Here is a 72,089-nt window from a genome sequence, read left to right as displayed (position 1 = left end):
GTCCCAAAATAGCTTGACATCTAATGCTATAACTATCTAAATGGAAAATACACCCCCCCGCTCCCCCTCACACACAACACACATGGAGAGAGAGAGAGAGAGAGAGAGAGAGAGAGAGAGAGAGAGAGAGAGAGAGAGAGAGAGAGAGAGAGAGAGAACTTGGTTGGTTTTTCCAGTGACCGACGACTAGCAGATCATTTTGGAGGAAAGCTTCACTTGGGCTACATGCAGATTCGTGAGAAGCTGGAAGATCTCCAGGTATGGTTTTTCTATCTACATCCTTGTCATAAAATTGTCATGAAATTGGTTTCAAAGGTGTAAGGTTGTCGAAAAATTTTATGGTGGTATTGAAAAAGTGTATTGTGTTAAGCCATTGTGAACTCTCTCAATAGCAATATGAAAGTACTGTAACAATCTAATGTTTACTACAAGGCCACAGTAAAGTAGTCATATAAAAATCAATGTTGCTTAAGAGGGGGAGCTAAGATGTCGAGGCTTGTGAAGATGTGCTACAAGCAGTGGTTAGACTAACAAAAATTGATTGTTAAAGTTTTATTTGCAAGATGTATGGCATACACTCTCAAATCTACATTATTATACCAAGACAACACTAGGATATCTGCTCTTATACTGCTTCATATCGATGGGTCTCAACAATGAGAAATTCTTCACATCAGTTGGTCTCTTCGAGTTGTGTAATCAATAAACTCTGCCACCGATGGCCATGAGAGTGCCAAATACTCTTCCATTTGTACCCACCAGAAGCATGTTGTCACAATTGCTTGCAGAGCAGTCTCATGAGGTCACCAGATTGCAGTGGCATGTTGTTAAAGGGAAGATGTCTTCCTTACGAACAGGGGCTGGTACCATGTGCTTGATGGTGTGAGAATCAAGGCTCTAATGCCAAACTTGAAATGAAGCTGAAGCCAATCGAGTGTGAGTGGATGCCTCTAAATAGAAGACATTTACCTAAATGGAGGAAATCTGAAGTGATGACAGGGCTGACAAGCTTGTCTAGGCTCTCAATTATTTGTGCAGAGATGTTCAGAAACCCTAGTCTCTAGCAAGCTGACATGTATTGATATATAAAGTGTGCTGTCTGCAGATTCAAATAGATGGAGTAATTGGGTTTTTTGGAAACGATTGTCCATAAGCTTGCCTAGCTATTAAAACATTGCCCATGCTTGCATCTCATTCTCTGACATAATCTCTAGATGTATGATTATTTGAGAACCACATGAATTTCACAGAGCTGATGAGCTTGGTTTTGTAATTGAAGCTTGTGTGCACTTTCCTTGCATCTTTGTATGTGTGCAGACACTTATCATGAATGCTGGTATGGTTGATTCCCAAGATCCAATTTATATCTGTAGGCACTGTCCTTTGAAGTTTGCATAATTTGTCATAGGTAGTGTGCATGCACACACCCTCTTGTGGCTTGCCTTTATGTAATTTGCTTGCTGGTCGTGAGCCAATGGGCACAGTTCATTGGGGAGGCACAGTCGTTCCTTGGTGTGATTGGCTAAGAGGCTTCAATAGATACTGAAGTGTGCTGGATCAGCATGTATAAGTTAAGAGTCATCAATTAGGTTGGATCTTACAGGCTCTGGTCCAAGCCATCTAAAGGATAAGAGGAGCTGTTGCACATCTCAGTTTATGTTTCATTTAGTGCTTTACAAGATAGAGGCTATGTCATAACATTGGGGGCCTGAATGTACTATGGTGATTTCCTGGTTTAACACACAGTTAGTAAGCTGGGGGTAATCGATGGACTGAAACTTGTAGGGTACTATCTGGTGGTTGTATGTGACAAAGATTCTTACAGCCACAGGGCTAGCCTGCAGCATGACTGTGGCTTTAACCTGAGGGGTTGTTCCAGCCTGTACTTGCATGATTCATTGACGAATTATTGCATCCTCACCTGCAGACTGCTCAGAAGCTCTCGACTGGCCGCTGCCAGTGGAAACCAACCAAAACTGTGGCACCCCCCCCCCCCCCCCCCCAAAAAAAAAAAAAGAAAGAAAAACCCTTTTTTTTATCCCTCCCTTTTCCCTCTTGTGTTTTCCTGGTTTTGAGGCTATTCTAATTAGCCTTGCCCTATTTTCTTGTGTGTTATTCTTCTGCCACCTAAATGTATGTGTAAGGATTGCTTTCAGTTTGTATGAAGTTTCTTGATTGAAGAGTGAAGATTTTGCTTTGTTAGAAGTGGTGTTTCTTAGCTTGGACCTTCTCTCTCTCTATATGTGTGTGTGTATGTGCTCCTATTTGTGTTGTCTGGCCTCGAAGTTTGGCTGCTGAAGGAGATTATGGATGAACTTAGTGTTGTGCTGAGCGAGAATATTGGCCTCAATATCATCAAGTGACTGTTTGGCTGGCACTCAGGAGCTGTAAGAAGAATTCAATCAGCTATGCATTAAGTCCCTGAACAGTATTTTCTGATTTGTCCAGATATTAACATACTGTTTGAATTCTGCTGCTGGAGGCTCTCTCTCTATATATGTGTGTATATGTGCTCCTATTTGTGTTGTCTGGCCTCGAAGTTTGACTGCTGAAAGAGATTATGGATGAACTTAGTGTTGTGCTGAGCGAGAATATTGGCTTCAATATCATCAAGTGACTGTTTGGCTGGCACTTGGGAGTTGTAAGAAGAATTCAATCAGCTATGCATTAAGTCCCTGAACAGTATTTTCTGATTTGTCCAGATATTAACATATTGTTTGAATTCTGCTGCTGGAGGCAAAAAATGAGCTAGCTGGTTAGCTATGCTTTTTGTGCTGTTGTAGATTTTGGTTTAAATATTTTTTTTGTTCTGGAATTTCTGAAATTCTATATTTCATGGATCAAGTGTGACTTCTCAATTGTCAGGACTTGCCTTTGCAGGAAGAACGTGAAAAGTCTCGAAAGGCAGAGCGTGGTGATGATGATGGGTCAGCATGGATGCTAGCAACCAGTTTGTTGTACAAACTGTTGAATTAATTTTATTATATTGAGTGTGCTCTGAATTCTTTCCAGGACATCACGAAGCAGACGCAGTGATCGCAGTGCAAGCAGGGATAGAGAGAAGACTGATGGAGATCTTGAAAAAAGACGTGATTATGATCGAGATAGAGAAAGGGATCGTCATAGAGACCGAGGTCATGAACGACTTAGTAGGGAAAGAGATCGGGCGTCCGATAGGGACTATGAGAGAGGACGAGACCGGCACGATTCTCGCAGTCATAGATTGTAAGTTAACAATCTGAATGAGGCGCTGGCTACTTTTGGAACAAAGTTCATTGTATGAATGATGTCATGTGCTACTCCTTAATGATTAACAGGCACAGATCACGCTCACGTTCAAGAGAGCGCTCACTTGGGAGGAGCAGGGACAGGGACCGCTCTGATTATTACAGGTTTGCTCATTGTGTGTGTCTTCCTTTTGGATAGAGCCAGGTTTTCTGAAGGATGGCTGATTTTTTAGTATTTATTTTCTTATGAATTTTCAGGCATTCAGACAGTAGACACAGTCGATATTAGACCTATTGCAGGGAGATTGGACACATTTGTGAGTTTTTCTTTTGAAGGGAGGCACAGATTTTCCCCATGTTTGGGAGCTACCTCGTATAAGATTCTAATACTCAGTAAGGATGTAATGTCGACTTTGCTGGATGTCTGCATTGCAGATTTGAAACATTTGCTTCTTTTTGTGGACAGAACTGTAGGGTTTTCTTCCATTTGCCTTTGGATGCCTCATATATTGTGATATAACTTATCGACACTGAAGGAACACAAATGGCTATTATCATGAGGCTGTGGCAATGCAGTCTGGATCTGTAAGTTACAACTTTTTAGATTATTGTCTCTAATCTAATCTGCAAGGTGAGCTGTTAGAATGTGGATTGTGGGTGGTGATTCTTTGATGGGATTGTTGTAGTTAAGATATAAAGGTGGACTTCTTGCCCTTTTCTAAGCTGTTGTCTGACGAGAGTGTCAGGCTGTGCAGCTAGGACCTGAGCATCTGTTTGTAGAAGTAGGCCTGTTGGGAGACTCTCAACTCCCAAAAGTGCCATTCTAGTAAAAGCTCAAGTCATGTATGTAGTTGTGCTGTTCGGTTTACAGCTCAATAGTAGAAGCTTCTCAGGATTTACACTGAACTGCAGGGTTTGTGTGGTTGTGAAGCAATAAATGTTCAGATTACAGAATGTAATTTCTGAGTTTGTTATCAATGAAATTTCTGAGTTTGCTGTCAAATGAAACTTTTGAGTTTGCCAATTAGTTTGTCTGCATAATCTGTTTACAAAGAATTGGAGATTCTGGAGATTACTCTTCAGTGGCAAGTTATCAAGCTTCAAAGATGATTATGATGTATAAAATTCAGCAGATTTCTTTGTGAAAGTAATCTTCTGAAGTTCCAAGCCATTTGTTTTAGCGCTACTATTAACTTTCAGCTTTACTCAGAAACATGTTAAGAGTGTAGACATTCAATTTGTAAGCTTCTGGTTTGTTTTTTTCTCTCTTAATGCAAAGGTTGTCTTCTGAGGAGAGAGTAGGCCATGGTATATGCAGGCCTATACACGGTGCTCTTTTTAAGGTTTGTGGAGAAGAGGTATATTGTAACAGAAGGTATACTCTTAAGAGTTTTCTCTTTACCGGACATGTGAGGACAAAGGAAAGAAGAACGAGAATCTAAGAAACAGTTGCTTTATATAGGAGGGAGGGAGGGAGAGATTAGGAGGGAGGGAGAGATTAGAAGGGTGTTTGCGCACCGTACCCCATGTTAAAGTGTGTTCATTGTAGTATTGCTTCATGGTCGTCGACTATCCCCAGGATCATACTTGCCTAATACTTTTGTCTTGCGGGACATGTTTTGCACATGTCACTGCATGATTGCCTAAAGTTTTTTAGTAAAACCAATCAGAACATTTCTACCAAGTAGGTCTCTTTATGTAACCTCCTCCATGGCGCATGTGCTTGAGATCTGTACCTTAGAAGAGTGTGGTAATCTTTACTTTCTGTGCCTTGAGAGCTCTACGTCTCCAAAGGTCCATGCTTCTCCAAAGTATGTGCCATGCACATACAATCTATGTTGGAAAATCACTCTGCACTATTATGAAAGATATGATCGCATGAAAAGTGCAGGATGAGCTGAGATATAAAAGTAGATTGAAGTCGTCATGTTCATGTCTTCCCATCTTTTTGTATTACTAATCTTGAGAAATTGTCAAGCTTTTTATGGGTCTATGCTTCAATTGGAAGGTTTCGTAATGTCTACAGCATTATGGATACCGTATGAATTTTGTGAAAATACTCTTTATTTGGGTGGTGCATATATATTATCTTAAAAGCTTCCATCTGTGTTTTGTTTTTTACCAGGCTAGAGTCTTCATTTCAGCACTTTGAAGAGCTTAGAGGCAGGCTTGAGAGACTTATCTGATTTGGCCATCTTTTGAAGCATGTAGTAAACATTAACAAATACAGCATTGTAGACACTGGCAAACAATGCATATGGGATATTGAAGCAGCCAAAAGCCATGTTACTTCGGAGGCACCACAGATTTAATAAAACAATGTCTCAGACTACATCCCAAATCTTTTCGAAGAGTTCATTGAGATTGCCATGATCACCAAGAACAACTTGCTTCTAGCTTATTGATATGCAAGTTTATCTTTTCCATGGACCGCTTGATTTTATGTCACAAGGTTTGGGTTACTTGATAGTCCCAGCACATGTGCTAAATAGATTCCTCCTTTTTTTGGTAGAAGACATATAGAAGTGACACTTATATAATCTTAGAAATTTAGTTGCAGGTAGTGCTTTGTTGGCTTCTATCTTGTAGAATAGCACATTAATATTGAAAGAGGGTGTGGCCCTCCAAGCTTTTAAGGCGTTTCTCCCAAGTTTTGAATGATCCTCTTGGTTTAGCTTTATGCTATGATTTAGAAAAAGAGCCATTCTTCTCACCTTAGAGAGGACTACTTGAAGTCATTTAGCTTTCTTCCTAGTCAAGCCAAATCATTAGAAAGGAAAGATGAGGCACCAAGATCTTGAATGTCATATCACCAACCAAGCCTTCCTTATATTTTGGAGCATATTTTTGCATTTTTATTAGCCAATATAGTTGTCCTTGAAGGTATGAGAGAGGAGCTATATGTTTGAAGTTCAAAATTTGCATCCTCTCTTCCTTTGGTGGCATCTTTCGGACAAGCCAAAAAAAAAAACATCATACCATTTAGCATTAGGCCAAGTGTTGTACACCCTAGCAACACAAATCCAATTGGTAATTATGATGGTCCATGATTGGCCATAAGGGATTCTCTTGAGTAAAGTCGAAAGTCTTGGGGCTTTCTTCTTGAGAGGCTTCAAGTGAGACCAAAGGGCAATCTTAAAACAATGCATATGTTTGATTCCAATTTACTTTGGCAATAGGGAATATGAAGGCAACAAATGATAGTTTGGCACTTATTTTGATTTGCATTCTATTATAGAATCGTTCCAAACAATGTTAAGAGCGAACTCCAGTCTTGGTTGGGATGCCATGGTTATTGTGTAATTTGCCCTTTAGCAATCTCCTTAATCTTGAATTGATCTAGCCATTGTGGGCTATTGTTTCATGAGCCAAATAGGAGCTCAACTATATTGGTTCCATGTTCCCATACATTAGGATAGCAAGAGCAACTAGGAATATGGATAGATGATGTATTGCATGGATCAAGCTTAACTAATTGAACACCTACAATGTCAAGTTTACACTTACACCTTGTCACTTGTAGTGTTCTTTGCCTCTCTTTGAAGGATAACCTACGAGCATCCACTAAGAGAGAATGTAGAGTTCGCAAGACACCTTATCCATTATAATACTAGTGAAAAGGATTAACATGGGCAAGTGCTCCTATGGCAAGCTTCGTAATGGAGATGACATAGTTTTAACCCAAAAGATAGAACCATGATAGCATACAACGAGTATAAGCCATCATAGTATAACCAACAATGTCCATTGGATAGTATCATGGATACCTAAGCAATGGGTGCGCAAGCCACTACCAATGTGCCTCGGAAAGAACTTGATGTTAATGCCAAGCATACTAGCTTTTGAAAATGGAGAACCATGACAACTCTTGATGTTTGTTGACAATGCCTTTGAAATAACACACATGACCATCTTGTCACCAATGCCATAGCGCATATGTGACAATTGTTTCCTAGAGATTGTCGAGTTGTTCCCTTGTGAACTTGGACTAGGAGCCAAGTTTGCTCTTTGTAGAACAATTCATCGTGAATTTGGCTATCAATCCCAACTCTACGATTTGAAAATTTGCTAGATTTTAGTTGGTCTTGTGCTCAAATACATCTATATAGATGAGGCCCAATCGCTTCCTTGTACCACCCTGTGACAATTCCTCCTTGATATTCGAGAGTTATGAGGGAGGGAAGCCCTTATAGCCATTTCTAGGGTCGCATGGTAAGAGCCTAAACTTGGATTTGTAGATGGGCGAGACTTGTCGAGAGAGTTGTTACCCTTTGTTGTTGTTTGCATCTTCTCCTTTTGAGAGGCTGTCAATGTCTTGCAGTTCTTTTAGGGATGTCCCTTCTTGCAACAATAATAGCATCAAGGCTTTTTCTTCTTTCAAATGTTGCTCTTTTGAAATTGGAATATTTGGAGCATCAAGGAAACATTCTCATCAAAGCCTAAATCTCAATATAGTAGTTATCCAACATACCACTCGTAGATGAGAAACGATGGTTGCATGTTGAGCAGTAGTATGAGAAGTCTAAGGAGCCATGATAAGGGAGATGCAAAGAAGATGAGTAGAGACCAGATCTTGAGGGATAGATGTGTCAAAAAAAAAGGCTTAGTTCAAGAGTTTAGTTGTAAAGAAAACATAGAGAATGGCACAGAGTATGGTGAAGAGAAACATGACAATTAGACACACGAGTCCTTTTTAAAGGTGAGTAGTAAATCACAAAGAATGATCAGAAAGACATCAAGAGAAATTAAACCAAATGTAGCCAAACAAAGATTATACAAAGTTGGTGCTAGAAAGAGGCCTAAAAATTTAGTTGCCTTGTCTTCAAAGAGTTAGAAACTTGGAAATTCAAAGAGTTGAAGCAAAAATGTAGACAAAGTATTAGTAAATGCAATTGTATAGAAGGTTAAATAGGATGTCTTAGCCTTGAAATAAGGCAGGAATAGTGAATGTAGATAATTGAATGCAAAATGCAAGTTGAGAAGAGTAGTAACATGCCATCTTGGCTTATGGTTTCCCAGGCTATATACACAATCAAAATAGGCCAAAAAAGTCTAATCAGTATAAAAGAGCTCAAAACATAAATTTGTAGCTAAATAAAGTAGCACAAAAACACCTTAGATCATTGATCACTTGATAGGAGCAAAGCAACTTGAAGTTTGATAACATGTTAGAAGTGGATGTAGCAATGGAAGCATAGAATGCTATTGTAATAGATTGCATAACACAATAGTGAAGAGAAAAGAAGAAACATTGCAAAGGAAAGAGCACTGCACTAGAATTCACAAAGAATAAGATGATAGGGAAATGGAATCCATATGCTGAGACATGAGAAAGTACATAAACAATGTGAATCATGGTTGTATGGGCATTTGCATTGGCATAGGCTCTCTCTCCATTGGTCCTTGCTATGAAAGTATGCAAAGTGATACAATGAGTGATGCAAGAGGGAGCGCTTGAAAAAATAGGCGGAAAATATGTCACCAATATGATTAGGTTGGCCAACATTAAATGTCGGTTGGCCAACAATAAAGGCCTAATTCACCATGAAAGATATAAAAGGCCTAACATATCTAATTGTGCCCAAACCAATGAAACATGAATAGACTCTCATATAAATTGACATATCTTCTAATAGAAACTCCCTATTGTTGTGGGAATACTTGTTTCCATCATTTTTGAAGTAGATGTCAATGGCTTCCCTTTAGCTTCATTTGTGATTACAATGACAATTGCAACTTTAGCAAAGTCCTCTAGTTTATTGTTAGTCTTATTAGTTGTTTGATCAGAGGGGTCTTGGTTTTGCATGTCTTTGACAATCGATAGTTCATCTTGAATTCCTTTTGTGCTAGTCTTTTGAGGACATGCTTTAGCAAAATGTGGATATAGCAAACATTAGGGAAGTTAGAGAAGCAAAATCTTGCACACAAGATCCATTCTTTTTTGTAATATATCTCTAGTACATTAGGAACATATAACACTTTGGAGGCAATGGCTCTAACTTCATTCTCAAATATTCCATGTAGCTTAGGGAAGGAAACATAGATAGGACACTTAGAAAGTAGGACATTATTAGGGGAGAGTGTCATAAACTAGGTAGTGCACAAGATTGCCTTGGAAACCAACAAAACAAGCAAGAATCCAATTTCTTTTTGCTTGAGACCCAATAAGAACCTAATAAAACCCTTTACCGATGAATTTGAAGTAAACCAAGTTGCAATGGGCTTGGTAAGTGTTAATATACCATTTAGAGAACTCGTCATCTATGGGAACCCTACCCATGAAGTACAAGTATTGACTAGAAGTAGTAAAATTGCAATGCTTCTAGCATAGATTCTCCATTGAAAGCTCCATTTTAACTTTGTGAACCTTCTTGGCATTGCTAATTGAATACATCGATGGTAAAGGGCTTTGTTGTCACATATAGGTTTGGTCCTTGGTCCTTGGCATGAGAGGTGTACGAGTCTACCTCCATGCCTCCATTGTTGTTGGGCCTCAACTTTTGAGGACGCCCTTGATGTATCACCTTCTTCACCATGCTTGGCCTACATGTAGGCTAGATAAGGCACCTTGACATCACAATGATTTGTGAAATGCTCATAGTTTGCCACCAACATAGTGTTGCTCTAAGTAAGCACCTAGTTAGTTCACTAGTTCATCATAACTCAATTGTTTAGATTGGTTATGGGCCATGTTGATAAAGGATTTCTTTCTCTTTATTCCACGTTTAAGATGTGTTTATCCAATGACAAGAAGAAGTGCAAGTATTGAGAGAGGATAATTCTCAACCATAAAGAGGCTTAGGACACACACACACACACACACACACACACACACACACACACACACACACACACACACACACAAAGAGTTACTCCACTTAAATAAGAGAAAGAAAGCAACGTGAAGGATTAATCATACAAGAAAAAGCAATCAATTTGCAGCAATTGAAGAGGAGAGAGGAATCAACTCAACAAAGTCTTTAATAATTGTTGAATTGCCATTCATGCCAAACTATTCTCCTTTTGGATTCATATCTACAATATCCCAAATTGGTGGATTAAATTGACCTTACTTATTTGCTAGCCTTTTACCTTATCGTAACCACTAACATTGACTGTGAATGCCATTCAAGGTGTATCAAAGTACCATGACTTTCAATCATGATAATAGTTGGTGACCTCCATACATCTTTTTAAATTGTGAAATTCTTTCTTTTTATTGTTGATGAACCGTCTTGCTTCTAAGGTCATGGCACGGATATAAGAAAAACAAGTATACAAACATTGAAAAATGAAACAATTACAATGCAAAATGCAAATAAGTATTCTACAAATTTGTATTTGTTGGAATGTTGTTATGTTAATTTCTTGGCCAATCATGCATTAGGTTTTTAATCACTATATACAACACATTGATTTAGTTAGAAGCCCTGATTTTAGCCATTGGATGCATAGTATACCATGATGTTGGGGGTGTGCGTCAATTAGTCAATGCATTTGTAACCTAGAAATAGTGTTGTCTCTAAACAATGTAGAATCTACCTAGTGCAATCTTGCCTCCAAATGATAAAAAATATTATTTTATTGGGGTAAAGCTATTGATGTTTTTGGGGTGAATGTGCAATCAATGCAATTATAGCCAAGTGGCTAGTAGAAGTCATCTACATTTTGTAAATTTTCCTTTGTGATACCTTAACATGGCTTGTGATAGATCTTTTGAATTTTGTGCCTCTCCAAAAGTCAAAGGTTCATCCTCATCACATAGACTAGACACAACCAATGCATAACAATTTGATGCACAATAGGCATTATGAGAGTCTGAACGAGTACAATTGGCCAATGATGCATCCAACTTATTGTCACACAATGTTTGCACTAGCCATTTTGGCATAGTTCTAGACTGCTCAATCTCTACTCTCTCATCAAGAAGTGCATCATTCATATTTGCATAAGAAATAGATTGATCTGCCTTATCATGAGAAGCCTACATAGATACTTGTTAAGTACATGTTAAGTACATAGGCTACATGTAATACAGCTTCAAGCCAAAAACTACATGGCAAAGCTTGACCCTTGATTATGCATCATGCCATCTCCATGAGTGATTTGTTTTTCCTCTCAGCTACAACATTTTGCTATGGTGTATATGGCATTGTATATTGGTGTTTTATCTCATGTTTAGCCTAATATGCATTACATTCCTTAGATATACTCCCCTCATTAGAACGGAGGGTGTCCACTTTATATCTTGACAAATTTTGAACCATGTTGATAGATTACTTGAAGCACAAAAACACTTCAAGCTTAGCTTCTAATCATATACCCATGTATACATGTATGCATGGAATAATGATCAATGAAAGTCACGAAGTGCAAGTAGTTGCTAAAAGATGCTGCTCGCATTGGACCACAAACATCATTGTTTACAAGGTGTAGTATGCAAATAACTCTCATAGAACCATGTTTTGAAAATCAAGTATACAACATTCTACTCAATTTGCACCTTTCACAAATGTGTTTTCTAGGTGTCTCAAGAGTAGGCAATGAAGACACCATATTAGTTTTTTGCAAACATAGGCAATTAGCAAAATCTAGATGACCAAAACATGCATGCCAAAGTTTTGCATTTGAAATTGCCATGGAATTTGCAATAGCACATGACATGTCTTCCGCATAATTTCCATAGTTATTGAGTTTATATAGCCCATGACATAGTGAACTAGCTGCAATAATCATACCACTACAAGAGAGATCATGAACTATACATTTGTAATCAACAACCTTCACAATTTAGCCAATCTTAGTAAGTGCAGGAACTAACATCAAATTCTTTTTTTCTATTTGGTACATACAAAGTGTAAAAGTACTGCCATTAACAATGATCAAAACAAATTTTCCAACTCCTTTCACAAGACAAGAGGAGTTATCATCATAGTACTACCCTTATGGACATGCTCAAGAGAAGTGAACACATGGTGTAGAAAAGTAATATGCTTCATGGCACTATTGTCAGAGTACCATACCTTTGAATTCACAATACACATACAAGAATCATGTAAAAAAGAATCATAACTACATTGCGCACTAAATACCCATTCTATATCCTGCACAACTTTTGTAGATTCTGTATCAGCAAGAGAGGTATTTGCAATAGGAATTGTAGTCTCTTTCTTCTTAGCCTCTTTCATAGCCAATTTAGGACAATCCTTTGTAACATAATCTTTTATCTTCAAATAGATGCAAAACATATGACTCTTTTTTCTTCTTATTATGATTAGCCTCCTTTGTTTGAGTGGCATTTGCAGATATTTGTTTGCTAGTAGAAAAGGAAGCTTTTCTTTTAACTTTCTAACGAGCTACAAAAGCACATCATTGTTTCTAGCCATAGCCATTGATTGTATTTAAGTTACATGTATAGAGGAAAATGTGCACAAAAACAAATGGGCTATGTAGCATAGTATAAAGGAGACCATAAGCACTCTTACCTACAAAAATTAGAATTTGCACCAAAGGACAAAATAGTCCACATAGTAGTGGTAGTAGTGCAAATAGAGGCCAACATGAGGTTGAATAAAAAATTTGATAGCACTAGGCCCTAAGGAATATCTCACAATATGTGTTGACTTATGAATGCTCGTCAAAACTTGTCCCAATCTGCGAAAGTCAAGTGTAGGGTACTAACCAACCTCTTGTTCATTAAAGTATAGGACAATATAAGAGTCCCTAGAAGGTACCAAATACGTATGAAAGGATGCATAGTTGCTTTTAATTTCCTTATTCATAAAATATTTTTATTATCACTTCAAATATCTTATAATTGGATGGTTGCAATGCAAACTGAGTACGATGCTATTATGAAAAAATGGTATGTGATTCTCATGTGATTTGCCTCCTAGTAAGAAGGCCATTGGTATTAAGTGGGTTTACAAGTTAAAGTGCAAGCCAGATGGTAGCATTGATTGCTACAAAGCTAGACTTGTGGCAAAGGTTTATGCTCAACAGAAGAGCATTGATTTTGATGAAACATTTTCTTCCACTTGCCCAATAACAACTACTTGTAGCATTTGCACATTAGTAGTTTGTAATGATTGGAATGCACATTAGTTAGGCATAAAAATACATTTCTAAATGGTGATTTACATGAGGAAGTGTAAGTCTTTCAACCTAATGGTTTTGTGTAGAAGGGCCAAGAAAACAAAGTGTGTGGATTGAAAAAGGATTTGTATACTTTAATGCAAGCACCTTAGGCTTGAAATGAGAAGATATGTGTATACTTGATTGCACATGGTTTTCAAAATATTCCCATTGGGAGCATATTATATGTTAGACATGAGGATGATGTGCCTTTGATCATTATGGTTCATTTTGATGACATATTGTGCTCACTAGTAAATGAGATACACATTGTTAAATTTAAGACCAAGTCAAATTCAACTTTTGACATATTAGATTTGGGCCTATTGCATCATTATTTGGGTATTCAATTTAAGTAATGTGATGGAGGCATTTTTTTGTGTCAAACAAGGTATATTGAGACATTATTGCAGAGATTCGGTCTTGAAGATTGCAACTCTATTGCTACTCCTATGGAGATAGGTTTGAAGCTGAGCATTCATGATGGCAAAGAAAGTTTTGAGATCTTTCTCTATCAATAGCTATTGGATGCTTGATTTATGTATGAATTTCAAGGCCTAGCATGTAGTTTGTAGTCTCATAGATGAGTATGTTTATGCATAGTCTAATCCCTAAGGATTGGTAGGTAAGAATGAAGCAAATCTTTCGCTACTTGAGTGGTGCTTGGCACCTTGGGTTGTTTTATCTCAAGAGGAAATCATTACCACTAGATTTACATGCTTTTTTAGATTCAAACTAGGCTGGTTGCTACAATACTCATGTATCTACAAGTAGTCTTTGTTTCATGCTTGATAGCTCATGCATATCATTGTTGAGCAAGAAGCAGTCCATTGTGCCATTTCTAGTTATGAAGTTGAGTACAAGGCAACTTTCACAATTATGATTGAGCGTGTTTGACTCAAAGGCCTCTTGGTTGATTTGGGTGTTGGATAGTCATTTGCTATGATGATATTCACTGACAATCAGAGTGCATTAGAAGTTGCATGGAATCCAATGTTCCATGCACGTACTAAGCACATTGAGGTGTATTACCATTATGTCAAGGAGAGACACTTTAGAGGAGAGATCAACTTGGCCTATATATCAATTGAGGACAACCTTGTAGAGCCACTTACCTATGAGGAGGCTATGCACAAAGGTGATTCTCATTATTTGGAGATGGCTACACAATCTGAAGTTGATTTGTTGCAAAAGAAATATAACGTGTGGGAGCTTCTTGCTTGACTGCTAAGACCCACATACTACTTATTGTTTCAAGCGTTTCAAGCCAAGTGCAATGGCTACCTCTCACATAGCTATGTGCACTCTTAAACTTATGAGTGTAGTGAGCTTACCTTTATGCCCGATCGAGTTGCTTTCTCTCTCAAGCTCTTCGATAGCTCCACGATCCAAGGTGCAAGCTCAAGCAAGCTCGATCCTCAAGCTCCAAGCTCCAAGCTCAATTTCTATGTGCAAGATAAGAGAAGAGAAAAGAAGAGAGGAGAAGATGGAGAGCTTCTCCACCATAGTCCTTCACCCTCACACACTCACTTTCTCACTCTAAGCACAAGAACAAGCACAAGCAAGAGCAAGAAAAGAGAGCTAGTTTTGGCCACACATAAGAATGAGCTTCTTCATTCACTTTTTACCTTTTTATACATGCCCTACTCCTCTTTCGGCACCCATCCTTTTTTACATGACCAACCATTTTAGCCTAGGTTCTCTTTCCCTATTCCCTTCCTATTTACATGGTTTCTTCATCCATGCCCATCTACATTTACAAGTTGCACATGAGGGAGCTTGGTGCGCTTTTATATTTAAAATGCGTATTTTCCCTTTTGCACTTGCCTTGGACTTTTGGGTTTGCTTTTTGCGCCTTTGGCTCTTTTCCTCTCCTGTTTTTTCCATAGGGCAAACTTTTTCCACTCTATCCTCTACGTCTTTTTAATTTTCTTTACTTTCTTTGTGCTTTCTTTGCACTGGAGTTAATATCACCCCCTCCTAGCTAAGTGCCATTTCAATGGCACTTGTTGATGAGGGCTTGGGTGGTTGAAGGTTTGTCATGTGGATCGATGATGGGATTTTGGGGAGATTCGCTATGGAGAAAAAACATTAAAAAATGGTTGAGAGGTTGTGGAGGCCAAGGATAGATTGAGTGGGTAATGGGGGCCTCCAATGTCGAAGGTTAATCGCGGGTTGCCGAATGTACGTGAAAAGGAAAAGGAAGTGCATTACTTGGGGTGTGTCTACCTCACTTTGCAGTGCATGGTGTCTATGCTAGTGGAACTAGGAGTTGGGTTGCAAACCTTAGGCAAGCCCATGGTATTGTCCCACACTTGAGGACCCAGATTCTGTACTAGGGGAGGTGCTGTGGATATGACTTAGGGAGACATGTCTAACTATAGGCGAGTGTGAGCTCTTTAGGTGTGTCTTGCCCTTAATGTGTCCTAAGTATGTCAAGTGGAGGGAAGGGGTTAGGGATATAATGGTCCCTGGGTGCAGTGTCTGTGGCACTTTGATGGTACATGAGGATTCCATTTCATCCTCTTCTTATGCTTCATCTCTGTATTTTATTTTTCTTTATTTTTCTTTATTTTTCTTTATTGACCTTTTTTTTGACACTTAATACATGGGGAGGGAGTATGCTAGACGTCATCCCTATGCTCTTCAAGGGCTACACTAGGAGGGGGCCTAAGGGACTTGGTAAGGAAGGGTCTACTCTACAGGTAGCCCTTTATGCTAATGCATATATTCATAGGTGTCATTGATAGAAAGGGGTGGCTGCACCTGGTGAAGTGGCTATCATTCATATATTCTAGGATGGCCATGCAAAAAGAAGGTAGGAGCATAGCCCTTGTCATTAGATGGGCCATCACACACAGTAATCAATACCTGCGTTTAGATTTAAAAAAAAGTGATGGGAGTCGGGCCTCTTCTGCCATGGGCTTTTGTTTGAGTAAAATCCTAAGTACCCTAAGATAATTATATGCGGTAATAAAGGCCGGGTCAAGGTAGGACAAGAATTGGTTAAGGAAGTGTGTGATGGATGGGCAGATGTCCCGCTCAGTGAAGATTAGGTACTCCTCTCGGCTTTTTGTATTCACGTGTTGTAGATTCTTGGAAAGTTTTACATTCCATGCATATTCGGCTTATAATCTACCCCTATTCTCTCTGCGGACATGACGTGTAGGTAGGGTCGTTGCCCTCATTTGGGGTATGGTGTCCCAGACATGTCATCGCCATTGTGATTGGGCTTTGTATCCATTGACAGTCTTTAGAATCTCCCAGACCTTGTCATGCCAATAATCTGCGGGCTCTCTCTGCCACCTGGTGGGGTGTCTTCTTCTTTCCTCTGTCCACCTATTCCCCAGCCTTTATGCAAGCCTGATCACTTACTTCACCACCCTTAGAGATAGAACTCTGTCTAAGGAACAAGGGTAGTGGAAGGAGAATTTGAAGGGTTGGCTTTAGTTTTCCCATTACTCCTAAATAGCCAATTCTTGGGCCCAGTTTACAGGGTAGCATTCCTCTCTTTGTGGAATATGGACCTTAGGAACTTGATGTGGCCTAGCTTGGAGTCTCCTTTTGTGCCAGCTTCACTTGCTCTCTCTACATGCCCTTTCTTTCCACAACCCTCTTAGGGGAAGCCTCCTCACCCTACTCTTTCGTTTGAGTTTGTAACTACTGCGGGGGGGGGTCGGGACTTACGGCTATTCTTCTTTGTCTTGGCCTTGCTTGAAGTCTGGCCCTTCTTTGCTTAGTGGTACTGTTGGAGCTACAATGGGTGGCTGAGCTGGTTGTTCTAGCTCACCAAACCCTAATTCTTCCAGCTCCCTCATTGAGAGCCCAACCTACCTTAGATAATATTGTTGTTGCACTGTGCTTAGGCTATGCTCTCTTTTGGCACTCTTTCATGGAGGCCGTATATCTGCCCTTGCCTTGTAAGTTCTAGCTTCCTTTGTAGCCCCTCCATGGTATCTTCAACCTCAACTTGGATCATATGCAAGACTATGTTCATAAAGGCCTACTATTGGACCTCAAGACTTGCCTGCACTGCTTTCACCCTTGCTAGTGCCATGATTCGCTTGCTTTCTGCCAAGGCAAGGTGTTCAGTGAGGTCTCTAAGTCTTCTAGTAGTCTATTCCTCCCATGCCCTAGCCTTTTTGCTCATCCTCTCTACACCCCGATTCTGGCACTGAATAGCATAATGACCATTCTATTTTCTTACTCTTTCTAAATTTCAAGCATTTCCTCATTCTACTACTTGCGGTAGTTCAACTACTCTGTCAGCTGTTCTTGCTCTAAAAGGGCCACTTGGAGTTGGTTTTCCATTTCTGTCAGTTTTTTGGTTGCCACTTCATCTCTTTGTGCTACCTTAGCCTCATGCAGTTCCTTGAGCAACTCTTCCTTTTATTGTTTCTTCTTTTTGCACTTTGTGAGAAATCAGAGTGCAAGCCAACATTGAAGTGTGCACAAGAGGGAGAGAAAAGCTCAAAAGTACAAGAACCAGTCTTGTTTATTTAGTTGCTCATGAAAGTACAACTTGGGTCATTCTCACTCAAAGGTTGATATAGACCCATGGGCTGTTTATATATCCCCAATTGGCTAGGGTTAGGGTTTCCCCTTCCCCTTCGGACCATGCACACCTGCCTGCCCTTATCCATTCCTGCATAGGGAGAGTTCATATGCCTATACTCTCAACACCCCCCCCCCCCCCTCAATGCTAGGTGGCATTGAAATACAAAGCATAAGAGATTGCCCCTTCTTAACCCAAACTAGGATGCCTTTATAGATCAAGCTATAAGAATAGTTATAGGTAGAAAGGATATAGGACTCAGAAGAGTCGATCATCAGTGGATTGGGAGGCGAAATTGGCCTCCAATTCCTTAAGTACTTCAGGTTGGTTTTGGACATTTACTGGTAATAGTCCTATCTTCTTACATTTATTACATTTCATATTTTCTGGGTATTTTTTCCAACAATTGTTTACAATATGCCCCTTCTTTTTACAAAAGGTACACTTATTTTATGCACCAAGATTTGGTCATGGGATGTTGGAGTAGATGTCTGATTGGTGCTTCCTTCTTTGCGATTCCTTTTTTCTTCATCCAAACAGAATTGGATGGTAGTTGCCAAGGTTGGATTGGGAATATTAGTAAGAGTTGTTACAAGTGTGGGAAAGACCTTTTTAACATCTTTTAAAAGAATGGCAATAGCATCCTCATCATGGATTGGTGCTTCACTAAAGAAAGTTGTGTCATGAGGCCCTTTATATGAGAAATAATTTTTTTGAGGTCTTCTCCTTCACTATATTCCAAGCTGAAGAATTCAATCTTGAGAAAAATCTTAGTGTTTTTACCTATAGCACCATAGAGATTTTCAAGCACATCCCATTTCTTCTTGGCAATGGAGAGTTGAACTACATGATGAATCAAGGATTCATCTAAGTGTAACATGATTATTGCTTGAGAATGTTGATCATCCTCCACATCAAAAAGATTTGTAGGATCAACATCTCTAGTCCCTTGAATGAGAGGCCAATAACCTCTCTCCATCATTTTGTCCTTAATGAGTACTTGCTAGGGGTGAAAGTGTCTGCCATCAAATTTATGAATTTGACGACGAAGGTTGGTACTACTTGCTTAGTGCAAGCAGTAATGTCTAATCCTTTACAAAGGGCCACTAGTGCAAGAACGACAACAATGTAGATTTTACAGTTAAAACTTCAAGGTTGAGAATGGTTGAAAATCATACATATGAAGTATTTCAAAATAGGACTTAGTGGTCCTTGCCTTTGACCAACCCTTTTTTTATATTTGACTATTTCCTTGGCTTTAGTGAAGTGAACTTAGATTGCACTTCTGGCTTCTCCTGATAATGTGGCCTATTAGAGAAGTTCTTGGTGGAACAATGCTGATCAATCAACTCTATCCTATGGGATGAATCAGAGGAGAGCACAATAATACTCATTTTTATGATTTACCAGACAATAAATAGTAAGAAACATAAGCTAAATGGATCAGTAGTGCTAAGAAGCACTTGTAAAAGCTTCCATTCTTTACTCATAATGGAGGTCGATCTTTATGAGCTTAGTAGTGCCCATGCAATGAGAGGAAACTCTACATTTGAGCTCCACAGGGCAATAACAAACCCTGAAAGGGTTTTTCAGTGATTAGAATCAATGTTGATAATTCCCAGATTGAAAAAAATGAGAATAAGAAAACTTGAAGCTTCATGGCTATGGCTGCCAGGAAACCCACAATTAGGGTTTTGCTGATTATGGGTAGTAGAGAGGGAATGAGGTCAAACCCTGTAAGAGGGAGATGGCCCACTAGGGGGGCTATGAAAGCCCTATGGTGGTTGGATAGATTGCATCACTTGCTGATCACACCATGCTTAGAGATGCCACGCTACCTAGAATGCACCTTTTTTGCTGTTTTAGAAATGCTACCCTTCTGCGCCCACAATGTCGGGGTTTTTCGTGTCACCTGCTATGCCTTGAGTTGGGGAAGAGATCTTCAGAAGGGATCTTGAGCTGAAATGCTCACCTTTTCTCTCCCCAGATCCTCCAACAGAAGTGGGTCAAGCTGTGACTATGGAGGTCAAGAGGTAAGATGAAGAAGATGAAGGCTCATGTGCACTTAGTGGTGTATTGAGGCTGAGGGAATCTAAGGATCAAATATGCCTCTGATACCATGTGAGAAATCAGAGTGCAAGCCAACATTGAAGTGTGCACAAGAGGGAGAGAAGAGCTCAAAAGTACAAGAACCAGTCTTGTTTATTTAGTTGCTCATGAAAGTACAACTTGGGTCACTCTCACTCAAACGTTGATGTAGACCCATGGGCTATTTATATAGCCCCAACTGAATAGGGTTAAGGTTTTCCCTTCCCCTTAGGACCATTCGCACCTACCTGCCCTTATCCACTCCTGCATAAGGAGAATTCATATGCCTATACTCTCAACACACTCTTCATAGACTTGGGTCCTATCCCTTTCTAGCTCCTCAATGAGCTCATCTCTGATCTTCTTTAGCTGGTTGAGGTACTCTTGCATATGCTCATTCTACTGCAAGAGGATCAAGAAGTCCCCCTTTGGCATTACATGTTCTCCTCTTTCCTTGTCATGAGACTCTTGTGCGACCTTCTCCTATGTTTTCGCTTCTATTGCCTATTTGGCTTGCAATGCTTCCTCAAGTTGCTTATTTGCCTTTGGTGGGTGACTTTTTGGCGTGTTTTTAGAGTTGGTAGGCCAATAATGTTTCTTTTTCAGTTTCCAACTCCACTAATGCTGCATTCCTCTCCTCTTTTACTCTTTCCAGCTAGCCTAGTAGCTCTTAGACATACTCGTCATATTGTCTTGACCTTGGCCAAGGGTATGGACATAGTCAAGGCCTCCACTCGGGATTTCTTTGGGTCTTTCTTGGATTTAGTGCATCCATAGCTGCATGCCTCTTTGTTCCTGGTACAGGGGCTCCTCCACCCCCACTAATGGGTGCTGGTCCAAGCTACTACACTGTGTTGACTAGGTATTGTACCTGGGCCATTACGTTGCTTTGGTTCACTGCCACATCCATGGTTTCTTAGGTGGTGGTAGTGGTGGCAACCATGATAGGCAATGGTGGTTCCAATGGGGCCTTTCCTTTGCCTTCCACCACACGTCCTCTAGCTGCTTCTACTACTGTGGAGCTAGTTCTAGGTACTCCTCTAAGCTCCTTCTCACTAGCTCTTTGGTGTGGAAAGGGTTGCTCGACTGATAGCCTAATGGTGAGAGCCATCTGCTCATCCTCTTCCCTCCTTAGTCTTTCCTCCTCCTTTTGTCGCTTCTTCCTTTGTTCTTTCTCCATGCTTCGAGATTCTTCTTCTGTCTTTTGTAGGCATTTCTCCTCTTCTTCTTGCTTGGAATTTTCAGCAATACTTTCTTCTACTCCTCTTGATTTGATGGGACTGAACCCTCCCTGCCTTGCTCACTAATGGTCCATTCATTGGACCCCTCTTGTTGCTATTGTGCTTGGAGTTGAGTTCCCTTCTTTCTTGTGGCTTGCTTGCTTCTTTGTTTCCCACCTTTCTAGCTTTTGGAGACACTAATGGGCTTTTTGGGACTGTAGAGAGGTACTGCTCTTGGATGGGAGATCTCTCTAGAGTCTCCCCCACTTCTTCTTCCCTTTCCATTTTTTCCATGACTCCTTGGATGATGGCGGTCATCACCCCTCCAAACCCTATCAAAGATGCTTTTGATGCAAGTGTTTTTCAGTCACTCGATTGTGATTGACTCACCTCCTACAGGTCTTTGACTCGATGATAGCGCCTTGGCTAATGATTCATCTTGCAAACTTAGGCATTCATATTTATTTTGTCTAGGGCCCTTGCTACGATACTCTCAAGCATTGGCACTAGGATCCAATCCATGAGGGTATTGTATCGGTGATGACTGGAGAACAAGGCGTGCACCATCTTTACTTGCAATTAAATAGTGGGGTCATGGATGACAACTGGACTAATCCCATCATTACTGTGCACCTTTGTCTTCAACATCTTCAGCACGCCATAAACATTCCTCTGTAGTCTCTTTTCCTATATGTTGGCCAACCCTAAAGCCTTCTTCGCTATTTCAGGGATGAACACAATCTCTATCCTTTTGGGCGAGCCTTCCTTCCTGACGGTCAACCGTGCCACTATTCTTTCCTGCATCAAACGTTCTTAGGAACTCCATGCACCTGCAACGGTCAATTTTCTGACCAAGATTCTCTACATATTTGTGGAGATTACACTAGGCGACTATTTGTCTCACCATGCCTTCCTTGTTCACCAGCTCTCCCAAATTACTAGCACTATGGTACTTTAATTGGTTGTTGTAGATTTGCATTTTAGTGGCCAATCGTGGAACCTGTTATTCTCTTCCTCCAAGAATGGAAGTTGGTCTACCATCTCGAGTTCGTGTTATGGCACAATAACTTACAATTAGCTCATTTGAGAGTACTATACCTTTTGCGTAAAAGAAAAAGTTTAAGATTTTTTCCAAGTCTGAGTTCCCTTTGTTCGTCCTTTTTTGCTTTTGAATTTTTTTTGCTTGTGAAGTTTAGTTTGAAATTTTGAAGTTCAAGTCATATTTTATTTTCTACCTTACCCCCTCCCCCTCGAGAATGATGAAAATCCTTCCCATGATTAAGGGCATGAAGCACTTGCTTGTTGTGCTTTATTTATTCATGAGCCAAGTATAGAATCATGGGTTATACTCTAAGTGGGCGTGACTATCCATGTTTTGAGGCCTAATGTCTACATGTGTAATGTAGGTCAAGACATCGGTTAGGAAGTCTCTACAGTTCATCCTACTCGCAACATGCAATTCTTCCTCAGTTAGGAGTTGATCCAAATAGGGATGGGCCATAACATGTTCCTTTGAAGGTTGGTTGCGTGTGATGGCCAATACTCTGAACGAGGTAGGAGCCATATAGTTTGAATTGTACTCAAAGGTTTTCATTGTGTGTCTCTACTCAACATTGGTTATAATTTGGTAGCCCTCTTGTTCTTGTTGAAGATATAGACCATACCATTTTTGCAAAATGGAAGAGTTAGGCTCAGCTAACCGTTTCAGCTCTTCTAGTTCTTGGGTTGTTTCAAAGACTTTGCTCTTGTTGTAGGAGGTGAGCAACCGTTGTTTGAAAGCTTGCTCTCGAGAAATCTCGTTGGCAATCAAGGCCTCGGCCACCTCGCAAATCTTGATAAACATGAACTCATAATTCTCCCAAGTGCATGGCAAGGAGAGTACTTCCATTGCTAACGGCTTGTCGAGGAGGCTTAATCTAACTGTTTGTAGCTTTTAACAAACATGGTGAAGGCAGCATCCAAGCATCTGATGCAGGTGATGAGGTTGTCTCCTGTATTCACGGTTAGGTCTAAGGCCAAAGCAAGGATGGATCTCCACTTATAAAATGATCTAAGGCCTATGGGAGGTTGGTGAGCTGGATAACTCCATTATTGATACTTGTCTCCTGGGGGCTGTTCAGTAGGGTGTTCGTCAACCACTTGTGTGATGAATTAGTCTTGCGGCTCAATTGATGTGCTACTCCCTACTTGTGGAGTAGTTGGAATAGAAGTGTCAGGTTGAGTTGGTTTTGATGCAACTAACCATGGTTTTGGTTGATAGACTCGTTGGGGCTCAATGGGTTTGATTCCTTTTGGGGTAGTTCATTTCTCATACCCAGCTAGCTTACAGTATTGTGGAGATGCCTTGGAAAGTGGTGTGGTTGAGGGATACTTATGGCACTCATGGTCTTAGGCAACCAAATCCATGTTGCCTTTGTAGTAGCCTTGAGAATGCAATAGGGCTTTGGGCATCCATTGTGGCGATAGTTCATTGGCTCCTATAGTGCCAGTTGTCTCCTAGGCTTAGGGCGTGACGTTCTAGGATTACAAGTTCGTGTGAATTGGCTTTGAGATGACTATGATTGTCGTTTGGATACTCATCTAAGATGTTACTCAATGGCTTTGGGTGCGGTTGTTGGTGGTTGTGGTGGGTCAGAATAAGTTGTGACCCCCTTCCTTAGGCTTGCACTAAGTTGCTCTACCAGTGGCACTACGGTCTTAGATGGAACCACACTACCCTTGGTGAAAGCCATTACTAACCGAACATTGTCAATGGCAAGATGAATGCATTGTGAGTCATAGTCAACATTGTAGTGTGGTTACTTCCTCAATGCACATCCTAGCACTACAATTCCTTATTAGTGGCTTTGTTGTTAAGCATCACGTAGAAGATCATTGGTAGGCTTTTAGTCTTGATAGAGACCACCATCTTGCACACTGCAATGCTAACTTCTTGAATGCATGTCTTAGCAATGATTTCTTATCATTGGCTTTGGTGTTAGGCATCATTGGTAGGCTTTCAGTCTCGATAGAGATTGCCACCTTGCACTTTCCCAGCAGTGAATATAAGATTGCCTGCCAAATGGGCTAAGTTTTGCATTAGTAGGTTGCAAAATTGGTGCCGACCAATGAGGATCCAATGATCATGGATAAGAATATTATAGTTAGCTCCTTCATCAATGAGTGTATCAAAGGTATATGTCTTGTGACCAATGATCGATATGCACAGGTATGTAGGTGCCACTGCTTCATCATCCTCTTCCTCAATCTCAATGATGGTGGCTACTCTTACATTTACACATGGGTTCAGCATTGGAGGCTCATATAATGGGTGCGTTGGAGGGTAGTACTTCTTGAGGCGACTGCCATTAAAGAGGCTTATGCTCTCCTTTTCTAGAGACTTGAGCTCTACATTGCCGGCTCGACCAATGTTGTGGACCTTGAAGGGTCCCAATCCCTTGAACTTCATCTTTTGCTTATGGCCTTTCACCGAGTACAAGAGCACTAGATCGCCTTGCTCAAAGTCATGTTGTTTGACATGCTTGTCAAACCAACTTTTGTGTCTTGCCTTTTTATAGATCAGCACATGAGTTGCCAGGAGTCAGATTTCAAAGAGGCATTTTAACTCTAGTAGGCATTTTGTCTATGCTTATTTGCCATCCCATCTTTCTTGTATTGCCACTCGTTTCCCATCTTTCTTTTATTGCCACTTGTAACCTTGGAATGAAGAATTCTACGAGCAGGATTGCTTTGGTTCCATAGGTTAGCTTGAATGGTGTCTGCCCTACGGTCATTTTATAAGTTGTCCTATAGGCCCATAGCATGGCCATGAGTTTATTGTCCTAGTCATTGTGCGAGGTGGAGACTACCTTACTTGGAACATTTACCAAGATTTTATTCGGAGATTCTGCCTAATTGTTAGCTTGAGGATAATATGGTGATGATTTCCTATGGATGTTCAAGAAGGTGGATAGCAAATGGGCAATCTCTTCATTAATGAAGTGCATGCCTTGATCACTAACTAGTTTGATGGGGCAACTGAATCGCAAGGTCACCTACTCCCAAAGGAACTTAGCCATGGTGCTTGCGTTATTCTTTCTAGTGGCTTGAGCTTCAGCCCATTTCCTAAGATAGTCCGTAGCACATTGATTCAACCCTTGCCATAGCATTGGGTTCTACCTAAGCAGCTCTCCCAGAGGTAGGGTCACAGGGAGACTGATATCAATGTCATGAGCAAGTTGCCAATTGCTTGCTTTTCATTAGGCTCTACACTCTTTTGCCAGTGATCCCATTTAGTCTACTTGCTTGTGGCATCTAGGATTTGTTGATTGAGTGCCACATGGGGTGTGGATGCATCTCTCGATCTTAGCCACATGGGTGAGACTGGTGTGCTCACACTAGAGAGCTCATTGATCTCATCTTTCATGATGGGTTTGGAATCCTTGAGGTGCTCTTAGGCTTCTCTCACATACTCCTTGACCTTATCCACTACTTCGAATTGGTGCCTTGGATTGGGATACTCCCCAATCTTGGCACTCCCCTTTTCTATCGTCTTTGGAGCAGATGTTTTTGCTTCTGTGTTCATGATTTGGTTCCCCTAGGGTAGTGTGGCACTATCTATCTTAAGCACTACCTTCATCTCGACCCTCTTTCACCTCCTTCTACGGCCCCTCTTCCCTATTGAAGTTGCGTCAAGATTGCTAAGTCTAAGTAACAAGATATCGACTTACTTTGTTTATGCTCAGGTCATGACATTCAAAGGGATCGGGGTGGCCTCACCATCAAGTGTCTCGACTCCGAACAGCCCCAAGGGTAGGGATGGCATGATTGCTAAACTAATGGAAGGTTTTTGCCTAGGGCACTTAGCATATGTGTATGATCCCGCACTTTGAACATCTCAACTTGGCTTTATCTCGATTGGCTTGCTCCCTTTCGGGCATTGAGATGAGATATGCCCTTGGTGACTACAAGTCCAACACGCAATGGGTTCTTGGTGCTGTCCTCCTAAACCTCTTCATCTTCCCCTACCTAATACCATCATTAGAATCGGTCTAAAATCCATCAAGATGGGGTTACCCTCTTTGTCATACGAGACATAAGGGTTTACGTATGCTTCATCATCATTTGGCTCCTCTATGTAATGTATCGAAGCATCGCTTTGGTGGATGGGTCACAATGGGTCCAGGTGATCTAGGTATCCCTGTAGGATTGATATCCATCCTGGGGACAACTGGCTTTGAGTCATTAGGTGCTGGGAGAGATAATGGAGCTCCCCTCTCGAAGTTTGGTGGCCTATTCCCTAGGTAGTACAATTGATGGTATGGTTGCGAGTATGGAAATCATCTTGGCAATTTGCAATGCATCGCATCATGTCCAAACCTACCGCAATCAATGCATGGTCTTGACCTAGGATTGAAGCACTCGGCTAGGAGGTGATTTCATCTGCAATGCATACACTACACATGAGGTCAAGTGGGCCTTCTCATCATCTCCTCTTGAAGCTTAGCCAACTCTAGCTTTATATCTACCAACTCTTGGCTTTGGTCGATGCCCTTTCCGTGGTTTTGTGTGGTCTGGTTGGTGTCTCACTAATGGTTGTAGTTCTTTCTAAGGGTCTAGAGATAGTGCCCTTTCAAGTCATGGTTCTGGAGCTTCTCTCCTTAAGAAAGTCATCCATGCATATGGCTTCTTCAAAGACCTTAGCTAGCGCATCCCTTTGCAAGTTCGAATTGCTCATCAAGGCCTTATAGAGCTCTTTGCTTTGGATTCCGTTATGAATACGATGGACAACACTCATTTGTCTCTTAAAGAGACTCTACATGTGGGTGACATGGTCTTAGATATACTCCTTATCCTTTTGACCAACATTCATTAACTTGATGATAAGGTTGTTTGAGTATCCTGCTTTGGAGAACCTCTTGATGAAGAGACTATTCTGGTTATTCAAATTATTTCGTTTGGCATCATCCAGGCTAGTAAACCATGTCCCACCCTTTGTCTCCTAAGCAAAGTCCAAAAGCTTATGCTTGTTCAGCAAGGTCCATGAGGTTGTTTGCCTCACATCCTTGCTCAGATTACTCCAAAGTTGTACAAGTCATTGCTGGGTTGTTGTCAAGTTGCTTACTAACTGCATGTATTTTGGTTTGTCTCTTAGAGTCTTGCATTATTCCTAGTCTTGCTAGCAACATAGTCACTAGGGCTGCTCCGCACTGCTCTACAACAGAGCTGCATTGTCTAAGACTCCCTTAATGAGGAGCTCACTAGCGTAAGATCAATCTCTAATTCTCTCTCCCTCTCAACATTTAGTCATGCCCTAGTTCTATTGGTGAGAGCTAAGACACTCTAGACCTTGCTCATTTCTATGTCTTGTCTCAACTTCTGGGCTCACTACTCTTAGTTGTAGGCGGCTATACTTTGCAGTGCTCTCCTTGCCAACCTTCTCTCTTCCTCGAGATCGGCTATGGTGTCCTCTACTAGTCTACCATGATGCACCATTTTGGTTTGTAGGTTGTATTGATTTACCATTTACTAAATGTCGACTAGGAATTTTCGCAAGTCAAGCTCGTTATTTATAGGGCTGGTGCTGGCTCCCAATATGTTAACGGTTTCTTGAGTAACTAGTGTGTTGATCAGATTGATTAGATAAGGTAGAGCTATGTCCCTAATTGTGTTGGTTCTCTCTCCCTTCTTCATCACTTGACAATTCACAGTTGCTTGGTTCAGGTCATGGTTCTCAGGTCGTATTTAACTTCTCACGGTTTGTTCCTATTAGTGGGTTCGTTCCTTACTTAGACCCAATTAGTGTGTTCTTTGTTATACACATCAGCTTGCAATGTTACATAAATTGAACACGTGAGTGGTGAAGTGGACTTGTACAGAATCAGGATTTCTATCTTTCCATGTGCGCTTCAAGTGTTTATGTGATGAAGTGTGTAAGTTCAATCATAATCAACATAGATCACACTCCCTTTAATTAGTTTAAGCTAATGGTAGCTCTTCCATACAAGTGACGGCCACCCATGGTGGTCCACTCTAGCTCCCTACTATACGTTTGAAGTGTGATCTGAAGGGTAGTGGGTTCACGTTGTTTGTCTGGACCTCCATTGGGATATGGTCAGTGATCGCAGTTACTCTTGGACTATTGGGTCTCAACTCTCGGGTCAATCGGCTCTATTGCCCTGCTCACTCACCTGGGGATATATTGGGATGTCCTATAGCTAGGGCTTGGCCCCTACAGGGTCTAGGAAGGTTAGAATTTGTCAAAATTTGATGTTCAGTTTTCCCATCCAATTTCAGATTTTTTTGTCCAATTCCTAGAATTGAACGTCCAATTCTGGGCTATCTGATTTTGGACTGTCCGAGTCCAATTTGTTAGAATTGGAAAATCAAGCTGTCTAATTTTTGGGTTGTCCAATATCCCAGAGTGGTCAGGGTTTTTTCAATTGGGTGTTCCGAATTGGAAAATCAAGCTGTCTAATTTTTAGGTTGTCCAATATCCCAGAGTGGTCAGGGTTTTTTCAATTGGGTGATTTGATTGCATCCAATTTTGAAAATTGGATGACTTCGGGGCAATCGGACGGTTTGATTCTAGGAATTGGATAGTCCAAATGCAACAGCAATAATGGATGCAAACTTGACAGCACGACACTTGCTATGCTCCCTTCCAACCTCTGGCAAGCTCTAGGATCCAAGACTAAGAAGCTAGCAATCAAACCAACTCATTGATAGCTCGGAATGCATCCAATCGCAGGAATCGAAGCTCTCCTTGCCTAATTGATGCCCTACAACAAACCTATCTGCCTCTCTCTCTCTCTCTCTCTCTCAACTCTGAATACAAAATGAGCTCCCCTTTGCTCTCTTTGCCCCTTAAACCCCTTGTTATTCATTATTCCACTCACCTTCTTCTCTCTGTTCTCTCTTAATGCACTGAAGCCCCTTTTTCTCCATGTTCTTCCCTGTTTACAATAGTAACCCTACTGTTTGTTTCTCTGTTTTTCCTGTTTTTTCCTTACCTATATGCATCCAAACCTTAAACAAACACCTAAGCAAATCCAATCTAATTTTCCAAATCTTAAAAACCAAAAAATTTATTTGCAAAAGAGATGGAATGCCTTTTGAATTGCTTCCTACCTATCTCAAGCACCAATTCAAAACAAACCCTACTCTAATCCTCGATTGAGAGCATGCAAGCACTCAAATCTTGAATCCATAGGTCTCGGCAAATGGAACCAAAATGTGGGAGCTTCTCGCTCAACCACCTAGACCCACGGATTGCTTATCATTTCAAGTGTTTCAAGCCAAGTGTAATGACTACTTCTCACATAGTCATGCACACTCTCACACCTACGAGTGTAGTGAGCTTATACCTTCATGCATGATCGAGTTGCCTCCTCCCTCAAGCTCTTCGGTAGCTCCGCCATTGAAGGTGCAAGCTCAAGCAAGCTCTATCCTCAAGCTCCAAGCTCCATTGCTGCATGCGAGATAAGAGAAGAAAAAAGAAGAGAAAAAGAAGAGAGGAGAAGATGGAGAGCTTCTCCACCTTGGTCCCTTACCCTCACACACTCACTCTCTCACACCCTCACACTCCCTCTCTCAAGCACAAGCACAAGCATAAGCAAGATCAAGAAGAAGAAGAAGAAGAGAGCTAGTGTTGGCCACACACAAAAATGAGCTTCTTCATTCACTTTTTGCCTTTTTATACATGGCCTACTTCTTTTTGGGCACCCATCCTTTTTTACATGATTGGTCATTTTATCCTAGGTCCTCTTTCCCTATTCCCTTCCTATTTACATGGTTCCTTCACCCATGCATGTCTACATTTACAAGTTGCACAGGAGGGAGCCTAAGCACTCTTTTACAAGAATCTAGGGTGCACTTTTATATTTAAAATACACCTTTTCCCTTTTGCACTTGCCTTGGACTTTTGAGTTTGCTTCTTACACTTTTGGCTCTTTTCCTCCTGTTTTTTCCATTGGGCTGCCTTTTTTCGCTCTAACCTCTATGTCTTTTTAATTTTCTTTGCTTTATTTGCACTTTCTTTGCATCGAGGTTAACAACATGGGAATTAATTTCCTTGCTTGATGGGAAATATGCATGGTATATAAGCTGAAGAGTAGCCCTACTCACCCCTAAGCTAGCATATAAGGCTAGATTGGTTGTTGCAAAGGGTTTTAAAGTAGGAGCATGGTGTTGACTCTGATGATATCTTTTCTCCTATAGTCAAAATGACTATTGTACACTTGGTATTGGCCTTGGTTGCCTAGTTAGATTTGGATCTTTATTAGATGGATGTTAAGACGACTTTATTACATGGAGACTTGCATGATGAGATCTATATATAACAGTCTAAGGGCTTTGTGGAGAAAGGCAAGGTATACCTAGTGAGAAAATTGAAGAAGAGTCTTTATGCTCTTAAGTAGACACCTACACCTAGGGAATAGTACATATTTTTGATGATTTCATGCATTCGCAAGGGTATTCTTGTAATAATATGGATCCATGTTTATACATGCAGAAGGTCATGATAGTAGCTTTATTAACTTGGTGCTTTATGTTGATGATATACTTGTAGCTGTGAGTACTCATGTTGAGCTGGATGCTTTAAAGACTCATTTCAAGAAGAGTTTTGAGTTGAAGGACATGGAACATGCCTCATACATACTTCGTAGGCACATTACATGCAATCGCTCTCCAAGGGACTTCTCTACTTGCCCTAAAAGGAGTACATACATAGAGTACTTAAGCAATCACACTGATTGTTTGCAGTCAGATGATGAGAGGGCTAAGATGGACAAGGTTCTGTATGCATCCACATATGCATAGTTTGATGTATGCCATGATAGCCACTCATTCTGCCATAGCATTTGCTGTGGGAGTTGTGGAAAATTATATGGCTACACCTAGCAACCAACATTGGGACACCTTGAAGGGTATCATGAGATATCTGAAAGGCACAATAGATATGTGCATTTTCTATGGTAGTTAGGATACAAGAGTCATGAGCTACACTAACTCAGATTATGTAGAACGTGTAGATAGTAGAAAGTCCACCTTTAGGTATATCTTTACTTATGCTAGAGGTGTTATCTCTTGGATGTCCAAGGTGCATAAATGTATGGCCTTGTTTACTACCAAGGCTGAGTGCATTGTAGCCACTGAGGCTTGCAAGGAGGCCCTATGGTTAGTCCATTTGTTTGTAGAACTTGGTATGATGATGACTCTTACACTACATTCAGATTGAATGAGTGCCATTTAGTTGGCATGTAATCCTCGGTCTTCCATGCAAAAACAAAGCACATTGCGGTGTGCTATCACGTCATCAGGGAGGTGGTAGAAGACAAGTCCATTGAGCTTGTCAAGATTTCTATGGATATGAATCTTGTAGATTTGGTCACTAAAAGTCTCCAAGTGGAATGATATGCCTTCCATAGGAGGTGAATGAGCATATAATGAGATGACATCTTTCCTCATCCTATTGTACTCTATATATATGTTGTACTTTTTTCTTTTTTTTTCATTGTACTCCTCATTAAGACACATTCTCCTTTAAGTGGGAAGTTGTTGGGGCTAGAGGCACCTATGCCTAGCCAACCATATTTACTCAATGTATATTGTACTTGTTTATTTATACATTGTAGAGGTAGTAGGTGCCCATCACTATCACTTCATTCTTCTTTATTCTTTCTATGAGCCTATTGAATAAGGGAAGGCTAGTCACACATTGTAAGTGTTGGAATTCCCACATATAGTGTCTCTCTCTCTCTCTTGCTCTCTTGCTCCATTTACCATAGCTCTTGCTTCCACTTGTGTACTTCCACTTGGGCTTTACCTTTCATAAGCTAACAGTTTAAGGTTGACTATTATTGGTGAGAAGTCAACTTAGAAGGGTTCTTAAAATAGCTAGATGAACCACTAATAATAAAGATGGATCATGGCACCTTATTTAGAGCTCTAACCCACTTATTGGCCAACTAGCTCTTTGCATAGTGTGCTACTTGGGACTAATGTACATAGATCTTGTTGGTCTTGGCCAATGGCACATTTTCCCACTTGAGGCTTGTCCAGTTATAGCAATAAATTATGCATTGAAGTAGATCATGGCTATTGGAAATCAACCAATTTTAGGAGAGAGAGGAGTCTAGTATTTGTTCTTGAGGGATTCTAGCCCAAGCCCACCCTTCAATCAGTCTGAGGTAACCACCTCTCCTAGGAAATGCAGTGCCACTCTTGCTTCCCCTTATAGTTCCATAGAAAGGCTCAAAGATTTTCTTTATCCTCTCCCACACCATATTACTAGTTTTCAAAGATGTGGCTATGAAGACAATGGTTGCAAAAAGCGTAGATTAGGGAACAAGAAGTTTACCTCCAAAGGAAAGTGAGGATTGTGGACCATTATTCAGTCTTGTCCTTGGCTTTGAGCTCAAACCAATCAATGCATCGTTTCATGGAGACATTGAATCCAAGAGGGTAGTATAAGTATTAAAAGGCTATGCCATTCTTGATTGGTTGAGGCTTTATTGCAACATCCAAGTTTGAGGGTCATTCCATCTGAGACATGTGACCTCAATTTCACCTTGACTAATGCAGCAATTTAAGAGTCTTGAGAATTTACCATATATCTACAAGAGAGAGTTTATCTTGTTGACTCTTTATTGAGTTCTTACCAACCTCCATGATATTAGAATTATCATTGAAGAGGAGAAATTGACTCCATGAGGCAAGAAGAGTATTTTCATTGCATTCTTCTAGACTTTTAAACATCACACCATTAATCTAGACTACTTTGCTTATGCATTGGAGAACTAGACTTCAATCATCCTTATGAAGCCACCACTAGAGCCCAAGCACTTGAGGATAGGGATGATGGAGGACTAAGTGGTTTGGTCATAAGCCTTATCAAAGTCCATGTTGATTAGAATGAAGCGCACTTTTAGGCTTAGTGCATGGTCCATAAACAATGCAAGGTTGAAGATTGCATCATGTACATGTTTGCCAAAGATAAAACCATGTTGTTGAGGATGCAAGATTTGTGGGGAAAAGTTTTGATCCTAAGAGCTTGAGCCTTTACCATTGTACATGAAGTCAAGCAATGTGCATGAATGCTATTGAGAAATTAGGCTCCTACACATAAGTTTGGGAACGAACTTAATTGCACCTTTGTTAATCTCACCAACATCTCATTCTTATCCATACAATAGTTCAATAAGGCAAACAAATCTTTCGAGTAGACAACCCAAAGTTCTTGAACATGTCAATTAGCAGTCCATAAGGGCTTGGCAATTTCTTCTTCATCACCTTGTCCACCATAAGTATAAGCTATTTCATTAAGACGGGTTGGGAGACATTCCAAAACTTGTTCATCTTTAACACAAATATAAGTGTGCAAAACATAATATGGATGAGTTTAAGATATCTTATGGTTTAAGCAAATTGACATAGCTTCATTAGAAGAGCAAATAGAGTAATAGAATAATGAAATAGACAATCCACAATAGCAAATGCAAGAGAAAGATGGAAACAAGAATCCAAGAGGATCGAGTATACAATGGTCGAGTGCCAACTCACATGAGACATCAAATGCCCCCTCTTTTCGCACCAAGAATCAAACATGCATAATGAATGAGACAACATCCTCCTTGCAAAGGGATGGAATGACCTACAAAAAGAAGGTGGAATGAGACTTGAGAAAAGTTGTCATGAATTAGGGCATGGGCACCTATGAACTCATGAAAAGAGCACTTGTGATACCCTCTATCAAAGCACAAGCGAGGAAGGAAAAAACAACAACACAATTGATACTCCAATAGCATGTACTTTGCTTCATAAACTTTTTGCATTTTCACAACTCTAAAAATAGGCAAACTAGTAATCAAACCTTTAGATTGCATTGATTCTGGCCTTTGTACATTTGAATGACAGACATGCTTGTGCTAGATTTCAATATTTGCAATTACACCTCTGCCTTTAACATATATAGCAATATTAATGGCAAGAATATCAACATCCAAAGTAACCATATGACTAACTCTACTTCCTTGTGTAACCAATATACAGGTCATTAAAGTAATCTACATAACAACCTTTTGGATTAAAGCCAACTTGTAGCCCTTGCTCAACCATTTGCCCAATAAAAGCTAGATCCTTGGTGATACCTGGTATATGCAAGACATTTGACAAACTTTGAGTTTTTCCATTATGCAAAGATGAGGGAGCTTGGATGTTCAAAAATCATTTTGTATCAGTACTCAAATGGATTTGTTAACTTATATAAATTTCTAAATGTTTTATGAAGTTGTATGCTTTTAGAGTTTCTAGATGTTAGGTTTGGTAAGTGATTTGCTTTGTAATAGTAGTATCAAAGCTTGACTATACTCTAAGCTTCCAATTGCTTGTCATCTTGCCCAAAGGTGAGCTTCCTAGAAGAATTGGCTTTTATAGCCCATCTCTTGATGAATGCTCCATCACCATTGAGAAGAGCATATCGAAAATAAAAACTTTAGATCCATAGTTTTGAAAAGTGCTTAATCTAGTTAGGCTAGAGGAGGCAACATTTAGTAGTTGTTCAAATACTTTGCCAATCAACACCATGCATGTTCCATGGGATACATGGACTTAGATGGTTGAGTGGTCTCCAAGTCTTCCTCACAACAAAACACCATGGTCTTGATCCACAGGAATCAACCTAAGGTTCTTATGTTTCTATGGTCACCTAACAACATTTAATGCCAATCAAAGAAAGGTCAATTCACCACCAATCAAAGGTGAGAGTATACTAACATCACACTTGGTTCAAAGAGGGTGTGAATGATAGGGAACTAAGAATCAACCCCTCTATTGAAGGTTAGTGACACACTTTTCCTCTAAATGGTGTTAATTAAGATTGTACGACTTTTCTTAGGTAGTGAAATGGTTTGGCCTTATCCTAAAGTTTTATAAAAATGTCACTTGTCCACCTTCCATTAAATGCACTTGTCAAGGTTAACACTTTCCCTTGCTTAGGTGAAACCCCTTTCATCTTAGTATTGATCCAAGATGATTGTAGTTTTTCCATAAATAACTTTTCATTCAAGAAATAGACATTGAATGTAAAGGGAGGGGGGTTGTTGTTAACCCCTCCAAGACTCCATAGATGCTGCGGTCCACCAAAGGGGTGTGGGCCAACTTCTTGAGTGAGACCTTATGCTTACCTTTCTAATCATTTACAAATGTGGTAGCCCTATATTTTTGTTGATTCTCCTTCCCCTTAGCTATCTTCCATCCACCTAATGAAGCCTTAGCTTTGTTGCAATCAACCTTTTGTAATGATTTATTTTTAAACTCTTCTCTAGGCTTGGACTTTTTATCTTTGCCATCTCCTAAAATAGTGACTCGTAAGTTAGGGGGGACCTTCTTTCATGAGGCCACATTTAGACACTCATTTCTCATTGGGGGGAGGTTTCTCATTTAGTTGCATCTTTTTTCCTCTTATGACAATCCTTGGAGAAATGCCTAACCTCTTTGTAGTGACAGTAGAAGTTAGGGAAAGGGGTAAACGTGACCTCTAGGATGAACTCCAAGCCATTAGCTTTGAAAACCTTGAGCATCTCCAATGGATGGACATAGTCATGGGCGGTTGTAGAGAATGCATGCCCTTCTCTTTGCCTTAAGTGCATAAATTGGAGAAGCCACTAACAACACGTAAAGGACTTTGCCTAGGGCCTCTACTGCTTAACAATCTTGCCATCCACCCATAAAGGCACATCATTAAATGACATCTAGCCAAGCTACTCATAAAGGAGAATACCTTTAGAGGAGAAGGTTAAAGACCAAGGTAGAATGTAAAGAATATTATTTTGATAGCTAATAGCATATTTGATGAGCCAATCCCTCTCAACTTGTGATCTTAGAAGGGTTATGTAGAATCCCTTCCCAAGAAATCTAAACTATTGGAGGGTAACTTTGGTACCATAGGTATTCTAAACCCAGTGTGTAGGCTCATCCTTGCTTGGTGCTCTCCCCAAGAAATAGAGATAAACTCTTGCAGGAGAAAGTGAGCATATTGTTGCATAATATGAAGTAGAGAGAGGGCGATAGGAGTCTTAAATGTTCTCGGGCCCAGTCAAGCACAACTTCATTCTTTCCATTGAACCTTTGCTAGTTAATTTGATGTTGTTGATTCTCCTTTCCTTTACTATCTTCCATCCACTTAATGATACCTTAAGTTTGTTGCAGTCAACCTCCTACAATGGTTTATTTTTAACTCTTCTCTAGACTTATCCTTTTGTTCTTTGCCACCTTTTAGAATACTAACACATCTGAGTTAGGCAGGACCTTCATCCTTGTAGCCACCTTTAGACACCTATTTCTTAGTCGGGGCCATGGTTTTTCTTATTTATTTGCATTGTCTTTTCTCTTGGGATGGCAAAGTGTCCAACCTATTTGCAATGATAGTAGAAGTTAGGGAAAGGGGTAAGATTGACCTCCACGATGAGCTCCAAAGTAGTTAGCTTTGAAAACCTTGAGCATCTCTAGTGGATGGCCATGGTCATAGGTGGTTGTAGAGAATGCATGCCCTTCTCTAAGCTTTATGTGCACTAATTGGAGATGCCACTAACAACACATAAAGGACTTTACCCAAGGTCTTTGCAATGTTAGCAATCTTGCCATCCACCATAATAGCAATTTTGGAAATGAGATCTAGATAAGACACTCATAAAAAAGAACACCTTTGGGGGAGAAGGTTGAAGAGCAAGGTAGAGCATAAACGAGATTCCTTTGATAGCCAATAGCATAGCTGACGAGCCAATCCCTCACAACTTGTGATCGTTAACATGCCCAGTAGAATCCCTTTCTGAAAAACCTATCATTGAGTTTGTCCTTGTTTGGTGGTCTCCCCAAGAAATACAGATAAACTCTTGCATGCAAAACATGAGCATATTGCTACATAATATGAGGTAGAGAGACGGTGATAGGAGTTGTAAACACTTTCTTGCTTAGCCAATCGCAACTTGCTTCTTTTCATTGAACCTTTGATTGGTTGATTTTGAGCTCTTCTCGATTTTGGCCAAGTTTCTCTCCATGGCCTTGACAACAGAATCAAAGTCAAGCTCCATCCTTTCACAATTATTGTGCTCCTTGGGGCTTTTTAGGCCTCTTTCTATAGCAAGCCCATTAGTGAAACCCTAGAGGGCACGAGACTCTTGCATACATGCAACTATAGGGGGCGTTATATGCAACCCCACATGTTAGAAGGGGGTTACATATACCGAAAGCTAATCCCTCTTTATATTTTCTTGTTGTGCTTTGCAAGACTCAAAAGTCATTGTATCATTCTTGCGCCCTAATAATGGAGAACGTTTTCCTTCAAAGTTAAGCTCCTCTTGTGAGCTCCTCGAAGAAATGTAACGAGAAAGTTATTGTACTAATAATCTAAACGAGGCAGCGCGACGTATACACGAATACACACATTCGGACACAGGAAGATGGCTCTGGTGATCATATGCGGGCAGCCCAGCAGCGGGAAGTCCACTGCAGCAGCGTGCTTGATCGAAGCCCTGCGCGAGTCATCTCCTTCGTCTCCCACCATCAAGCTCATCGATGAACCTTCTCTCAACCTGGATCGCAATCAGAGCTATGCCAGTACGTTATCCTGGCCTCTCATACTCACAAGCTACTGAGTGTTAATGGAAGTAAAACATGTGGACGGAGAGAGAGAGAGAGAGAGAGAGAGAGAGAGAGAGAGAGAGAGAGAGAGAATCATATAGTCATATTTGGTCCTTTTTTCCAGACATGCCAGCTGAGAAAAATCTACGCGGTCTGCTGAGGTCCGAAGTAGATAGATCCGTCTCAAAAGACTGCATTGTAATTGTTGACTCCCTTAATAATATCAAGGTCTGAATTGAAAGCCCCTCCCTCTTTCTCTTTGCTCCCATGTCTCTCTCTTGTAAGAACATTTAGAGTAGAAATGGAGTTATCGTTTGTAATTTTAGAGAATGCTTTGCTGGTTACCTTAGTTCACCAAGATAAACGTGTTCTCTCGTTCAAAAACCTCATTACAGAAAGGTTGTACTGTTGACTTCTCTTTCAGATCTTTCAGAGTGCCATTCTGAAACTATTGTTTTTCAAACTTTAGTACAAGGGCTGATATCCTTCGTAATGGACTACTTTTTACGATTGCCCATTGTCTTCTTTTGCTCGAAGGCATTATTTGCTCAGATAGACGATAAATCCAGTTATGGGTTTATCATCTTTATCTTGCTATATGCACCTGTGCAAAGGTGGCCTTCAAAATTTAGACTTACTTTCTTTCTGGAAAAGATCTCTTGTGGCCCAAACAATTAAAAACTTTTTCACATGCATATGTAATGGCTAAGAATAGCTCATTAAGATTAGGCACTAACTCACACATGTGGTGACAATCATGCTAACACATTAAATGTCCAATGGTGACATTAGAGAGAGGTGTTAAGAAATACCCTAATGCAGAAACATAAATGAAAGTGTATGACAAAGCATAAACTCAACCTAACACAGTTAGGGTTAGGGTACCTTAGAGACAATGAACATAGTGGAATGTGAATGAATGATTGAATACTAATATACAATGCTCATGTAATAAACAAACTATGTAGGAATAAAAACTATACCTCGAACTCGTGTTTCGTGGATTGAGGTAGAGGTGCTGTGTGGGAGAGTGTGTCGTACTCTTGATGGATCCCAAAATGCAGCAAGGCAGTCTCCAAATGTCAGGCAGCAGCAAATGTAGTAGTGTGTGGTGTTGGATCAATGTTGCCAGGTAGAGGAGAGAGAAAACAACAAACATAGATTTTGATGATGATGTGGACTATTAGGTGGCAATAGAAAATGGTCAAACACAATAGCAATGATTACCTGGATTGTAGGGCGGCAGCTAGATGGGTCAAATGCAGCTTGTGGAAGATCATCAAGGACTGTAGATAGCAAATGCAGCTTGCAAACTATTTGCCAGGGTGAACGCATCTTGTCTAGTGAAGAGCTGACTATTGGTGGCAACAAAACAAAGCAGAAAATTTGTACGGGAGGTTGGAAATAGACCGCTGATGGATGTAGACAGCAACGGGCAGCTTTGGCTGAGATGTCCTTTATGAACAAGGTGTGGGTAGTGAAGCTAGAGGTCTTGAAAACTTGCAGAAACGAGATTTAGTTGAATTAATTAAAGCTGGAAATTACTTTTGGAAAGTTGCCAAGTGGCAAAACAGGCTGCCACTTGTCAAAACTTCCCATGGGAACTAGAGAAGGGCTGTTCTGAGACTAGGTGAGGTAGATTCCAGGCATTTTGATTGTTGTGGAGGCTTGGAGAAAGAGAACAAAGGCTGTCCAAGCGGGTGTTATCAGTGAAGGAGCATTTGCAGCCAATTAAGAGACCATTTGCAGTAGGTGACTGTTGCTTGGGAAGGATTAGCTGTAGGCGACGGCCTTTTGGAGGCATCAGGCAGCTAGTGGCAGCATTTGGTGCTGTGTTTGATAAAGGCAATGCAGTTTTGACTCCTTTTTGGCAACAAAATCAGCCGTTTTTCTCTTGACATCTTCCTCTTGTTGAGAAACCCTTCACCCGCAGTTTGCATTTTTGTGTTTTTTGCGTTTTGCGTTTAGGGTTTGCAGTCCCAAAAAGGGGCACCATCCTAGACTGACTGTGCCTATTTATAGGTCACTCTTTCATTCATTCCTCACGGCTGATTCATTCAGTCCATCACCTCTTCTCTCCAGCCTCTCCACTACCCTCACACCCCTTCAGGAGGACATTGCGGTTCATGGTTCGTGGCTGTCTTCATCATCTTCCTTGTGCTATGGCACCCTTGTTCCCTTGTATCACATACATTTTATGATTCAGATCTTCATCGTTCAATTCATCAGAGTTTCTTTTCTCTTCTCTTCTCTTCTCCATGTTTGTCGAGTTCACTCCGTGTTCCTCCCTGCAAACCCTACTGTCTCGCTGGTATGTCAGCTTTTGACATGGTATCAGAGTTGGATCTACTCAAACAACGGCAAAGATTCTCCGCTCCAATGAAGGCAAAGACCGGTGGCGGGTTCAACATCCACTTCTCTTCTTCTTCCACTGCATCAAAATCTCGTTTTTGCAGATTTCAGGTATTTTCAGCTTGCTGACCACACTCCTTTTGCGGAGGACATCGCAGTCTTAGTTGTCCCTTGCTGTCATCTACAGTCTAGCACCTGTTTCAAGCCTTCCATCCGCAGTTTGCAGCTGTTTACAGCAAAGTGACTGTTGCTGATCACTCTCCATTCATAAAACAATCTCGTTTTTGCATATTTCAAGTATTTCATCTTGCTGCCCTCACCCCAAACGCGGAGGACATTGCAGTCCAAGCTGGCCATTGCTGTCTACAATAGTCTAGCGCCTGTTTCCAGCCTACCACACACTGTTTGGAGCTGATTTCAGCATACTGATTGCTGTTGCTGTTTTTTTCTGCGTTTTTAGTCTTTCTTTCACCTGCTGCCTACGTTTTTAGTCTTTCTCTCTCCTCACCTGCGTTTTTTATTGGCTGCAATCTCTTACTACTGGTCACATCCTCCTCCCAGTGGCAGCTCACTTCTAGCCCTTCCACTACCCTCACACTAGTCTCCATGGCTTCTTTACCAATAGATGACCAGACTACTGGGTGCTCCTACTATGGCATCACCGGATACACCACCGATGCTTGCCGACTTGGGCAAGTGAATAATTTTCCCACGCGGGACACTGTCCAAGTGGCACTTGCTACATAAGCATTGCATCTCCACCTCACTCCTCTTGTTCCCCTTTTTGGGCCTGAGAGGGGGTGTTGAGAAACCCTTCACCCGCAGTTTGCATTTTTGCATTTAGGGTTTGCAACCCCAGAAAGAGGCGCCATTCTAGACTGACTGTGCCTATTTATAGGCCACTCTTTCATTCATTCCTCACGGTTGATTCATTCAGTCCGTTACCTCTTCTCTCCAACCTCTCCACTACCCTCACACCCCTTCAGGAGAACATTGCGGTTCGTGGTTTGTGGCTGTCTTCATCATCTTCCTTATGCTACGGCACCCTTGTTTCCTTGTATCACATTCACTCCATTATTCAGATCTTCATCATTCCATTCATCAGAGTTTCTTCTCTCTTCTCTTCTCTTCTCTTCTCTTCTCCATGTTTGCCGAGTTCACTCTGTGTTCCTCCTCGCAAACCCTACTGTCTCGCTGGTACGTCATCTTTTGACACCTCTCTTATCCTTTGATAATCCCTCGGCCATTCTCTGCGATTTCCTCTTTGGGGTGAAGAGCAATTGCAAAAATTGCTGTTGAAACCCTAATTTATGCCACAAAATAGGGTTTCCACACCCACATCGAGATCTTTGTCCAATTATTAAAGACCTGACACTTGTGTTGTAGCTCAAGGCAATGAGATTTGTAGTTGAACTAAGGGGTAGCCCATTCACCAATTATTGTGACCCACATATAAGAGATTGGAGAGCCAATCTAAGCCCAAATTGTTGTACAATCAAGGGCCAAATTGTGCCCAAGCAGTGCTAGTAATTTTATGATAGCTAGCGTATTGAAGATTGAAGGAGATCAACTTCTATCTCATTGTACTTCCTTAGAGCAATACAAGGTAAAGAAATACTGCAAGGGGCACTAGTTGTTAGGGCCAATTGGCAGTTGTCCAATATTAAGTGGTAAAGTGTGTATTTCTAGGTTTGTGTATTTAATGCTTACTATAATTTGAGTCAAATTAGGTTATCACCACCCTTGCTAAGATGGAAGGCTAGTTTCATGGTTCCATTGCCAAGATATATCAACTCCCTTGAGTGGGTGGGCCCAAGGCACTTGTGTGCAAGTTAGTGAAGTTGTATATTGCTGAAATTGTGATTAGCCGAGTGCATTTACAACAAGCATGTCATCATGCGAGAATTTGGGTTCAAGCCATGATGATATTTGAAGGTACACAAAGTACTAGAGGAAATACAATGCCTCTTCTTGGAATGAGCATCTAGCATGGGAAGAAAGTTGAAAATCTTGGTATAGATCAAAATGCAAGGCCTTCAATGCAAAATGATGGTGATGCCAACAAGAGGGTGAAGAATGTGATGACTGACTCAAAGATTGATTGAGGACAACTGGTACATTTGCACAATTATAAAGGATGTGGAGCAAGGGGATGAACAAGTTAGCCGGAGGCGCTATGACGAGTTATGTGGGCAAGTAGAAGACGAGTTATGTGGTCAACCATTTTTTTTTTTCTTCTTCTCTTCAGGTCAATCTCTTCTTCTCCTTTTTCTTCGTCTTCTTCAGCTACAATTGAAGCACCAACAATAGTAGGTGGATAGTTGTCTTGCATGGCAAATTTTGACAAAGAGGGCAGCGGTTGAGCTGATGGGCAGCGTTGAATAGATGGTAGTTCGGGTGATGTTGGGCATGTTGGAGAAGATGAATCAACCTGGCTCAGATACCATTGTTAGGTATAGTTGTGTGTGAAAGAGAGAGAGAGAGAGAGAGAGAGAGAGAGAGAGAGAGAGAGAGAGAGAGAGAGAGAGAGAGAGAGAGAGAGTCATATTGACAACCGGTACGCGATGTCGGAGAGCACGTCGCCTGTCGCGCCGCCATAGCCAGGTTCCCCGTCGTCTGCGCACGTCGTCGCCTGCAGCTGCCTGCCGCCCGTCGCCTGCAGCTGCCCGTCGCCTGCAGCTGCCCGTCGCCTGTTGCCTGCAGCTGCCCGTCGCCTGCAGGCCCGTCACCTGTTGCCCGCCCCTGACGCCCCGTTGGCCGTGGCTGCCCCTGGCGTCCTGTTCCGTCGGGCGCGCCTGGGTCCCTCGCCCCGCTGCTGGTCGCCCCATCCCCAGCGGCCCCCGCCCTGTTGTTGCCCGCCTGAGTGGTGGGCTTTGCACCAGCGTTTCGTTTGTTGCCCTCTATGTTTAGGGTTTTTGCTGGCGAGGCCCCTGCCCTGCGCCCTCGACTATCCCGTGCTGCCGTCGACTGCCAGACCTGTGTCCCACCCTCAGGCCCTTGCACTGTTAGGGTTGCGCCCTGCCACACGCGTTCGTGGGACAGGCCACGACTCAGGCTGACAGGTAAATTTCTGGTTTCATTGGCTGTGTTTGTGGAATCCGTCCTTGGCTAGCGGCGCGGTACAGGAAAGAAAGAGAGCGAGAGCGAGAGAGAGAGCGCGAACGAGAAGACAGTAGTATGGCTGGCCTGGATATGGATTTTCTCGACCAGACGGTGGCAGCCCTTGGCCTTGATTCCGATGCAGAGGAGACAGAGGATATGGTGCCATGCACGGAGGAGCTGCCTCCGGGTTCTGAACTGCCGGGTTCTGAACTGCCGCCTGCTGGCAAACGCACCAAGCATACTTCTGAGGACCCAATGGGTTCTCAGGAACGTTCCTATGCGCAAGTGGCCGCTGATCCTGTGGATTTGCAGGAAATTGATTGGGAACATTTGCTAGACTTTGCCAATACTTTGCTTGGCGACTATGTCCAGCATAATACTGAATCTTTTTCTGAAGCGGCAATAGATGATGTGCTGGAAGCTACGGTGGACCCTAAATCAGTCTTGAGATCCTTCTCGGTCTTTTATGATCGTGCAGTTATCCTTTTCTTCACTGGCAGGATCCCCGTGCTGTCGCATATTCGCCAGTGGATGCACCATTTATTGCAAGGGGAGTGTGTTGAGGAGATCTTCCTTGGACCTCGCGGCTTTTATGAGGTGCTCTTGAAATCGGAAATGCATTGAGCTGAGCTCCTGTCCAAGTTGCCACTATTCTTTGATCGCCGCCTGGTCCATGTTGTACCATGGCGCCCCATGGCCGACTTCCAGCGTCTGCTTCAACGAGAATGCCCGGTGTGGGTGGAAGTGGAAAATTGTCCGGCGGTCTATTGGCCAATGTTGAAGGATGCAATGGCGGCTGTGGGCACGGTGCTGGTTCCCCCAAGCCTCAGGGCAATGAACCGGAACCGTTTATGCATGTTATGGGACACGGCCAGGAAAAGGCCCGCCTGGCTTCGCCTCAGTTGTTCAGGCATGCATCCTCTGCATTTTCGCTTGAAATGGGGCAACTTTGCGGGGCACTGCTTTTCATGTGGGAAATTGGGGCATTTCATGGCTGAATGCCCTGAAAGGCAACCGTCTTTGGAGGACGCGCAGGTTGGGCTGCCCAAGGACGACATGGTGCTTGATGCTCCGCCCCAGGAAGTCATGGATAAAGGCAAACAACCGGTCCTGGGTTTGGATTCCCGTCGCATGGACTGGATTGAGGCACGTCCAAAAAAAGGTAAAAAGTTGGATGCAGGCCTGGCAGATCCTGGGCCTCCTGTTTCCCAGGATTCCGTGCGCACATATATGCGCAGAAAAGAAATGGTCACTTCACCGCAGGCTCCGCGTACTGCGGCACCGTCTGGCCCCCGTAATCAGGCTCCAAGGAAAGTCTATACTGATGGTCCCAAAGGCCCTCCTGCTAAGCTGGCGTTTGATACCAAAGGTAATGTGATTACTCCCTGGGATCGGCGTTATCCCCGCCCCACTTCCAAGGCAGTGGATTCACCCTCTACCTCTAAAGCAGGTCGCCAGAATTCTTTTGCAGTATTGGCTGATTTTTTGGATGAGGGCGTCCTGGATGCTCTCGCGGAAAAGGTGAAATCGAGGCAACAGGTGCCTCGTCCTTGACTTTTTTTTTTGAAGAGATATGAAGCTAGCCACATGGAATGTGCGAGACATTTGCTCTCGCCATAAGCAACATGCCATGTGGACCGTGTTGCATGAAAATCAATGGGATGTATTGTGTGCAGTTGAGCACAAAAGTCACGGTGAAGCAGGGAAAGTTGTGGATTGTCATGGATTCCGTCTGTTTTATGCAGGCACCCATGCTACGCACTATTCGGGCATACTGATGATTGTCCATGAGAAATATCAGCCTGTCTTTATTAAAAATGATGTGCAGGGCCGCTTTCTGGTTATCGAAGTCTTATTTGAAGGAGAGATTTTATAGTTATTGGGCCTCTATGCGCCGAATGATCCCGCATCCAGACGGGATCTTTGGTCCACTTTGCAGGGCTCCATGTCACGTGGCCGAAGGGGGCTCTTGATGGGAGATTTCAATATGTGTATTCACTCTTCTCAGTCCACTTCAGCGCATTCGGTAATGGATGCGCCGGAAAGCCGGGTGTGGAATTCCTTTGCTTTGCATGTTCTTAAGCAGGATCTTTGGTCCTGGCTTCACCCTTCTTTTTCGGGGTTTACTTTTCATTCTGCACAATATGCCACTACTTGGTCGCGGCTGGACAGAATGTATATCATGCAGGGGGATGATTTTCTTCCCGAGATGCTGCAAATGAAGGTCTTGCAGCAGTATGCGTTGTCGGATCATTTCCCCCTTCAGCTGGAGATGCGGGCACAATCTATTGCACCTTTTATGCAGTTGCTGGATAGGCTCCCGTTACGTTTCAACTCCTCTTATTTGAAGCATTCAATTTTTCAGGGCTATATGCAGCAACTGATCGACAGGTTCTTATTGGACTTCGCCTCTGAGGGCTTGCCTTCATTTGCACGGTTGCTCTCTAATGTACGGCGTGTTGCTCGGCAGTATGGAATCCATCATGCATCCCTTTGTCGCCGTCGCCGATCTGCAGTAGAGAAGCTACTGGCTTTGGTCCGCTCCTTGATCCTGGATTACCTAGATGATGATTTCCTGCTGTCATTGGAGAGGCGTGTGGCCCATCTTCTTCAAGTATTTCAGTTGAACTCTTATCAGCAGGCCAAGCTGCATACCTTGATTGACACTTTGCAAGATAGTGCTTGCCAGTCTCATAAGTTCTTTCGCGCCTTGCATGCGTCTCCGGCTCACGACAATATGACCAGACTCCAGGATCCGGAGGGTCGCATGGTCACTGATCCGCAGACCATTGTCAATATGTGCAGAAATTATTTTATGGAACTCCTTGGTTCTTCCCCCTTGCCTTCCAGCCAGGTTACGCATGCCCGCTCGGTCTTCTATCATCTGGTCCGCCAGCAGGTTCCATTGGATATGCAAGCCACTTTGGAGGCAGATATTTGTGAGGAGGAGGTCATGGACGTTTTGTTGCACCTGCCGACGGATAAAAGTCCTGGCTGGGATGGTCTCACTAACGAATTCTTTCAGAGCTCAGCCACGCAGTTGGTGAAGCCATTGGTGGTATTGTTTCAACAGGTTTGGGAAACGGGGGTCATGCCCTCCTCATGGAAAGAAGGCCTTATCAAACTGATTCCAAAGGTCCCTTCGCCGTCAAAGCTGCAACACTGGAGACCAATCTCTTTGATGGGCTCCATGTATAAAATCTACTCCAAAGTGCTGGCGAATCGGCTTCACAAGCACCTTCCCGCTATTGTGCATCCTCTCCAATATGGTTTCATTAAGGGCCGCAACATTCTGCATAATATCTTAAATGTGCAAATGGCTATTGACTATGCACGACACTCCGGTCAGGAAGTGGTCTTGATTTAATTGGACTTGGAAAAGGCGTTTGATTATGTGGACTGGTCTTTCATTGCAGATCTCATGTCTGCTATGGGCTTTGGTACCCGCATGTCCCGATTGATCTACACCATTAGTGTTGCGGCTTCATCCAGAGTTATGCTCAATGGTGGGGTTACTGAGCCCTTTGTCCTTGCACGCTCAGTCAGACAGGGTTGTCCTTTGAGTCCGCTCTTCTTTGCCCTGGCGACTCACCCGGTCCTTTCAATGTTATCTTCCATGGTAGATTCAGCTCAGCTGGCAGGGCTGTCCCTTCCTTTGGGCCAACACTTCATTAGCCAATCTTTGGCTGATGACACCTTCATGATTTTGCAGGCGGACAGGGACAACATTCGCAAGGCATTAGAGGTTTGGACGCTTTTTGGTCAAGCCTCTGGACTTCGCATCAATGCCTTTAAGTCCGCCATTCTCAGTTGCACGGAGCCTGATTTACAGTCATTAGGCTGGCAAGGCCAGGTGGTTTCCCGTGGCTCTATTGTCAGGCATCTTGGATACCCAATGGGGGTGGATGTTGTGAGAGTGCGCAGCGAAAGAAGAACACGAACACAGAGGAGAGGAGAGAGGAAGCAGAGAATGAAGGAAGAAAGTCTGCACTGACTGAGATGAATGCTGAATACACTGGAATGGACAGAACAGTCCCTGCACGCAGCCCGGAGCGTCAGTGAGGGAACCAGGACAGACTGGAAGCAGAGGCAGCACCAATGCCGGAGACGGAGACGAAGGGAGCAGTGCTGAACCTGCAGAGCATGAATGAGATGAATGCTGGACTGACTGGGGGGGCAGCTATAAATAGCCCCCAGCCAGAAAACTGGCCGACCAGCTAAACTGGCCGACCTGGCCAGATCTGGTCCGACTGGCCAGATCTGGTCCGACTGGCCAGTTCTGGTCCGACTGACCAGAACTGGTCTGACTGCCCAAAATAATGGGCAGTCACCCCAAAAACAGCCCAGATCTGGGCTGTAAAATGCCCAGGGCTACATGCTGACTAAAGCAGACTGAAAACACACTGACAGAGCTCCTCTGTCTCCTGTCAGACTCTGACAGGAGCTCACAACCAGGAGATGACAGACTGAGACTAAATAAGAGCAGGGTAACACCTCCTCTCAACTCCTGGGAGAGACTGAAGACCCAAGAACCGCATGTGATGAAGCAAAGAAGCCTGAGGCAAAGGCTTCGTAAAGAGATCAGCTGCATTGGCCGCCGTAGGACAATAGACCACCACCAGCTCCGAATCCACGATCCGCTCTCGAACATAGTGATACTGAACCTCAATGTGCTTCGTACGAGCATGAAACACCGGGTTCTTGGCCAGAGCAAGAGCACTCTGGTTATCCACGCGCAGCTCTGTAGGTCCGGTCTGGGTAAAGCCAATCTCCGCGAGTAAGCGACGGAGCCAAACTGCCTCCATAGCGGTCAAACATAGGGCCCGATACTCAGCCTCTGTAGAAGAAAGTGCCACAGTAGGCTGCTTCTTGCTGCTCCAAGAGACAGCACCAGATCCAAGGGTGAAAGCATAACCTGTAGTGGATCGTCTCGAATCCACATCACCTGCCCAATCAGAATCACTCCATCCAGAAAGGGTAATCCCATCTCCATACATGATCCCAAAGGATCGAGTCCCCTGCAAATAGCGAAGAACCCGCAAGGCCGCCTGCCAGTGATCCTGGGTAGGAGTCTGCATAAAAGAAGACAATAAAGCCACCACAAAGGAGATATCCGGCCGAGTGTGAAGCAGCCAGATAAGAGAGCCGACAAGGCACCTGTAACGGGTGGGATCGGTAAGAGGAACTCCAGCTGTCAAAAGCTTGGACTCAGGGTCCATAGGGCATGAGATAGGCCGACACTCAGCCATATCAAACTCCGAAAGAAGCTCGGAGATGTACCTGTGCTGCGAGATAAAAATGCCCTGTGCCATCTGATAGATCTCCAGACCTAGAAAGAAGTGAAGGATCCCTAGATCCGTCATGTCAAACTCCTGCTGTAGAATGGACCGTGTATGCTCCACCTGCTGAGTGTCGCTCCCTGTAATAATAAGATCATCCACATACAAGATGAGGAACACCGAAAGAGAATCCACAACCCGTAAGTAGAGGTTGGGATCATAAGCGGAGCGCGCAAAGCCACTCTGTAGAAAGAAGCGGTCAATCCGCTGGTACCAAGCACGAGGAGCCTGCTTTAGGCCATAAAGAGCCTTCTGCAGCTTGTAGACATGATCCTCCTTCCCCTGCACAAGAAAACCAAGAGGTTGTGAAACATAAATCTCCTCCTCAAGAACGCCATTCAGAAAAGCAGACTTGACGTCCATCTGATAGACAGGCCAACGGTGATGAGCAGCAAGAGCCAAAAGCACTCGGATGGTGGACATCCTAGCTGTAGGAGCAAAAGTCTCAAAGTAATCCAACCCTGCACGCTGGGCAAAACCCTTGGCAACAAGCCTAGCTTTATGCTTGTCCAAGGAGCCATCTGCAAGATATTTGGTCTTAAAGACCCATTTCACACCAATCACCTTCCGTTTCGCGGGACGCGGAGCAAGCTCCCACGTATGGTTTCGCTCGATGGAGCCGAGCTCGGCCTTCATAGCCTGTCTCCAAATATCCTGTGCAAGAGCCTCCTCCACAATGGAAGGCTCGGAATCCTGAAGAATCTGTGACATAAGAGCATAGTTCACACATAGTGAACTGTCCCGCTGGGCCTATAAACGGGCTGATCGACGAGGACCTGTAGAAGAAGCAGGAAAGTGAGTAACACCTGAATCCTGCATGAGCCGGCGATACCATAAAGGAATCCTGAGAGACTCCTTCTGTGAGGGAGACCGGGGGGTCTCCGGAACCTGTAAAGCACCCAAATCGGAGAGGGACTCTCCCTCACCGAGTGAAGGTAAATCCTCCGCATCTGAAGAAGGCTGTATATCGCGTGAAGATCCCGAAGAGGCGGTAGAAGAGCTCGTAGTAGACGAAGGCACATCCACCAAAGGAGAAAGGGAAGCCGAAGGAGGAGAAGGAATAGGGGGGGTGCTCAGGGTGATCCTGGAAGGAAGTGAAGGGAGAGAAGGTGGGGGGGGTCCGTCGATGATGAAGAAACATCGGAAATAGAACCATCAATCGGATCCTCAGAGGCTGAAGCCTCATCAAAGATCACATCCCAGCTCACCTCAACCTGCCGCGTCGTCGGGTCGTAGAGCCGATATCCCTTCGTGGTCGTACTATAACCAACGAAGATAAGCTTTCTCGACTTAGAGTCGAACTTCGTCTTCCTCTTCTTCTTGTCCACATGGACAAAAGCATCGCACCCAAAGATGCAAAAATGGGACACGGAAGGCTTCTTTCCAAAGAAAGCCTCATATGGAGTCATGTCCTGTAACGCCGAAGTCGGAGAGCGGTTGCGTATATGCACCGCTGTAGCCACCGCCTCACCCCAAAGGAAATGAGGAAGACTCCTATGCTCCAGCATAGATCGGGCCATCTCAATCATGGTCCGATTCGCACGCTCCACCACACCATTCTCTGATGGTGTGTTCGGATGGGAATACTCCACCCGAATACCATGATCCCTGCAAAACTGAGAGAAAAGGTGAGAAGTGAACTCTCCATCGTGATCAGCTCGAACACCACGGACTTTGGAAGTTGTTTGGGTCTCCATAAACACCTGCCACTCACAGAAACGGGAGTACGCCTCGCTCTTGTACTCCAAGAAATAAGGCCACACATAACGACTAAAGTTGTCCACAATCAGCATCAAATACTTGGCCTTCCCAAGGGAGGCCGTGCCCATAGGTCCGCAAAGGTCGGTATGAACCAACTCAAGCGGTGAAGTAGCCCTCCTAGAAGCAACTTGCGGGTGAGGCTGCCTGTGCTGCTTGCCCCTCAAGCAGCTAGGGCACAAAGTGTGAAGAGGAGGGAAATTAGGAAGTCCCTCCACCATCTTCCTCCTAGAAGCCCGGCGAAGAGAATCAAGGTTCAAATGACCATACCGAGCATGCCAGAGCAGCCCAAGCTCATGGGAAGTCCGCGCAGCCAAGGCTGTGAGCGTATAAAGCCCACCCTCCTGTGTACCTGTCCAAAGAGCATCACCTGTAGAAGCATCCTCCACTGTGACTGCATCCTGAGTAAAAATGACTTGGGTACCTAACTGAGTAAGACCATGCACAGATAATAGGTTAAAACCCAAATCAGGCACATAGAGAACTTTGGCGGAGGAAGACCGCCGGTCTGAAAACATAGGTAAAGTCCCCACTCCATGAACAGGAACTGTAGAATTGTCACCAATGGTGACTGTACCCCCTCTGGAACGAAGATCCTGAAGCCAATCCTGACGGAAGGTCATATGTGAAGATGCTCCACTGTCGACGAGCCAAGGCTTCTCCTGTGTGGTAGAAGCTAGGGCAGTGTCTTCCTCAACAAAGAGATGCACAAACGCAGATTCTGTTGTGGCTGGGGCCGCCTTTGAGTCCTTCTCCTTAGGCTTCAAATGGGGATACTTCTGCCAACACTTCTCCTCGGGATGAGTGCCCTTCCCACAATGGTGACACTTGGGCTTCTTCTCCTTCGCATCCTTCTTGTCCTTGGACTTCTCCTTCTTTTGTTTCTTCTTCTTGCCACCACCTGTGGCAGCCGTAAATGCCTTGGTGGAGCCACTGGCTCCCACCTCTTTGAGTCGCTCGTCATGCTCCAAGACAAGCGGGGAAAGCTCCTCCCATAGGAGAGTCTCACGGGTTCTCGTAGTGATGAGGCTGGTGTAGAAGACATCATAGCGGGGTGATGGCAGCTGAGTCAACAGAATCATCGCCATATCCTCAGACGATATCAGACGACCAAGAGAGGCGATCTCGCCTCGCATATCCTCCATCTTCGTGATGTGCTCCTTCATGGAAGAAGAACCATCAAGACTGAGCATCCGCAACTTCTTCTCCAGGGAAATCTTGTGGGCAAATGTCTTGTGCTGATACAAAGACGCAAGCTTTGTCCATACTTCCGCCGCGGTCTTTAACTTGTGAACATGTGCAAGAACAGAATCATGGAGACTCATAAAAAGAAAGGAACGGGCTCGAGAGTTGAGCCTATCCCATAAGGCTGCACGGTCCATAGAGGTGCCATCGGACGAATCCACGGGGGGTCGGTCGATGGGCGAAGAAACAAGATCCCACAGATCAAAGGTATCAAAGATGCAAGCCACCTTACATGACCATAGGGAATAGTTGGAACCATCCAACTTGTCTTCCTTCGGAAAGGAGGGGAGAATCGGCACCTGGATAGAGGGAATCAAGGAAGGCATCCGCACAGTTGATGCAATCTTCACTGAAGAAACCTTCGCAGTAGATGGAACCCTCTGAGATGCATGGACTGAAGAAGGACGAGTGCGAGGAGGGTCATCCCGTTGTCGAACTTCACGATAGTCCCGCCTCCGCTCAGAGGAATGATGAGAAAGAAGCTCATCCTCTGAGTCTTCAAAGCCTGAAAACTGGTAAGACATCTTCCAATCTGCAAAATACCAAAGAAAGTTGTGCCGCTGACGAAATAGGACCAACAGTGTGGTCACCAACCACCAAGATGCAGGCAGAAAGTGCCTACAGCCACCTGGATCTGCAAAACGCAAATAGATCTGATGGCGAACACCAGAAACGAGACCACCAGCACCGGGTACTGGCCCAGACAGAGGTCGCCTGCAGGATAGGAGCAGCCAGGGTAGAAGCGACCTGCAAAACAGCAAAACGCAAGCTGTAGGAGGGTCGCCCTGTAGCAGAGGAGGTCGCCTGGCAGCAAACGCAGGGTTGCTGCGTCACTGGATGACGTGGCAGCCCCTGTGTACAGCAAACGCAGGCTGTACAGCCTTCTGATGCAGTCGCCTGGCTGGAATAGACCTGTTGGCAGCCTCCTGAAGGAATCGCCTGGCTGTTGTGGGACTGTGGACAGCAGCAGTAAGGTATTTCTCTCGTCCTCCGTGCTCTCAATCAGGCGATGATACCATGTGAGAGTGCGCAGCGAAAGAAGAACACGAACACAGAGGAGAGGAGAGAGGAAGCAGAGAATGAAGGAAGAAAGTCTGCACTGACTGAGATGAATGCTGAATACACTGGAATGGACAGAACAGTCCCTGCACGCAGCCCGGAGCGTCAGTGAGGGAACCAGGACAGACTGGAAGCAGAGGCAGCACCAATGCCGGAGACGGAGACGGAGGGAGCAGTGCTGAACCTGCAGAGCATGAATGAGATGAATGCTGGACTGATTGGGGGGGCAGCTATAAATAGCCCCCAGCCAGAAAACTGGCCGACCAGCTAAACTGGCCGACCTGGCCAGATCTGGTCCGACTGGCCAGATCTGGTCCGACTGGCCAGTTCTGGTCCGACTGACCAGAACTGGTCCGACTGCCCAAAATAATGGGCAGTCACCCCAAAAACAGCCCAGATCTGGGCTGTAAAATGCCCAGGGCTACATGCTGACTAAAGCAGACTGAAAACACACTGACAGAGCTCCTCTGTCTCCTGTCAGACTCTGACAGGAGCTCACAACCAGGAGATGACAGACTGAGACTAAATAAGAGCAGGCTAACAGATGTACGGCCAAAGGACCTGCTGGACTGGATTTCACAAAAACTGGCGGCAAAGTTTATGTATTGGAAGTCGCAAGCGTGGCCCTTCCATGTCCGCCTCAAAGTGGCTTAGTCAATTATGCTCCCAATGCTATCGTATTTCCTGCCCTTGTTGCCATGGACGCCTACTACTTTGAAGCCTCTCACTCATCCCATCCGTTTCATGCTATGGAAGAAGGATTCTCTGCAGGCAGGCATTTCTTGGATTTCATGGTCACATACATGTACCCCTAAGCGCATGGGTGGTGGAGCTCTTTTGGATGCAGAACATCATATGCTCGCTCTCCGTTGGTCCCTTTTTCGGGCCATGTGTGTGGATCATCACCCGTGGACCATCATAGCCCGTTATTTTCTTGAGGATAGCGGGCTCCGCCATGGCAATACCCGGCTTCGGGCCTCCTGGTGGCATGTCCTTAATGCTGACTCCCGTTTTTCCAGCTCCTCTTCCCCTTTGTTACTGCACTTGGTCGACTCTTGGAAAGTGGTGCTCAAAAAGGCCCGTTGGCACCCGGTAGGGGACCGCTTGCAGACTAACTCCTTTCAGCTGGAATTGTTGTCAGTATCGAGACTTCTTTCATGGGAAGATAAACATCAGCTCAGACTGCGATTTAACCGCATGGCCCGTTTAGGTGTGACGTCGGTTGCGGATGCTACCCTTGCCACGCGCAACGTCCTCGTATCCTTTCGGACTGCTAGGCGACTTTTCAAGATCCCGCGCGTATACCGTGATTTATGGGAAAAGCTTTCGGCGGAACTTCAGGGCAGGCAACCCTTTCCTGCCCTGGCGGTGGATTGCCCTTGGCAGGACTGGGACCTTGCAGGCCGGTTGAGTCTGGAAAAGGCCTCTACTAATCAGGTCTATCATCTTCTTATTCAGGATCGCCAATGACTGGGTGACAAAGCTAATACTGTTTGGGGACTGCGGAAATCGCTGACATGGTGGCGGACAACGCTGATGGAGGGCTGGCTGAATAAGGCACCTTTCAAATGCAAGGTCTTTCTTTGGAGGGTAATGATTGGTGGTCTTCCTCTTGCCTCGGCCCTTGCCAAGCGTCGCATCTCCAATGGCAATTGCTTCTTCTGTACCACTACGGCGGAGTCGGCTCGACATCGTTTTCTTTCTTGCCCGCTCCCCAAGAATATCTGGTTACTCTTGTCGCACATTTGGCGCACTGTGGTGGGCTCCTCGCTAACTCCTTTCGACTGGGTCTTTGTGCGCCCGAAGTACCCCACACCGCCACAGTTGCACATGAAGATATTATTTCACTTTTTCCGATAATGGGGATGCTGGCACATTTGGACCACGTGCAATGCTTTTCTCTTTGATTCGGCCTCTAATGTACCGCGCCATGTTGCCAGGCTTAAAGGCCTCTTGCACTGGCAATTAGATCTCATCCGACACGCCGATTTACTCCCTCGGGAGGATTTGCTTCCTTGGCATATGGCAATTGCCTCTGGGTCGTTGCCATGATTCGTGTAACTTTGTAGTGCATTACTACTGGGATTTTCCCCACGTTGGCCTACGGCCCTCGTGCCTCTTGTAATCAGAAAGAGAGAGAGCGAGCGAGAGAACTTTTTCTCCTGATGGCTTAGTGTCATCAACTATCTTGTAATCAAGTAATCTTGTATTTTTCGTAATTAATACAATTACCTTTTACGGAAAAAAAAAAAAAAGAGAGAGAGTCATATTAACATCCATGGGAGGCTGAACTCGACCTATGGGACATAGACACTTCCATTTACATTCCACTTTGGGTTATCACCATAAAGGCAAAAGTAAAATAAAAAGCAAAAGCAAAATTTGAGATCCTAAAGAACTATTATGACTCATAAGAGTTGCCACCATATTGCAAATGATCCATTAGCCAAGAGATGTGAAAACTAAAGACTTGTCCCTTTGTTAGGGGCTTTCACAATGAATTCTCTAATGATAGCTTTCCCTCCTTTGTAAACTGTCCACTTCCCTTCCTTCTTGGCATCTCTAACTTTGCGAAGTTTTGCTACTCTATTCTTGAGTTGGAGTTGTGTCCGTTCATCTGATATCCACATTGATGTCCTCGCTAATGGCTTGGTCTACTTCATGACCTTTATTTTCTATTCTAGATCAAAATACCCAACTCTTGCCCGCTTCCCCTTCACTTCAATGGACGTTTGAATTTGGATCTTCTAACTCCACAAATGGGACGACCTTTCCTAGTTTTTCCTTGAGTACATCTGTGCTAAGAATATAATTTCCCTGCTCTTCTTGTGGAAGTATGGCTTTGTCCCACCCAAGAGGGAGGCCACCGACCCTAATGTATTTCCAATTCCTTTCAATCCTTTCCTTTTCCTTGATGATTGATAGAACTTTTGTTGTGAACTTTACTTGTGGTGGAGATGGAGTTGTTACCTCAATTGGTGGTGTCAAATCCACTTTTATGTGTTGCTTCATCTTCATTTCTTATATTTGTAGCTGGAGCTTTGCTATTTGTTTATCTTTCTTGGTTACTTTTTGCTAACATTGAAAAGCTCTACTTGCAATTTCTTTATTTTTTGAAGGAGGTATGAATCCTATGTTGATGGTTTTGTAGGGGGTGGCGGTACTGCAGGTGTAGATTGTGAAAGGATGGATGAGAAGGATTTTCTCCGCTGCTCCATTTGAATGTGTCTAATAGGAGCGAGGGTTGTTGGGGAAGAGTAACCCCTCCAAGGGTGCTCCCCTCCCCTTTTTTTTGTGGGGGAACGGGGGGAGGGGGGGGGGCTGATTTTCTTAAGTTATCCTAGCCCTACTGGTGATGGACAAGGAGAAACAAAATGGGTGAAGAGGTAGAGAGAACTCTTACAAGGACACAACCAAGTGAATAGATTGATGTGATAGATGCTAATGAAAGTACAATGGTTAGGGCCTAAAAGAACACAACAAGTTGAACAGATTGATGTGACAGATATTGATGAAAGTACAATTGTAAGGGCCTCATTATATAGGCCTAGGTTTTCCCCCACACACCTCTCTCTCTCTCTCTCTCTCTCTCTCTCTCTCTTTATCTCTCTCATATGGAGTTGCATCCAACTTAGTTGTCAGGAGGACGTGAAATTGTATACCTTTGCTTAGCATTTGATTAAAAGTTAATCAAATGTACTAATGTCACTTGCGCACGTGAGATGTAAGTTATTTATATCATAGTATGGGACCCAGAACCCCAAGACATTAGTTGGTGCCTAAGGCAAGAGTTGTAATAAGTTATGCTTGATAGGTACTAGGTGGTACTCGATGTCAAATTTGGATCTAGATCAATTTATTGGTCACTAATGTCAGTGGGTGGTAATATGAGAGATTAGGTATTAATTAATCAATTAATTTCAATATAAGGGTTAATAATTGCTTGAGGGTACTTGGAAGATAAATTGGCCAAGCCAATTTAATTATTGGCTAGTGAAATTAATTTTTTGAGCATGATAATAATTATTAAATCAAATTTTAGAATTAATATTCTAAAATTAATTTAATAAGCTAGATAATATTGAAAAATGAGATTAGAAGGTTGCTATTGGTAAAACTTGTCCATGCAAGTGGGAAAAACGTTTTTAGTGTTGGGATGAGCTTGTAAACCGCTTAAAGGCTCAAAGTGAAACCAGCCTTCCTTCTTGGAATGGGTGGTGATAACCTGATTTAAGAGTTAATTACAGCAATAAATAAATGCATATAAAATGAAATACACACTTTACCATAACATTCTTGGACAGTAGACACCCTGTTGGTCCCAAAATTGACGCCCCTTGCGGTATTTCTTTAGCTTTCATTCAATTGGAAGGAGTACAACTCGAGATTCTTCAATCTCCTCCTGCTAACCAATTGCTCTTGCTGTCATAAATGACCAGCAAAGCCTTTTGGGTTATTTGCCCCTTGATTCACCCAAGACTTCTTCTCCAATTTGACCCTTGGCTGGCCAAATGCTGCCCCAAATCAATTCGGGATGGGCTGGCCCTTGAAATCCCTTGATAATCTTCAATTATCAGCTGCTGATTTCAGTCCCTTGAGCCTTCAATCTCTGGCACAGATCCCAAGGTGGCTGCTAAACCCTAATTTTTGCTGTAATTAGGGTTTATTGCAGAAATTATAGATCAGCCCACCAAAAATGGCTGAGATCTTCTCCGAATGGCTACGAATTGCTGAGAATGGCTGAGCATAGGCTGAAGGAGATGAGAGAATGTTGTAGAGAGAGAAAATTCTGAGATTTGTTGCGAGGAACTGATAAAAAATGAGCTGGTGCCCTGCTGTACCAGCCCCCCAAACGGATGCACCAACAACAATAGGAGCATGAGAGACTGTGATCTTCAGGAGAAAGTGCATCAGCAGCAATTGTCAGCTTCCCAAGGTCAAGAATATGCAATCTCCATCACCAAAATGGTCTCCAATGGCTGGAAAATGGTCCTAAAGCTGGCAGCAAGAGTCTAACACCTCTTTCCAACAGCTCCAAAATGAAAAACGAGATTTTCCTCTCCCTTCAGCCCTATTTAGCCTTTCCCCCACTTGCATGGGAAAGTTTTGCCAAGTGGCAGCTTTCTTAATCCATTTTCAGCAATTTTCAGCCATTTAATTAATTTTCAGAATTAATTAATTCTGAAAATTAATTCAGCCCTTAATCCATGCCCAGAAAATTGACCTTGCCCATCCAAAAATTAATTGGCTAGGCCATTTGCAACCCAAAGTGGTCCCTTGCATTATTTGACCCTTGGACAAGCATTAATCCATTAATTAATCCCTAATCGCTAGTGTCACCATTGACACTTAATGGCCAATTAATGGTCCTAGGGGCAAACTGACACCAAAATTCACCTAGAATCTAACAAGTGTAACTTGTTACAACTTTTACCTTTAACACCCATCTTTTTCACAGGGTCCTTGGGCCTTCAATTGTAAAAAAAGTAGCTTGCACCTCACATGTGCAACACATGTGCATCTTTTAATTGCACATTTGATTAATTCTTTAATCAAATGTCAATTAAATATAAGCAAAGTATCAAATTTTCACGTCCTCGTGACCCGAAGTGGTACCTTTAAGCTAGCCAACTCCCACTAATTGGATGCAATGCTCATGTTGAGCCTTTGCAAGACTCTTAGTGAGAACATCTGCAAGGTTATCTTGGGTTTGACCTTAGTTAGTGTGACAAGACCATCATCCAAGACCTGTTGAATGAAGTGGTATTGAATATCTATGTGTTTGGTACGTGCATCAAACATGGCATTTTTAGCCAGACATACGGCACTTTGGCTATCGCAACTAAGCACTGGAGTATGGGAAGAAAGACCAAAGTCCTTGACTAAATGACCAAGCCAAATAGCTTTCTCAGAAGCTCTTGTGGTTGAAATATATTCAGCCTATTGGTGCCACAATTTTCTAGAACCTTGAACACCAGGAAACTGCCCTACTAGCCAAAGTAATGACATATCCATTGGTAGTTTTTCTAGTGTCAAGATCTCTTGCCATCCCAAAATCCAAGAATCCATGTAACTCTAGTGTACCCTTTCCATAGTATATACACTTGCGTACCTTTTAAGTCTTTAAGGATACATTTCAGTGCTTCCCAATGTGGCTTATCGGGGTTAGACATGAATCTACTAACAACTCCCACTGCATGAGCAATGTCAGGGCTAGTTGCAATCATGACATACATTAAAGAACCACAAGTTGATGTATATGGTATGCCCTTCATGGCAATAGCAATTGCATCATCATTTGGGCAATCAGCTTTGCTAACCTTTGTATGTGGTGGTAAAGGCACACCAAGAGGCTTAGCATCAGCCATATTAAATTTGTCAAGTACTTTATTGATATACTTGTCCTGTGAGAGAAACAACCAGTGCTGCCCTCTATCTCTTTTAATGCGCATGCTCAAAATGAGTTTAGCTGCTCCCAAATCTTTCATTGAGAAGGCTGAGCTCAGCTACCTTTTAAGAGCATTTAGAGTACTCTTATGCTTTCTTGCAATTAGTATGTTATCCATATATAAGACCAGCACAATAAGACTTCCATCATCAGCCTTTTTAGTGTATAAGTAGTGATCTACATGATTGCGTTTAAATACATGGCTCAGCATAAAAGTATCAAACTTTTTATTCCACTGTCTAGGGGCTTGTTTCAGCCCATATAAGCTGTGATTCAGCTTACAAACTAAATGCTCTTTCCTTGGAATAGCAAAACCTTCGGGCTGTTTCAAGTACATCCAGGTCACCATGAAGAAGAGCAGTCTTCACATCCATCTAATCCAACTTAAAAATTAAGGATTCAGTGAGAGCAAACAAAACGCAGAGCGTAGTCATCTTCACCACTGGTGAGAAAACCTCATGGGAGTCTATGTCTTCCTTCTGTGTATACCCCTTAGCAGCCAAGCATGCCTTGTAGGGCTTCCAATCGATACATTTCGCCTTGTAAATCCATTTATTAGGGATAGCTTTCATATCCTTAGACAAAGGTATAAGTTCCCATGTGTTTCGCATATAGAGATTTCATCTCTTCCTGCATAGCAAGCTCCCACTTTCTCTTGTTTTCACATGATCGTGCCTCTCTAAATGTCAGAGGCTCACCTTCATTAGTCAATAAAATGCAATCCAAAGATGGGTGAAACCTCTATGGCTGCCTTCTGACACGTGTAGACCTTCTTACCCAATGATCTGTATTATTAGGCAATGGGTCTACATCCTCATGTATGTGCACACCATCACCTGGTGGTTGATTTTCGGCATTTTCTTGCTACTGTAACGTGTTTTCAGCATTGTTGTCCTATTCCATCATGTGTATCTATTTGCTGTCCATTATCTTTTGACTGTAGCACAATAGGTTGTTGCTCATTTTCAGCATCAAAGGGAACAGAATCTTCAGCTAATGGCTGTCTATTCATGCTGAAATTTGACCTTCTTTTTGTCAAGGTCACCATGTGTAGCATTTTTTAGCAACTTTGCCTCATTAAATACTACATCTTGGTTGCGTACTATCTTTTTGTCCTGAGAAAGCCAAACTCTATAACCCATATTTTCCTCATCTCCATATCCCATGAAGATGCCCTTGATGGATTTTATGTCTAGTTTAGTCCTCAGATTTACAGGAATGTGCACAAAGGCATCACAACCAAAAACATGCAAATGTTCATGTAAAATAGGTTTGCTAGATCAAACCTCTTCAGGAATGCCATTTTCCAATGCACGATTGGGAGAGCGATTGCACACATGAACTATAGTTTTAAGAGTCTCCCTCTAGAATTGCTATAGGAGATTAGCTATGGACAACATGCACTCTCTCACAAAGTGTGCGATTATATCTTTCAGCCATGCCATTTGATGCAGGATTGTAAGAGGGTGTTAACTCTCTCTTAATGCTATGTATCTCACAAAACTTTTTAAACTCATTAGAAAAAAACTCGCTTCCATTGTTTGTTCTTTTAGCTTTTAACTTAAGCCCTTTCTGTGTGGTAATAAAAGCATGAAACTTTTTAAAAGCATCCAATACTTCCTTTTTGCTCTTTAACACATACACCCATGACTTCCTATTGAAATCATCAATAAAAGTGACAAAGTACTGTGTGTTCCCATGTGAATTAACAAGCATAGTGCACACATTAGAGTGTACTAAATCAAGGGCATTGAACTTCTTAACGACACCAAAGTAACAAGGAGACTTCACATGTTTTCCATATATGGAATTATCACAAAAGTCAAGACTAGAGCCTTTTACATCTAATCTCCCTAAAGAGGAGAGAATCTGAAGGCCTTTTTGGCTTATATGGCCAAGTCTTTCATGTCAAAGTTCCATCTGTGAATGAACTTCAACCACAGCTAAAAACTTGCTAGGTAATGCTTTACAATGCAAACAATACAAAGTCCTCTTTTTGTTGTCTTTAACAATCAACATAGAGCCCTTATAGACCTTCCAAGATCCACCACCAAAGATAGTAAAATATCCTCTTGCATCAAGCTGCCCAATTGACAATAGACTTTCCTTTATGTTAGGTACATATCTAACATCTAGTAGAATCAGCTCTTGGCCATTTTCAAGAGCTAAGTGAATGGTACCTACACCCTCTGTCTCAGTTGCATAATTGTTGCCCAAGTAAACCTTGCCTAGGTAACCTGTAGTGTATTTAGAAAATGACTCCAAAGAGGGAGTATCATGAAAAGACACACCGCTGTCCACTATCCATGATTTGGGACAGTCCATCATGAGCTGAAAGTAAGGCATCAATCACCTCCTTTTTGGTGATGTGCATATCATCTGTTGCTGCCATAACACATCTACATCATTGCATGAGGCTACAACAAGTATCTCTTCAGTGTCAAAGAGCTCTTTAATGACCACACTAGATGCAATATTTGCCTTTGCAACTTCTTTTGAGAGAGAGCCATCATCATCTTTCTTGTTATCCTTTTTTTTCTTTCCTTGATGTTTCTTTCTTTCTTTGTTTTTTCTTGTAGTTCGACAATCGGCTTTTTATAACCCTTACATCCACATTGATAGCAAGTAACATCCTGTTGTTTGCCCTTGCTTTTACTCTTGCTTGTGCCTTTATTTCCTACATTACTCTTCTTTTGTGACCTGCCTCTAAGATGATAGGCTGAATCACTACTTTCTCCACTAGACTTTCTTTTGATCTCCTCATTGAGAATAGAGCCCTTAACACTATCAAATGTTAAAGCAAGGTCATTGCTTAGTGAAACAACCAAAGACTTCTAGCTATCAGGCAAAGTCATCAACAAGAAAATAGCCTTCAATTTGTCATTGAAGGGCTGCAAACCAGAGTCCTATAACCGACTCAAAATCCTTGTGAAAGCACTCGAACGCTCCGATGTTGACTTAGACTTATCCAACTCCATGTTCACAAGCTTGCGCATGAGATGCACTTGATTTGTTGGAGTTGTATTTTCATAAGTGTCCATCAACTCTTTCCATATGGCATAAGCCATATCAAAACGCTTAATGTCTATAAGTACATCATGAGATACAATCATTTTAATGTATGCAATGACCTTCTTGTTAAGTCTAGCCCAGTTCTCATTTGTCATAGCTCTAGGCTTGATTTCCAAGAGAGCATCATCATAGTCCTTGAGAAACAAAATGCCTTGCATCGTGTCCTTCCACAAATTAAAGCCAATGCCATCAAACTTCTTGATTTCAAGAAGGGATTTAGTGTCACTGTTGCTAGAAGCATTAGTGGCCATTGTTCACAAAGTGCCAAGTACCAATGCTGTATTTTATGGCAATAAATATTAGGCTGAATATTCAGCTAATTTTAGCCCAAAATTTCAGGAGATAAGAGCAAGATTTGATTCGAATTCATGTACAGCAGTAGAAGGGATGACTTCTAACAATATAATTGAGATTTCAGCATATAATCCATGCATACACCATCACAAGGTGATTCCCACTTCAGCAATATCACCAAAAATACATTTGCAACAATCCCAGATCTGCAAATGATCACTAAGATGCACCATGAATATTCAGCAATACATGAACACAATGGGAGCTGGCAAACATGTGTACTACATACATTTGTGCCCAAAAGCACTTCTGATACACAGAAACACCAAAATTATTTGCAATTTCATCAAGATCTCACGAGTGGGAGATAATAAACTTGAATTTCACTGCTTACAGCACCAAGATTGCTGACTTTACACCCAACATTTAGGGACTGGTGAAAGTCTATTTCAGTCATTGTGAGAGAAAAAGAGGTTGTTAGAGAGCAAGGAGAGGCTACTGATGTGATTTCTAGTCACCAAAGATTAGTCTTATAGCATGTGACAGCAGTTTGGAGCCCTTCAGGAGAAGGTGACAATAGCCCAAGGTCCTTTTGGTGCAAATGGTAGCATAGAAGAGGGTCCAATAGTCTCTTTGGTGATCCTAAGCTGTAGATGATAGCTTCCATGGATGTTTGAGCAAGGCATTAGTAGCTTTTCAGTGTTTCTTGTGATGAAACTATGAAATTGCTCTCTCTCATCCCTCAATCATCTCTCACGCTATCTCAGCATTGTTTAGGAGTTTGAGCCATCAGAGAGAAATTTTAGTCAATCTTTGTTGTAAACCCTAATTTATAGAAGAAATTAGGGTTTGATAGCCACCTGGAGATGCATGCTCAGAATTGAGGGCCTAGGACTTAAATTCCAACAGCTGAAATTGAGGAATTTCAGGAAGATTCAAGAGGCCAGCCAGCCAATATCAGATTTGGGGCTGAATTTATCTTTCAAGAAGCAAGATGAAGGCCAATTCCCAAGCAAACCAATGGGCAAATTGGTTTGGAGGCTTGTCGGTTAGTTTCGACAGCAAGAGGCACTTGGATTAGTAGAGGAGATCAGAGGATCTCACTTGTACTCCTTCCATTTGCAATATAAGATAAAGAAATACCGCAAGGGGCGCTAGTTTTGGGGCCAATAGGGTGTCCAGTGTCCAAGATTAAAGTGCTAACATTTGCATTTTCAGTTTATGTGAATTTTGTGCTTGTTGTAATTATTGTTAAATCAGGTTAGTACCACCCTATTTGAGGAGGAAGGATGGTTTTGGTAGCTCTCTCTCTCTCTCAGCTGTATCTAACCAAGGATCCTTAGTTTACCCGGTTTTTGATTCTTTCCAAGAAAGATGGCAAGGGCAAGAAGAGTATTATCATCCTTAGAGCTTCGGGACATCAGGATGTATTGAAGGAAATACCAAAACCGTCTCAAGATACTGGTAGTGTTGTCAATGAGCAAAAGCAACTAGCATTGGTGGGGCAAGACATGCAAATGCAAGGTCATCATCTTTCAGTGTATTTGGTTTTTGTCAAATATAAAGATGATAATGTTGATGTGGGGAATGTGACTAAGTTGGATAAAGATCGCATGCCATTTTTGAAAATTAATGTTGATTGCTTTTCTTAGTCAGTTCTAGGGCAGCTACCGCCTGAAAGGCTTGAGGATCATGCCATATAATTGATCATTGGCTACAGTCCTTTGAATAAGCCACCATATAGGGTAATTGCAGTCTAGCAGGAGGAGATAATGAGCCAAGAAAATAAGCTGTTAGAAAAAGGGATGATTCAGCCCAACTCATCTTCTTTTTGCTTCCTAGTGCTTTTGGTGCAGAAAAATGATGGTTGATGGTGTATTTAAGCATTGATTACTGTGCTTTGAATAAAATCACGGTAAAGAATTGGTTTCCAATCCCATGGATTGATGACATTTTGAATAGATTGCAAGGGCAGTAATATTCAACTATATTGATTTGAAAAGTGGATATCATCAGATTTTTATTAAGCCAAAGGATGTATTGAAGATAGCTTTTAGGATTTTTGTCATGCCATTTGGGCTTACAAATACTCTCGCAATGTTTAATTGGATGATTGATTGTATAATTCAACCACATTGAGTATTTGTGGGAACCTTCTTTGATGACATAATTGCCTTCTCAAAGAATGAGGTAGAGCATAGGAAACACTCGATAATAGTGTTCAATGAGTCACATAAGCATCCGTTGGTTATCAATGACAAGAAAAGTGAGTATTTCTTGCAAGAAATCCACTTTTTGAGGCACATTGTATTGGCTGATCTGGTATGCATGGATCCTGCAAAGATTGAGGTAATATGTTCATGATCATGTTTGAGGAATGTGCACGAGATCCGTAGTTTCATGAGTCTACATTCCTATTATAGGAAGTGTATGCATAACTTTGCTGAGAGATTATTAATGTCTATCAAAGGCCAATCTGGTCTATAGGACTAGACCTATACAAACAATGAATTGTATTTTTCATCTGAAAAGGTGAAACTTAAGCCTAGGAAACTAGATGTTAGGCTACTCTATTATGTAAGGATATGCCTATGATACAAATGCCAATCGCATGCATCTTCTCCTTTTTATGTATTATTTCCACTGCCAGTAAGTTGACCAATACCTAAATTGTGTGCCTAACCCCTTAGCTTCCATTGTGCTTGTTACAGTAAGATGTTATCCTTTCTCTGCTGGCATAGCAGAGAGTTGTATCATCAGCCAAACATTTCAAGTGTTATGCAAATGCTCATTGTAAGCACTCATTTTGCGAAAATATTAACTTCTTTCATTGTTTCATCAGGGGTATCGATATGAACTATGGTGTATTGCTCGAGCTGCTGCAATCCGATACTGTTTGGTACTTCAATATTACCTACCCTGATTGTTTGCTGCATTATTCACTGCCATGCTCTTATTGTAATGATTTTGAAATCCCCACATTCTTTTTGCAACAACTTGAGTTCTGGCAGTTACATTGTGATACAGAGGAGAGCACATGTCGAGCATGGAATCGGGCACGGCTGGAACAAGGATTGCCTTGTTATAATGATCTTATGTAGAAGCTTCTGCTATTCTTCAAATGTTTGTTTTGTTCTGTTGCCCTTTTCTTTTGTTATTACCCATTAAGGTAATCAGAGCAACACCCCAAGTGCACAAAAGGTGGAAAAAAAAGCAATCTGACAAACAAAATGAACAAACCAACCAAAAACCATCATTGCCACCATTATTTACCTTTTTTAAATTAATTTATCTGGCAAGAATATATATCTGCAACAAGCTCTAAAAAACATTCCCTTAATGCAGAAATATAAGAATAGTGCAGCCAAGACATCAGCTTCAAAACACACAAGGGTGTTTTGATTACATTTCTGAACATGTTGGTTGCAAACTTGTTTGTAAACATTTAGTATAAGCAGTGTCACTGAATGCCTATTTAATAGCTTATTGATGAGTACATGAAATTGCAGATTCAATGATCTGGTGGGGCGTTTTGAAGAGCCAGACAAGCGAAACCGTTGGGATTCGCCACTGTTTCGTCTTGAGCTCAGAGATGAAGGTTTTGTGTCCAAATGATTTAGAATTGGAGGAGTTGACAGCTTAATATCCTTAGTCCTTTTTTTGCAATTAAATGTGGATTTAGTAGTAGTAGCTGAAACATACTTTTGAGTCCACAGTGAGGGTTAACAAAGTTATTGAAATGGTTCCAACAGTGACAGTTTACCTTTTCAGCTCGAAAAATTTTATTTGATTTTTTTTTTTTCCCGAATTGGTTAGGTGTGTGCATTTCTTTTGGTTCTCTTTTTTTTGAACCTTGGTTGGATGATTAATCTTTTTGGTCTGTCATGGAACAGAGCGGCCCAGTAAGAATTCCTTGCCTATAGCAGAGCTGGTTGCATTTCTAGGAGGTGCCAGTGAACATCCAGGAAGAAAATCATCAATTCTTCAGCCAACTGTTGCAACTCAAAATGTATGATACATATATACTCTTTTTTTGGGGGGATTTTCAGTTTTCATTTGATTTGTTTGGTGCTGATGAGCATAGTTTGACCAATTTGTCCAGGCACGTGCCTCAGAAACTAACTCATTATATGAGCTTGACCAAGCAACTCAAGTATGTTTTTAAAATTTGGCTTGTGTATTGTGCTTTTCTATTTCTGTAATCTGCGTTTGTTCATAGCAATGATCATTAGTTTGCATGCTATTCTCACCATACATAAGATTCCATGCAGGAGGTTATTAGTGTCCTCGTACAGGCTCAAGCACAAGGTCTAGTAGGTGGCATGGGTAAAGTCGATATAGGCGAAGGAATACCATTAATATCCTTATACTGCATCTCTTACGAAGTCTGTTTCTCTTTTTCAAAATTATTAGTTACAGGGAGTCTAAAGAAATGATTGAAGTTCTTAACAGTAAACCGTTCACGTCACTTTACACCGAACTGTTGGTCTACCAGAACTTCGTCGACACAGAAGGACCTTCATCAAACTTACTGGACAGACAAGTCTATCTGGTCCTCCACCTCCTTCAGATGCTTTAAGTGTGAAGAGAATGTTTGCTGACTACTTGAACAGAGAGCTTTCATGATCTTATAGTGATGATGGAAGCTTTACCTTTGTTAGGAGGTGGCCACTACAGTAAGCATCTTTCAGAGTACTGGTTTGTCTGGGGCATGTACTCAGGTTTCCTGCAGCTTGATTCCACTTCATGGCAAGTGCTTAGCCCAACAAAAAACTGTTTGCATGGGACTCCATGAATCATTCTATACCTTGCTCACAAATTTAAAACATGAGTCTACAATGGTTTTAGTGTATGGTTATTAGATGTCCCATCTCCTTCCTGAACTTTTGGGGTATTCATTTGTGTTGGACAGGTTTTATAATCTGCTCTTATCTGTTGCTTACTGATATTAACTTATTGAGTTGAATGCGAGTGGCAGAGACAGAGATGCACAAAACTATGATCAACAATGTCATCATTATATGCAGCTCAATTGTTATTGATGTCTATTTTTATGTTTGTCTTGGCTTAAAGGGCATACACTTTTACCATGTTATCATTGTGTGCAGCTCAATAGTTATGGGAGTCACTTATCTTTGTTGAATGTTATGTATTCTGTGGATGTGCATTTTGTATGGCTTTATAATTAGATCCATTAGTTGCTGATTTTCATTATGGTCTCCCTCTCCCAAATTTACTTTAAAGGTGGTGAAGTTTATCTCCCATCACTTTGGTCATGTATTTGTGATTTCTACATCTCCTATAAGTTTTGCGCATGAGTGGGAGAGTGCCATCGAAGTGAGCCACTTGTGGCTTAAAATAAAATCTTTATATTTATAGCAAGACATTGGTTGTTGTTTGCAAAACAGCTGACCTCTCTAATCACGTGTATCAGTTTTTGCAGTGTCAATGCAATCTCTAAGTCACGAAGACAAGGAGAAATTGTGTAATACTAGGACGGTTTGAGCAATAATTCATATGTACATGAGATAAAAACTGTGTTATATATTGTTTTACATATGCTTAATGCCATCACAATCAATGATCCAAGGGGTTAAAAGTCGTAAGGTCTTCATTATGAGAAGTCATGTGTAAGCGTGGTGTGCCTTGACTTATATTTCAAATGAGGTCTATGTGATTGGATGTTAAAAGTGAGATAATAGTGTTTAAAGTTGGTAGCAACTCTAGGTACGTTGCTTGGAGTTGCAAGGCTCCTTGAGACCCATGATTGGGGGGGTTGGAAGGTCTTAATTTCTTGATAGGGTTTTTAGTTGTCTTTGTATTAGTTTGTTTGGAATTAAAGAAATATGTGCTCTAATTTGTTGTGTATTATTTATTCCTTATTTTGATACTAAGTAAAAATTATGTACTATAGCATATAGAATTTGAGCAAGGAGATGCATGTGGCTCAGCTACCAGGGTTTGAGGCTCTTAATTTTGAGAATCAAGTTTGTAAGTTGAAAAACAAGTCGTTAGAGAATGGTATCAGTGGATAGTAAAGTTATTTGTAAACTTAATTTTCAAAAGATGCGTCTTAGATGTCAACTTGTATATTTATAAGCATGGTGAAAAGTTTATAGTGATTATTTTATATATGGATGACTTTATTACAAGTGATTGTGAAAAAATTATGTATCAAAATTGAAAGGCTTTAAGCTTTGAGTTTAAAATGATAGATTGGGCTTGTTATACTATTGTTTTGGGATTGAAGTTTAGCATGTTAGAAAAAATCTTCATCTCTAAAAAAAAGTATATATGGGAGATCTTAAAAGCATTTGGAACAATTGATTGTAAGGGGATAGTATGCTTATAAAGGCTAATGTAAAGTTATTATTTGCATATAGTAACACTAGGGAGGTAGAGAAGGTTGATTGGCAGCCTCATTTGTTTATACAATACCAAGACACATGTTTTACTATTGGTATTTTGAGCAAGTTTTTGAACCCACCTTCGTAGAGTCATTGGATGGTTGGGATATAGGTGCTTGGATATTAAAAAGGTACTTTGATTGTGGAATCACATATAATTTTGAAACTTCCACAGTAGGACTTAGTTTAGGTAGGAGGCTATGATTTTGAGTAGTTAACTTTTGGTTATTTTTTATGGTTTTAGAAAATTCTCTTGGATTAGTAAAAAGCAATTAAAATTCATATAGTTTTCTATCAAAAGAGTATAAGGCAGCTTGCATTGCTACATATGAAGTAGAATGATTAAGGATGATTTTATGGTATATACGAGTGTAGGATGAAGATTTACTTGTGTTAAGATGTGATAATTAAAGTTGTATCACTATTGTTAAGAATTGATTACTTCATATATGTATTAAACATATAGAGATTTAATCACTATGTGTTGGGTTTGATTGAGAATCAAATAATAGAGTTGCTCTATTATTCAATAGAGGAGAATGGGGCATATGTTTTTACTTAAGCACTAGAATTTACTTAGAATTTAATCTCAAAGACTTGGCGATGTTTTGAGAATATAGTTAACCTACAAGTACATTATGAGGGGAGCGCTAGGTATGCTTAATATTCCACTCTTGTAAGATATTACTAATGATTCATGGTGCTCAAAGTTGTAAGGCATCTAGTATGAGGAGAAGCTATGTGTGAGCCCATGGATATTGATTGGATCTTGGCTTGTATGTTAGATGAGGTTTATATGGTTGGATGGCAAAAGTATGATCTTTGTGGATCTAATCTTTGGATTAGATAGAGTAGTTAAGTTTGTAGCAAGTCAAAGGACATTGCATCAAGATATGGGGGGTTGGAATATTTTGTGAAAAAATTAAATAATGCACATGTAGAACCTAAGTAAGTAATAGAAAGTATACAAGTTAAAGAACACGTTTTTTATTTCAAATAGATTGATCGAAATACGGTACTATCCAATGTGAAGCTTAGATGGTAATCTGGATAGATGTTAGGTGAAGGGTAGTTGGAAGAACTTGGATGAGAGATAGATAATGAGGGCTCTAAAGTGGTTTTCCTTTCATAGCGTATGTAGGTGGTTAGGTTGTTTTGTTTGGCTTGTTCTATTATGAAACTTCGTTAGTAAGCTAGGGAATATTTTCTTGACTGTGTTATCAACTTTTGTTAGCTAAGTAGATAATATTTTCTTTACCGTCAGGGTGGAGGTGTTATCTAGGGGCCACTTCTGTGGCCCATAGAACGCAAAATGTTAGAAATACCATGTAAACTTACAGGAGAAAATTAGCTTTTTGTGATTCATTGAGATTGAGTTTGAATCCTAGGCCAATAGATGAAGATTTCCATAATTAGATAAATCGAAGATCATCCATCACCTTAAGGTTTTGGGGGCCAGATGGCTAGTCCAATTTGTGCGAATCTTCTAGTTAAGCATATATTGGTATAAACAATAGTAGGACGGATAACATTTTGCGAGGGGAAGGTGTGGTTTCTTGCACCCAATTTCTAACTTGGTATGAAAGCTCATCATTTGAAGGCTAGAGAATGTCACATGATATATTTCTCGAATACAGTGCGTGTGCGCGCTCACGCGCGCGCGTGCACACACACACACACACACACACACACACACACACACACACACACACACACACACACAAAGTGCTATTGTTTTGAAAGCAAGAACTAGTATGCATATAGACAATCATTGCTCATCATCCATTGTAGGATCACTACTATATTTGCACAAAGTGGATCTATTGATTTACTTGATACCCCTTCATATGTTATGTATATATATTGTATATAGATAGATGAATGTATACACATTACTTTCAAGTAATAAAACGTGAAAATGGATGTCATAGAAATGCTACAAGTATGTTACGTTTATGTAGCAATACCAATAATGAACTTACTACATCATCTTATTATCATTAATTAGCTAGTCCCAACATAGTATTACTATAAATCAAAGATTTTCAAAAGTTGTTGGCCCTATTTTAGCACCCTCTTTTGTGATAGAGCATTAGCATTCTATTATGTTATGTGTACTTGGTTGGCTTACCCTCTAAGTATGCCCAACCCCTTCTCCAGCTCAACTTTTGATTCAAGGATCTAAGAAGGCATACCAAATCTAGGAAATGAAGCTACTATGTAGCCACCTAATAATCCTTATGCATAATGTTCAAATAGTATTTTCAAGAAAATTCTTCAAAATCTTAATTTTGAAACAAGATCTCATATGAACCAAAATATATTGGTTTGATTTTGCTTGGCTTTCTACTATCCATGCTTGTAAGAAACGGTCATTTCACAAGTTCATCAACACCCATGCCATAATTCATGGAAGGCTTTTCGTGAGTCTTGTTCCACCTTGTAGGTTGTCCCACACTTGCCTATAAAACGAGGTGGTGTATCCTCAATTCATTACAATTGTATTTGCTTTTAGGAAAATTCTTCAAAATCTTAATTTTGAAACAAGATCTCACATGAACCAAAATATATTGGGTTGGTTTTGCTTGGCTTTCTACTACCCAAGCTTGTAAGAAGCAGTCTTTCACAAGTTCATCAACACCCATGCCCTAATTCATGGAAGGCTTTTCGTGAGTCTTATTCCACCTTGTAGGTTGTCCCACACTTGTCTATAAAACTAGGTGGTGTATCCTCAATTCATTACAGATGTATTTGCAAATTCTCGATGTTAAGAGGGGGGGACTTGGAGAGGGGGAGCTTGTTTAGTGTGTGGTTACTCAACCATTGTACTCTTGTAATCTTAATTCTCATGTGGATATGATTTGAGTACTCTTGTACTCTTGAATACTCTTGATTCTCATAGTAGATTCAATTACTCAATTTTTGTGCTCTTATACTCTTGATTTTCATATTGATTCTTGTTTCCAAAACATGGTATAAGATGTTTAGGTTGCTATGTTTGGATGTTGACGTTGGTTTGTGACTTACTTGGTGATAGTCCTTGCACGGTTGATTGGTGGTCCTTTCTATGATTTTTGTGCGCTTCTTGTTATGCATCCATTGATGGCTAGCCTTCTTACATAAAAAATAAAACTGACTTCATTGATAGTATAGTTGCACTAATGTCTTC

The 72,089-nt window shown here is 41.9% G+C and overlaps 2 protein-coding genes across 4 annotated transcripts in view; both read left to right on the top strand.

Annotated features, from left to right (window-relative positions):
- LOC148012763 (U1 snRNP-associated protein usp106-like) overlaps positions 1 to 4,235 on the top strand; it is a 10,703-nt gene extending 6,468 nt beyond the window's left edge. Inside the window, exons 10-15 of one of the 3 annotated variants that reach the window (XR_015689165.1) lie at positions 177 to 258; positions 2,881 to 2,927; positions 3,013 to 3,225; positions 3,318 to 3,392; positions 3,486 to 3,812; positions 3,914 to 4,235. Coding sequence is in view for 2 of the 3 variants with exons in the window: in XM_087669745.1 (XP_087525871.1) it covers positions 177 to 258; positions 2,881 to 2,927; positions 3,013 to 3,225; positions 3,318 to 3,392; positions 3,486 to 3,516 (448 nt within the window). In the remaining variant the exon portion in view is untranslated. Of the gene's footprint in view, positions 1 to 176; positions 259 to 2,880; positions 2,928 to 3,012; positions 3,226 to 3,317; positions 3,393 to 3,485 lie in introns of all 3 variants that reach the window. The other 2 variants (XM_087669745.1, XM_087669744.1) reach the window with 2 other exon arrangements.
- A 33,263-nt stretch (positions 4,236 to 37,498) lies between these two features.
- LOC148012762 (KTI12-like, chromatin associated protein) lies at positions 37,499 to 67,579 on the top strand. Its single transcript, XM_087669305.1, has 9 exons — positions 37,499 to 37,820; positions 37,969 to 38,072; positions 65,356 to 65,412; positions 65,525 to 65,610; positions 66,023 to 66,111; positions 66,407 to 66,522; positions 66,616 to 66,666; positions 66,785 to 66,871; positions 66,978 to 67,579. The coding sequence occupies exons 1-9, from the start codon at positions 37,664 to 37,666 to the stop codon at positions 67,137 to 67,139; spliced, it is 909 nt and encodes a 302-aa protein (XP_087525431.1). The 5' UTR covers positions 37,499 to 37,663; the 3' UTR covers positions 67,140 to 67,579.
- The last annotated feature ends 4,510 nt before the right edge of the window (positions 67,580 to 72,089 follow it).

The sequence above is a fragment of the Lygodium microphyllum genome, chromosome 27 (assembly GCF_053477565.2).
Source record: "Lygodium microphyllum isolate KBCC chromosome 27, Lygodium_microphyllum_v1.1.10, whole genome shotgun sequence".
NCBI classification, from domain to species: domain Eukaryota; kingdom Viridiplantae; phylum Streptophyta; class Polypodiopsida; order Schizaeales; family Lygodiaceae; genus Lygodium; species Lygodium microphyllum.
The sequence above is the reverse complement of the archived record's forward strand: the minus strand, read 5'-3'. Positions and strand labels throughout refer to the sequence as shown.

What these genes read in the sequence shown, in the direction of transcription:
- LOC148012762 (XM_087669305.1), top strand. Translation starts at nt 37,664, where the DNA reads ATGGCTCTGGTGATCATATGCGGGCAGCCCAGCAGCGGGAAGTCCACT. An exon ending in TCTTGAGCTCAGAGATGAAG is followed by an intron (nt 66,112 to 66,406) that starts GTTTTGTGTCCA and finishes GTCATGGAACAG; the next exon opens with AGCGGCCCAGTAAGAATTCC. An exon ending in AGCTTGACCAAGCAACTCAA is followed by an intron (nt 66,667 to 66,784) that starts GTATGTTTTTAA and finishes GATTCCATGCAG; the next exon opens with GAGGTTATTAGTGTCCTCGT.